Below are 60948 nucleotides of genomic sequence, written 5' to 3' on the forward strand. Positions count from 1 at the left end.
TCAAGGAGTCATGGTGACACATGCCTTCCATCAAAGCACTCGGGAGGCAGAGGTAGGTGGATCTCTGGTGAGTTCAAGGCCAGCCTGGTCTACAGAGTGAGTTCCAGGACAACCAGGGCTACACAGACAAACTTTGTCTCCTAAATAAATAAATAAATAAATAAATGACAAACAGCTGAGTATGGCGACACACACCTATAATCTACCACAGGCTGTGGCAGGAAGATCATGAGGTAGAATAAGTGTGGGCTACACAACAAAACCCTGTAAGCGAAAGAAAGAAAGAAAGAAAGAAAGAAAGAAAGAAAGAAAGAAAGAAAGAAAGAAAGAAAGAAAGAAAGAGAAAGGAAGGAAGAAAGAGAAAGGAAGGAAGGAAGGAAGAAAGGAAGAAAGAAAGAAAGAAAGAAAGAAAGAAAGAAAGAAAGAAAGAAAGAAAGAAAGAAAGAAAGAAGAAAAGAAAGAACAGCATAAAGAAGGAAGGGAAAGGGAGGAGAGAAGATCTAAAGGAGGGAGTGGAGGGAGAGAGAGGAGGAAGAGAGAGAGAGTTAAAATGGTGGATAAGGCTGTAAGTTCTTTGTTTCTGTTTCTGACGATGTAAAGATCATATCATGACAGAGCATTGTGTTCTCCATTTTCTACTTCTAGAAACAGGATAGCATATACTAAACTGCATGTATTTTAAACACACTGTTTGATAAGTTTTGACATAGGTATATACCTACATCACCACAATCAGTGTGACATCACATATCCATCATCCCTGATAACAATCTGCTTTTGAGAGTCACTGAGAAAATTTCCAGCCAGAAAGAGGTCTTAGACAGTCTGTGCTTTAGGGATGAAGGAATGACACACACATACACACGCCCCAGAGGAAGGGCCTACAGAAAGCCCCAGGGCTGATCGGAGGTAGAGCAGACACGAAGAACACTGTCCTCTGGCTCTGGTTCCCAGCTTTGAAGCTCCACAGGGCCCGATTACCACCAAGTAATTCTACTCAGCTCTAGGAAAAGACAATTTTTGACCAAATGTGCCTTTAACTACGAATTCCTGGGGAAGCTGTAATTTAGGAGAAAGATGATAGGTCCCTGTAGAAAATGGTCTGATGGCACGTTGCTCCGGACCAGGATGTAGCTAGGCACGCTACTCAGGGTTTTGCCCTTTAACCCCAGAAGGTGAAACAGCCTAACCACAAGGTAAAGGGGGATGCTATACAGAACCAGAGGAGACCCAACCACAAATTAAATCTCTCAGAACAGTTTCCAAACCCCAAAAAGTCCTCCACATCAAAACTCCGGACATGGACGTCTTTGTCTGTTGAAGTCTGTTTATTTGTAGCAAAGTGAGTTCTGCAAGCAGAGTTAATGAACTCCTAACACTGCTTCAGCACATAGCGCTTTGACTGCAAAATACACAGAATTTATGGTTTCAATCAGCCAGGCTTTAAACAAAAATTCCCATCAGAGCTGCCTGATTCTTCGCAGCACCTTTAAAACAAGACACCTTTAAGCCGTTATGGAATGTCTGTGTTTGGACAAGATGTGAGTGTTCGCAGAAGCCGGGGGAAGGGAATACCAGCAGCCTCTCTACCATCTTGACAACTCTTTCTGTAAATGTAAAGTTATTCTGAAAGTGATTCTAAACTAGAAAATTTGTTTTAAAAGTGAAGCCCTGCTGGGCATAGTTGCATATGTCTGTAATCTCACTACCTAAAAGGCTAAGGGGGAGTTAGGGGATGTTCAAGGCCAGGCTGGTGTGGCGGGGGAGGGGAGTGCAGCTGGGGGGGAGGGTGAGGCAAGGGTGTGTGTGTGTGTGTGTGTGTGTGTGTGTGTGTAGAATATGAACACTTCTGAAAATGGATACACACAGAGATTAAGCATTTTAAGAAGTCTGAGTGGCTCATGGGCAGAGCATTTGCCTGGTACACACAAGTTCCTGGAGCTGATCCCCGGCACCATGACATTAAATAAATAAAATTTACAACTTGCAAAATGTCAGGGACAAGATGAGTCAGTTGATAAAAGTTCCTGCCACCTGAATTTGGTTACCTGTCCCACATAGGAGAGAACCAATTCCCCAATTCTGCTCTCTACATTTGCACCTACATTGACATATACATATGAACGAACATACACATGCACGCGTGCACACATACACACATGAACACTCATTTTTAAATTAAGATAATCATCTGTAATAATCACAGAATCACTTGGGGTGTTGTTGTTGTTGTTTTGGTTTTGCTCTTGTTTTTCAGATGCGGGTCTCATGTAGTCCAGGCTGACCCAAAATTTCTGATCCTGAGGATAGTTTTGAACTACTTTTCTTTTTTTTTTTTTTAAAGACTTATTTATTATTATAAATCAGTAGGTACACTGTAGCTGTCTTCAGATGTCCCAGAAGAGAGTGCCAGATCTCATTATGAGAGATTGTGAGCCAACTTGAGGTTGCTGGGATTTGAACTCAGGACCTTCAGAACTGCAGTCAGTGCTCTTAACCACTGAGCCATCTTACCAGCCCCCAGCTTTGGGCTACTAATCCACCTCCTGAGTTCTGGGATTACAATCACATGCCACCGAGCCATCTTTTAAAACGCTATTTTTAAAAATGATACGTTGTTTTGTTGTTGTTGTTGTTGTTTCCAGTCAGATTATTGAAGTTGTTAGGTCTTGCTGGGGTTTTGTTGTTATTGTTGTTGTTTAGTTAGTTGGTTTGGTTTGGCTTTCTGTTTCTTGAGGGGGAAAAAGGTGACGTGTTACTGAGTCAGTGGAAGATTAGAGAGATTCTCTGGGGAAGAGATTACCCTGCTACGTTTGCTTGAGTGAGCCCTGGCAACTCACACCTAGAATCGTCTATCTCTGTACTTTGGTGCCTACCATGCTACTTTAGGAACTTATTCTAAGAAAATCATTATAGCGACACAAAGATTGATCTAGGATTTATATTCATCCAATGATGAAAAAGGGGGTTATCTTAGTGTATTCTAAGTAATAGTTTGTTAAATAAAGCAAAACGAGTCCACACCAACCAGCACTGTGTTGATCATTAAAAATGCTGTGGGTAGGGTTGGCAACAATATAGATCTGTGTTAGACCAAGTGATTGGCATGTCTGAAGTTCATAGTTCAGTCCCTAGCATGTGCTCACACACACGCAAATGTAGAAAGGACTAAGATTGGATGAAGAACTGGCTCAGTGATTAAGAGTTCAGACTTCTCTTGCTGAGGACCTGAATGCACATTCTGGGATGTTCGCAACAGGCCGTAACACCAGCTACCGGGATCTGTCACCTCTGGCTTTTGACAGCACAACAGTATATCACATACCCACATATAGACAAGCATAATTATAATTTTTTTTTAATTAAATGTTTAAAGTACTGAGAATTTTAAAGACATAAAAAGAAGTTCACAGAACATTTTTCAAACAGCTTATGAAACAAAATACATACACAAAATGATGAGTACATTTCTATAAGAAATACACTGAGCACAGTGGTGGCGCTCACTCGCCTTTAATTCTGGCACTCAGTGGCAGAGGCAGGCGGATCTCTGAGTGCCAGCGAGAAACAATATCTGATGTACAACTCAAGTTCCAAGACAGCCAAGGCTACAAAGAAAAACCCTATCTCAGAAAAAAACAAAACAAAACAAAAATAATAATAATAAAAAGAAGAAATAGGGAAGGAGTTACAGAGACAAAGTTCGTAGCTGTGATGAAAGGATGGACCATTTAGAGACTGCCGTATCCAGGGATCCATCCCATAATCAGCTTCTAAACGCTGACACCATTGCATACACTAGCAAGATTTTGCTGAAAGGACCCAAATATAGCTGTCTCTTGTGAGACGATGCCGGGGCCTAGCAAACACAGGAGTGGATGTTCACAGTCAGCTATTGGATGTACCACAGGGCTCCCAATGGAGAAGCTAGAGAAAGTACCCAAGGAGCTAAAGGGATCTGCAACCCTATTGTTGGAACAACATGATGTACTAACCAGAACCCCGGAGCTCTTGTCTCTAGCTGCATATGTATCGAAAGATGGCCTAGTCGGCCATCACTGGAAAGAGAGGCCCATTGGACTTGCAAACTTTATATGCCCCAATATAGGGGAATGCCAGGGCCAAAAGAATGGGAATGGGTGGGTAGGGAAGTGGGGGGCGCTATGGGGGACTTATGGGATAGCATTGGAAATGTAATTGAGGAAAATATGTAATAAAAATATTAAAAATCAAAAAAAAAAAAGAAGAAGAAATAGCCGAGCGTGGTGGCGCGTGCCCTTAATCCCAGCACTCAGGAGGCAGAGGCAGGCGGATTTCTGAGTTTGAGGCCAGCCTGGTCTACAAAGTGAGTTCCAGGACAGCCCCATCTATACAGAGAAACCCTGTCTCGAAAAACCAAGAAAAAAAAAAAAAAAAAAAAAAGAAGAAATATGATAAATGATTCAGTGATTGCCAAAACTCCCCTGTGGTAGACAGTAACTTTAACTTTCTTCATTTTTGTTATAACTTAGGTAAAAAGAAAAGGGCCAAACCTACCAACGTAATGCTAGAAGCCAAAAGTTGCCGCAAGTACTTTCCAGCCTGGCTTTCATTTTGACCTTGTGAGCTCCTGGTTTGGGTTCTACCCAACCTTTGGTGCACCCGAGAGCTTACCACCCTGGCGGCTCTCTGCTGCCCCCTTCTGCTGCTACCTACAGACAACCATTGTCATCCCGAAAGGCCCAGATTTCCATCCTCTCACCTCTTCCGAAGAAAGCCTTTTGCCATCCTGTAGCAAAAGGTCCAGTAGGAAGTATGTGTGTGACTCTCTCTATATATATATGTGTGAGTGTGTGTGTGTGTGTGTGTGTGTGTGTATACACACACACATATATATATAGTCAATTGGGAAGAAAGACTATGTTACCTCCACAAAATCCTTTTCTAATTGCAGCTCCTAAAGTCCTCAGAGCTCAGGAACTACTTGCTCTCAGTAGGAAGCAAGTAAGGTCCCTATACGGCAGTGAGATCTGACTTCTTCCCCTTCTCTTTCGCCATCGGTTCTTTACCCACAAGACAGTGTCTAGACCAGCAGTATCCAGAGGACGCGTTCTACACCTCTGCTGTCCATGTGCTGGTTTTTTTTTTTTTTTTTTTTTTTTGACCCAGGGGCTCACTTTTTAGCCAAGGCTGGTGTGGAACCCACTGTGTAACCCGCACTGACCTCGAACTCATGACGATCCTCCTGCCCAACCTTCCATATACTAGGATCATGGTCATGGATCATCATACTTGGCTACTTTTTGCAAAATTGCTCTTATTGTAACTTAAATGGCACTGGCTGGCCTGGAACTTGCTATGTACCCCAAACTGGCCTTGAATGAGCACTTGCTGTTCTTCCAGAGGACACGATTTCGGTTCCCAGCACCCATAATAGACAACTCAAAACCTTCTGTAACTGCAGCTCCAGGGAGAGTCCAGTGACATTTTCTGGCCTCCACAAATACAATTACATATGTGTTTGCAATAAATGTCTATTGAGCATCACTAGTTCAGATGGAAAAAAGATGTCTAAATAAAGTCTGTCAACATCAAACATAACAGTTTCCTGGAAGTGTATAGAAAAGTCTAAAGCATAAACAAAAGAGTAAGATTACCTGTTAAGCCGGGCGGTGGTGGCGCACGCCTTTAATCCCAGCACTTGGGAGGCAGAGGCAGGCAGATTTCTGAGTTCGAGGCCAGCCTGGTCTACAAAGTGAGTTCCAGGACAGCCAGGGCTATACAGAGAAACCCTGTCTCGAAAAAAAACCAAAAAAAAAAAAAAAATTACTTGTTAAAACAAGATAAGGGCGTTACTTCCCAAAGGAATAAAATAAATAATAATGATGGTAGTGGTGATGCTGATGATAACAACTCCAATTTCAGCCTGTTTTGATTAATTAAAACATTGGGTGAATGTAGTAGCACATGCCTATGATTCTAACACTTCGGAAGCTGAGGCAGGAGGATTTCTACGACTTCAAGGCCAATATGGGCTGCGTATTTAAAACAAAAGTGAAGACACTGCAGAGGAAACTGAGGACTTTAGAATATCCTAAGATAACAGTTCGGTCTGTATGAAAACATGGATGAGCTGGCAGAGGGTCAGTGGGTAAAGGCGCTTGCCAAAAGGAAGCCTGAATGCAGTCCCCAGAGCCCACATTCTAAAGTCAGATGCAGAAGTTAGCCTGCGACACATGTCACCGAGCTTCCCTGAGGTGTTAGCCTGGAGGGCCTCTACCTTCACCCAGGTGGAAGAGCAGAACAATTGCCAAAAGTTGTCCTCTGACCTCCATAAGTATGCCATCGCTTGTGCTCTCTCTCCCCACACACACATACACAATTATACAATTATATATACATTATTATTGTAATTATTATTATTTAGGTGTATGAATGTTTTACATGTGTATGCGCCACCTCCAAGCCTTTGCCCTCAGAGCCCCAGGGTTGTGAGCTGACCTGCAGGTACTAGGAATTAAAGCTGTGTCCTCTGGAAGCCTGTGGCTCTTAACTGCTGAGCCAACTCTCTGTGCCTATAGACCATTATTAACTATAGTATTTTATTGTACTGAGGAAGATGTCTCATTGTTTTCCAATCTGTGAGTCGATACACTAATGTATTTACTAGTTTATGGCATCTAATTGTTCACTGCTTCAAGGAATACCCAATAAAGAAAGTTTAATGCCTGCTGTTTTAGAGAGCTCTTTTGCACTAGCTGATCAGACCAGATTAAAATGGAGTCACTCATGTGAGAGATATCATGCAACCAAACTGAACTTGGAAATGGGCCTGTTCTCAAAAAATAAAACAGGAATTCCTCACAGCCAATGCAAAGAGCCAGCGTGGTAATTCTTGTAGGGGGAGTAATTGATGGTGACCAGGCCACCTTTGACTGACGGTGAAGTCACCGTCATCCACACTTCTCTGTGTTTCAGGGATGCTACCCTACCACAAATCATAGCTCAACCTCCATTTGCTGGAAATTTGCTTCCTAACAACATCTTTCTGCAGGTTTCTCATATTTAGCTGTTCTCTACCCAAAATGCTTTTCTCACAATATTCAAACATTATTGAAAATGTGTCATGCAAAAAAGTTGTCTATTGTCCCCACCTCAATCTGTACTCCATGATAACTAGCAGTTGGATTTTTTTTATATAGTTATATATTTCTATGTAATCTTTTTCTATATATAAACCAGCCAGTTTATTTTATATGTAGGTGTGGGTGTGAGCGAAATCTGGGAAAATCCGAGATTTGAAATACTTCTGGTTCCAAACATTTTGGATAAGAGACATGCAACTTGCACAGTGAAAGAGTAGACAACCAGCCGGGCGTGGTGGCGCACGCCTTTAATCCCAGCACTCGGGAGGCAGAGGCAGGCGGATTTCCGAGTTCGAGGCCAGCCTGGTCTACAAAGTGAGTTCCAGGACAGCCAGGGCTACACAGAGAAACCCTGTCTTGAAAAACCAAAAAAAAAAAAAAAAAAAAGAAAGAGTAGACAACCATTGAAAACAGAGGGAAAAGATAATTATGAATAGAAACTACGTCATAGATTTGTGCATGCAAAGAAAAAGTCTATTACTGAATAATGTGTGCTAATTGTAACTCATATAAAAGAAAAAATATATATGCATATATATATATATACATATATTTATAGTTATCCCTGGCCATCCAAATCTACTTATATTCCAATTGAGATAGCAAGAGTTTAGATAGTGGATTCAGATGGTGAAGGATGATATTTTTTCTCAACTTATTTTGTTCCAAATTAGATAGCAAATACCAAGAGATTCAATTAGGAAAAAGTATCCCAAAATATTTATCCAAAGTCAGGTGTGGTGGCACACACTTTTATCCCAGCCCTTGGGAAGCAGAAGCAGAAGAGATATCTGTGAGTTAGATTCCAGCCTCCTCTACATAGTAACTTCCAGATCAGCCAAGGCTGCACGGTGAGATCCTGTTTCAAAAAAACAAAAAAAGCCAGATGGTTGGTGGTGCTTGCCTTTAATGCCAGTACTTGGGAGGCAGAGGCAGGCAAGAACTCTGTGATCTTGAGGCCAGCATGGTCTTCAGAGTGAATCTAGCACAGCCAAGGCCACACAAAGAAACCCTGACTCAAAATAACAAAAAGAAAAAAAGAGAGGAAATGAAAAAAAAAACATTTATCTAAATCTATTTGGTTCCTGGTTTTGCCCAACAAGAGGTCTGATTATTTCATGTTTATTTTTTTTAATTCATCCAGAAATAATATTCATAGAACCATTAAGAATCCTCTCAGGGGGTTCAATTTCGTTTTCCTTTAACAAAACTGTTATCTGAACATCTGACCATATGCACAGTGCTTCTAATCCAAGAACATAACATACTTTCAGAAGGCCCATTCTGAGGACCTGGAACCTGGAGCACACGGAATACATTATGACTCTCCTTAGTTGTGTTTGGTTTTGTATGTCTGAAAGGGTGTTTGTTTTGTTTTGTTACAGTTTTTTAAACCAGGATATTTATGACTAATCATTGAAATCCATGAGATGAACTGGGCACAGCAACAGGCACCCCTGTGGCTTTACTGGCTGCTCCTTCACAGGGTCGGTCTCTGAATCTTCCATAGAGTTTTCTAGGAGCTTGGCTGGCCAGGTCATCAGGGTTAGTCTCTTTGACTCTTTTGAGTCTCTTTAGGCTCTCAGGTGTGCAAGGCAGCCACACTTACCAAAGGCTGACTTCTGGAAGGGTTGGGCCTGAAAGCCACAGAAAGTGGTGGCCATCTCTGATGATGTTCCCTTGTCATTTTGCTTCCAATGCCTAAGGCAAATGGCTGGATTCTTTATAATGGAGATGCTGGTCCTGGATATAACCATTTTAACGATTCCAACATTGTCAACTTTATCATGGACAATGCTTTCCAGAGAGCTTGCTTCCCATATCTGCCCAAAACTACAGTATTTTTTTTAAGAGAGAGAGAAAAAACAATGAGGCCTGTATCAATCTAAAATTTAAAAAAAAAAAAAAACATTTCATTGATTTTCTTGTATGTGGGAAGTTGAACATCTCTTTGATAAATTTATTGGTCACTTGAAATTTATCACTTGTGAGGATTCTATTAAATATTTGGACAGTTTCTCTGCTAAATTATTTGGCTTTTTCTTATCTTTAAAGTTCTTCATATATTATTTCAAAATTTTTATCTTTTTATTTTACTTGTTAAGTATTTGGGGGGAACATTGTTTTTTGGTTTTGTTTTGTTAGTTGATAGTGGTACACGCCTTTAATCCCAGTGTTCAGGAGACAGGCAGGCAGATCTCTGATTCAAGAGGCCAGCCTGGTCTACAGAGTGAGTTCCAGGACAGCCAGGATTATGCAGTGAAACCCTGTCTGGGGAAAAAAAAAAAAAAAGAAAGAAAGAAAGGAACAAAATATCTACATATAATTTTGTTGGTGGAAGAACAGTAAGTCAAACCCAAGCATGTATGACAATGCATAAGGAAGCCTTTTACTTTGTAAGCTAGTTAAAATAATTCCTAGGGGCTGGAGAGATGGCTCAGCAGTTAGGAGAACTGACTGCTCTCCAGAAGACCTGTGACCTGGATTCAATTCCCAGTACCTGCATGGCAGCTCACAGCTATCTATAACTCCAGTTCCAAGGGATCTGGTACCCTCACACCGATATATATACAGGCAAAACACCAATGCACATCAAATAAAAATAAATTAAATAATTTTCTTTCTTTTTTTTCTATTTTATTTTTTGTGTATGGACATTTTGCCCACATGAATGTCTATATACCATGCTAATGCAGTACACATAGAGGCAGAAGAGGACATTGGATCCCCTAGAACTAGAGTTACAGAAGGTTATAAGCCATCATGTGGATGCTGGGAATTGAGCCTGGGTTCTCTACAGGAGCAGCCAGTGCTCTTAGCCACAGAGCCATCTTTCCAGCTGCCAAATAAAATAATTTTAAAGGAGTGTATCTTTTTAGGGTTGTGTTCTTTGTGTGTGTGGGGGGGGGCAGGGATTTTGTTTTCACAAATAGCCAATAGGCTTTCGCCCAAATACATGATGACGATAATATGTTCCCTTCAATGTATCTCCAGCTTTGTCTCAACTAAACTAAGGCTATAAAATCTACTTACTCTTATTATTAACATCAACACATTAAATTCTCAAGGACTAATAAGTCAAATATAATAAACACCAAGGCACACAGGTATTTTTGCAGTTGAAACTAAACTATGTGATTTATGAAGTAGTTGCTTATAAATTCAAATAAACAAATCTACACTCTAGAGCATTTAGTAGTGTCCATGTGTGACAAGGACATTTAGTAGTGCCCGTGTGTGACAAGGAGCCGGCTCTTTGAATGAACCAGAGTGTTACAGAGAATAACCTTGGAGGTGTGTCTTAAAACTGATATCAGCCTCTATGGAGATCACTTGAATGTTTGGCTGGTGACTTTCTGCCAAAGGCTTGGTGTGTAAACAGGTCTGAACAGGGTCTCCGTGAAGCCCTTGTAAACCACCTCACCAACCTTCCTTCACTTAAGGGAGACAGGAGCTACTGTAGCCACTGGGTTCTTGCTGTCTTCAACAATAAGAGAATCATTAACTTGTCCTGTCCTTGGTGTATGTAATTTTTATCTGTGTGTGTGCAAGTGTGTGTGCACATGTGTATGTGCATGAGACAGACAGAGACAGGTACCTATTCCTGCCCGCTAAGCCATCTTTCCTGCCCTGAACATATTTTTGTTTTTTTAGTTCTAATTGTGTCATGGAAAGCCTTTATCTCCTTGGGGGGAAAAAATTAAGACAAAAAGCAGAGCAGAAACCTAGGTGTCATGTTGTATCTCACCAGCACTTGAGAGGCAGAACCAAGGAGGCCAGCCATGAATGTGAGGTCAGCTTGGTATACATAGTGGGTTCCAGACCAAGACCCTGCCAGTAGTAGAGTGCTCGTTTTTCCCTGAAAGGCCCAAGGTTCAATTTCAGGCACCACATATAAAAAGGCAAATTGGGTCCAGAATTTTACTTGTGATGGCTGAATGGCTGAAGGACCTAATTTAGTTTTCTGTGGCCTGGTGCCAGGTAGCTCTCCTTACCTGCGGAAAGGCACCACCGTTCTCTCCTTTCTGTCAAGGTTTTGTGTCTGCCGTCACCCTACTTGCCTTCCATGCCTCCCCAGGCTTGGTGTCTGCCTTCTACACATCCCAGGTGCACTTCCAGCTTCTTTTCTGCCCTCAGTATGAACCCTTCCCCTGCCTCCAATTCCCAGTGCACATAAAAGCATTATACTAGAAGGTGGGGTGTTTTTCTTTTTTTTTCCCAATATGATTTAAAAGCTCAATCCTACATCCTCTCCTCCCTGAGCCCTGTGATGCTGCACATTTGAAACTAATTAAAAAGATTTGTATCCTGGAATTCCTGAGAAGCTATCAGCGTGTGTCCTTGAACCTCTTATGGAGTTGAGCGGCATATTGTACGCTGTATTCATTGTACGGGGGATGTGCCAGAGCCAATATTCTCAGCTCGTCTCAGCTCCCACTCAGCAATAGCGTCTTGGCAGCTGTGAGATCAGCAACAGTGCGGGCATCTACACCGGGAAAACCAAAGTGCTACACAGTCAGGCTAACACTCTGAGCGCTGTCAAACATTCCAGCACACCTCGGGTGTGTGGATTCTTTTGGTTTCTAGTGACAGTGACCCACTTGAGCATGAGTAGAAGGAGGAAGTTATCACGAGATCCTGCCGGGGAGGTGCAATGTTATCGATGAGTGGGTGACAGAGAGGCCTTGGAAAGGAGCTGGAACTGAGGGTAGGAGGTGGTTTGGGGGTCCTCAGAACTCCTCACCCTCCCCTTCTGTTTCCCTAACAACTAGTTTCCCCTGGCTCCTAATCTACCTGGAGGGCACTTTGGACCTGGAAGAGCTGCTGCTGTGAGTCCAGTTCCCCTGGGAAACTGATATCTGTCTTGGTCCCGAGTCCAGTTTCTCAGGCAAGGACTTGAGTTGGAAAAAAAAAAATTCTACCGTAGCCAATACCTGCCTGGTCAAGGCGAAGTGACTGGGAGTGGGTAGAAAGGAGGCCAATAGCCCAGAAAGACCAAAGCACTCACAAAGACCGTTCCCCACTCTCTGGCTCTCAGGAGGCAGTCACTCATCTCATCAGATGCCACACACACAGGTTAGCCAGGAGGTATTGGGGGGAGGGGCATTCATCTCTGACATTTCCAGACTTGCTTTGTGAACGCTGTGGAGTGTGCAGGCTACAGTGGAATGTCATGTCCTTTGGGTATGATGGACTTCTGCACCCACGGCACCCATCCATGGATGTGGGAAGGCAACGGTTTAGTTACACTTCTTTTTTTTTTTTTTTTTTTTTTTTGGTTTTTCGAGACAGGGTTTCTCTGTGTAGCTCTGGCTGTCCTGGAGCTCACTTTGTAGACCAGGCTGGCCTCGAACTCAGAAATCCGCCTGCCTCTGCCTCCCGAGTGCTGTCTTTAGCAACTTTAGCATTACAGAGCACATCCTAAGCAAAAGACCCTGCTCTAGAGATCACAGAGGAAGATCCAACCACTAGAAACAGGAAAACTCCCTGTGAATTCTAAAAAAAAAAAAAATAATAAAGTTACTGTCCCTGGAGCTGATGACTTATCTTGGTTGGCAGAGGGTTTCCCTCTGGGTTCCAGTTCCAGCACTATAGACTGAGTGTGGTGGTGTGTCCCGCTGGCCCACAGGAGGGAGAGAGCAGGAGAATGGAAGGTCAGAGTCATTTTATACAAAGTCACAGCCACAGGCAACTTTGAGATAAGCCTTAAGGCTACATAAGAACCTGTCTAAACAAAAAAACAAAACAAACAAACAAAAAAAACTAACGACAAAACAAAAACCTATACAAATAGGCATAATTTAGGGGTTGGGGGCCTTGTTTGTTTGTTTGTTTGTTTGTTCAGACTAAGCCTCACTATATAGACTTAATTGGCCTGGAATTCCAGATGAAGACCGACTGTGCCGACCTGGAATTTTTATCAACCTGCTTCTGCCTCCCCAGGTGGTAGGACTAAAAGTGTGCACTACCACACCCAGTCAGGGTAATTTAAAAAAATAAATATGTTGGTGGGGTATGCCTTTACTCTCAGCACTGCGTGAGCGGATCTCTGTGAGTTTGAGACCAGGCTGGTTCACATGGAGAATTTCAGGCCAGTTAAGGCTACCCAGTAAGAACAAATCTTAAAAAAATAAGAAATTACCTTGCCTGCAAGCCATCCAAATGCAGGTGCCAAAACCAGTGGCACACTCCTGCAATCCCAGTACAGTACAGGGGGCTGAGAGGCAGGCTGATGGTGAAATGGTGAATTCCGGGCAAGTGTGAGCTAAAACACACACACAGAGACATGCAAGCAACTGCTCCAGCTCTTGTCAGATCAGGACCCTTTGCTTTCCATCTTTGCAACCCGAGCCTTACTGGACTCGTGTTGCCATCCCCCGAAGACTTGGAGAAAGGAGAGAGGCCATTTCCTCTCCCTGCATGTCTGTTTTCAGAGCCAAGAAACTTTTAAGAATGCGCTCACCAGCAAACTTCTCCCTGGAATGAAATGACACCCCCTGCCTGCTCGAATCACTCCACAGGGGGACTGCTGCTGCCATGATTGGCTCAGAGCAATCAAGGCCTGTGTCAGAGAGAGTGTACAATGGGCAGAAGGAGGATCTGCTAGGACTGAAGAAAGGGAGGCAATCAGCAGGGGCTACCCGGACTCTGTCTGATTCTAAAGCCGGCAATCAGAGGAAAGACGCGAGGGCCCGGGCCCTGGCAGCCATTTCTCCAGGCACTTTGTCTCTCATTTCACTCTCAGACCCGCCGCTCTGCCTTACCAAATCCGGTAGATCCGCCCACCGGAACCTGGTTTTTATCTCCCCTCTCCCCGCTTTTGATTTATTCTAATTAGTAACAGATCTGGCTCCCTGCCTGGCATTTTCACTGCTAAATCAAGATTTTGAACATATGAAAGTTTAAGGTGTCAGAGGACACTAATAAAGACCGTTACAGACTGCAGGACTCTGTAATCAGGCCATGTTAAGGTCTGCCTGCGAAGGAAGTGAACTCAGAAGTTAAAAGATAAAAACTGGAAAATAGTACTGTTGGGATTAAACCTTTTTATTAGAAAAAAAAAAAGGCATTTCATGCACTGATTTTTGAGTACTAAGAAATTTCCTAAATGGAACGTTCAGTGCTGAGAGCTTCCGGAGTTGGGGGAGGGGGGGTGTTGATCAAAAAGCACAAGGAGGATTAATTTACAAGACATCTCCCTCTGAGCGGTTTCTCTGGGCCCTAACAATCTTCTGCTCTACATAAAAGGTTTCATATTCTTTATCCCTGTCTAGGGCTGTTAATGTAAGCGCATCCTTACACCCAAAAGTGCTGAGAACTGAACATTTAGTTCACAAGTAACACATTTTCCTTCTTGCTCTTCCTTGGTCACTTCGGAAGGTTTGTGGCTCATTTGTATTCCCCCTTCAGCCGCCATCAGCTCTCAGACCACATGTTCCTGACAGAGAGAATATCCAGGTGGCCTGGTGCTTGGAAACCTGTCAGACATTATTCAATGCAATAAAGAACACATCAGACAAGTCCTTGGGATATTGTTGCAGGGAAACCCTGTTTAGAATTCACTAATTGGGAATCTGTGACAATTTGAGGAAGGGCTAGCCGAAGTTAACCTTTGTGGGGGGGGGGAAAAGAGTTCACTGAAGTTCTGCATAGTATAAACAAGATTAGAAGGGGGAATAATTATCTATTTAAAAGAACCAGTTGTTTTGAAAAGCTTTCTATAGAAGTATCCTTTTACATACAAACTGGGTAATTATGATTTAAACAAAGGCTGGCCTGTTTCTTAGGCTTCTTTGAAATGTCAATTACAAACTACTCTTGTCTCTTCTCCAAAGCAAAGTCCATCCCTGTGCCCTGGCCACAGTTGGTTAGCTGGCGTCCACTCACTGTATTTATAAATAATAAACCTGCAGTTCTTCTGAACTAATATGATTTCATCCACGCCGCCTTTCGCTAACCTAAGCAGTGGCCGGTCCTCCAGGGTGGGGAAGAGTTACTAATTATTAGCATGTGGCAAATCTGCAGTGCGTGGAGCAAGGATTTTTTTTTTTTTTCTCACTAGCTTAGTATCGTGGCTACATAATAAGGGAAAACTTCAAAGAAAACTCCTGTCCGGCAGTACCTTTTGGTTTTTACCTTAGTAAAGAAACAAATGAAGACACATTCCGTGCTACAGCTCAGCACATGCACCCTGAAATAGAAACTATCCTCCTGGAGTCTGATATTGTGCCTGCCCTCTGCTATTTGTAGATAACCTTTAGTGGCAGCCACTAAGTAGATTTCACTACTGATGGCTGCAGCCCACCCTTACCCATAAGGGATTGTTCCCAGAGAATGTGGAAACCAGAGGGCACAGAACCTTATGCATAAATGATTTTTCATGTGTGTGTGTGAGATCTGTACCTAAGATAAAATTTAATTTAGGTAGAGCCTGCACAAGACCCTGGGTTCTATCAGGAGTGCTGAAGAGGAAAACAAAACTGACTATTTGACAGTTCTATTCTTTGCACACACTGGGCACTCTTCTGGGTGGTCAAAATGTTTTTGAAGAGGAGGTGGTGGAGGAGGGACAAAGTTGTTTCATTTATAAATTAGTCACATTAAAAATAATACTAGCCAGGTGTGGTGGCGCATGCCTTTAATCCCAGCACTCAGGAGGCAGAGGCAGGCAGATTTCTGAGTTCGAGGCCAGCCTGGTCTACAGAGTGAGTTCCAGGACAGCCAGGGCTACACAGAGAAACCCTGTCTTGAAAAAACAAACAAACAAACAAACAAACAAAAAAACAAAAAAACAAAAAAAAACAAAAAAAAACAAAAAACAAAAAAAACCTACTTATCCGGGTAGTGGTGGTACATGCCTTTGATCCCAGCACTCTAGAGGCAGAGGCAGGCAGATCTGTAAATTCAAGGCCAGCCTGGCCTACTGAGAGTATTCCAGGGCAGCCAGGGCTACACACAAAAAAACCTGTTTTGAAAACAAAACAAGGGCTGGGGAGATGGTTCAGTGGTTGAGAGTGCCGACTGCTCTTCCGAAGGTCCAGAGTTCAAATCCCAGCAACCACATGGTGGCTCACAACCATCCGTAATGAAATCTGATGCTCTCTTCTGGAGTGTCTAAAGACAGCTACAGTGTACTTACATATAATAAATAAATAAATCTTTAAAAAAAAAAAAGAAAAGAAAACAATAAGAATACCAATGTACTATAAATACAGGGTTAGTGTCCGCGGCTGACCATGAACTATGAAGCCATAGGTGGGAAGGATGACTACAAAGGATGGCTGCTTTGGAATCCCATTTCTAGGCTACTCTGGGAGAGAAGAGCATTACTTCCTGGGAGGAGGCATAGCCCTGTGGATTACTGCAGCTGCCCTCTGACTTTCCTGTGCCACCATCAGGAGCCTCCCTTGCCCATAGATTGGAGAGGGTGGCTACTCGCCCCCTTTCTAAATCAGATCCTTATTACTCTCCTCAAGTCCTCACTGTTCTAGCCCCAGCTATTCCACGTTCGCTTCTGGCTTCCCACAGCGTCCACGTCTGCCTTCATAGGCTTTCTTCCTCTTGTCCAAGCCAGGCTTTCTCACTGAGGCCGAGCCAAGTGGAGGCTGTAAAGTCTTTCCACCAAACAGGCGAGCCCCCCACCCCCACCCCCAGGCTCCCTCACCACTGCTCCAGTTTGTACTCAGCTTCTGACTCTTGGCTCTGTTTCCCACTGACACTCCTCGAATCTGTATTTGGTGCTCAGTGTACCAAATTTCACAATACAAGCCAGATTTGGTGGCAAAGGCCTTTCATCTCATTACCTGGGAGCCCGAGGTAGGCAGATCTCTGAGTTTGAGGCCATCCAGGGTTGCACAGTGAGACCCTACTTCAAACAACAACAAACATATAACAGGGCTGAAGAGATTGCTCAGTGGTCAAGAGCACTCGCTATTCCTGCCGAGGACCTCGGTTCAATTCCCAGCACTCATATGGTGGCTTACAACCATCCATAACAGTTTCAGGGGAATCTGAAGCCCTGTCTGGACCTCTGGGCCACATACGTGCATTCAGGCACTTTTACATGTAAGATAAAATAAGTGCATCTTTAAAAAGAACAACATGGATGGGGCAGGTGATGTGGTTCAGAGGGTGAAGTCACTTGCCACCAAGCCTGACAACCTGAGTTCAATCCCAGGGACCCACATGGTGGCAGGAGAGAACAGATTCTAGCAAACTGTCTTCTGGTCTCCATCATGACCTCTGATCATACACATACACACAAACAAATGTACAGCAATGAAGTAAAATGGATAATATTGTGTCGTGATGGGGGTTAGCGATCTGTCACCAGATCTGTTACCTTTACCAACTGTCTGACCTTGGATGTGTTAACTACCCCATGCTTCAGTTTTATCACCTGCCAGGTTGAAGATAATACCTTCGTGCAGGTTTGTGGAAAATGGTTTCTACAAATGTTTACTTGTGCCTAGAATATAGCAAACATTCTCTAAATGGTTGCCATTAACACCATGTATGTTCTTGTTACTTGGATTTACCCCAAAGCAGGAACGAAAGACAGAGAAAATTGTGTGGACATAAGCAGGAAATGGAACCCCTTACCTAGGAGTCTGCAGTCTCAGCCAGATGAGAATCCCATACAATTAATATTTGCTTAAGGCCTTTCTCCTTTCTATTCTATAAACCTATCATTTTCTAGGAATCTCACCAAAAACCCCATTTATAGTAAACTACATGTCCTGAGCCCCTTGGGCAACCCCAGTGGCTCTGGGTTTTATCTTTTCAGATCACTATACTTTCTAAGGCATCACCGGAGTCAGCCCGTAATCTCATTTATCAGAAAGAGAGAAAGGGTGGAGGGGAGTTCTTGGCAGACCTTTGAAATGTAACCGAAGAAACACAGTGATAACTGTGGCCAACGCTAAGATGAGTGAAGTGCAGCTCTTCTCTGGGAAGCCCACTCCCATGCCCTGGGGGTGTCAGACAGACAGACAGACAAGACAGACAGACACACACACACACATAGACACACACAGAGACAGACACATACACAGACACAGACACACACACGCAGACACACACACAGACACACTCACATACACACACACCCACACACACACACACACATCACTTTTTCCTATTTTTAGTTAACTCTAACTCGGCTTCAGAAACCAGCTTTTCTTTCTATCCTTTTCTGAAGTTGAAGGATCTGGTTCTACCTGAGTCAAGGCCCCAGAAGCCTTAGGGGACTCTTCAGGCTGCTTCTGACAGCAGATGGAGTCATCTCCATCCACAATACCACTGACAATCCTACTGGCTCCAACTCAAGTCACAATCTGGCAAGCAGAGATTGAGACTGTCCACCTGATAATCTGTGTTCCCTGCCATCTTGCTCCCCATCTATCTGAAACGCGCTCCTGCGTACCTGCATCCATTTCAGCGGGAACCTTTGCCTCTCAGTTCTTGTGATACTTAGCTGGGCAGTGGTGGCACATGCCTTTAATCCCAGTACTTAGGAGGCAAAGGCAGGAGGATGTCTGAGTTCTAGGCCAGCCTGGTTTACAGAGCAAGTCCCACAACAGCCAGGGCTATATAGAAACCCTGTCTAGAAAAACCAAAACTAAATTAAAGAATTGCGATACTTGATGCAGTTGTTCCTGGGGTCATTTCTGAAACTTAGCATGAATGAGTCACCAAAAGGAGGCAAGTGCTCCTTCCCTCAAGCCAGCCAGCCAAAGAGATGACAGGCATTGACCATAAACATTAGAGAAGACCTCATTTATCCTATCCAGCTACGAGAGACTGAGGAAGAGACTGTCATGCTGGCCTAGCGTCCCACTCTGGGAGTGACACTGGCCTTCACATGAAGGTAGCATCCAGCTACAGCCAGAGTTTGCTGTGTTGGTTACATAAGCAGTCTCCTAGCTCCCCAATTTAGTTTTGGACAACTCTCTCCTTAGATAACCTGCCACCTCTGCTACATGGTGTTTGCTTTGAGACAGGGTCTTCCAGACACCGGGCTGACCTTGAGCTCCTTGGACTCCTGATCCTCTTGCCTCTACCTCTGGAGTGCTGGGGTTACAGGCATGCGCCTCCACGCCTGGCTTATGCAGTCCAAGGGATCAAACTCAGAGCCTCAGGGATGCTCTGCATGTGTTCTTCCAGGCAGCTCTACCTCTTATTTTCTGTTAATGTTCTCATTAGACCCCAATGTGGACTCCTACATTGGTCCCAAAGTCTTTGTCATAAGTAGTTAAGGAATCAGCTCTTGCTGAGGTGAATCCTGGGCCCAGTTACAGCTGTGTGGTCTCTGTCCTCCTCCATCCCCTTATGAAAGCCTTAGTCCTCAGTGTCAGGCTACATCATCTACCATAGATGGCAATCAAGTCCTTCTCCAAGGACCTACACCCTTGTTTGAACAATATCCCCATGACCAGAATCCTGTCATCGGAAAAATGACCCATAGAATAGCTACCCATCCATCTTGGCCTTGAACTCCTCATTGTTAGGGTCCCCAACTTAAATAGAAAATTGAGTATGCCCAGGTTTCAGCTACTTGTGGTAAAGGCCCTCTCTCTCACCGAGCTTCAGGCAGGCTCTTCTGAGTCCTCCTCTTACTTAGGCTTCAACTTTGGTCCTGTTCGGTCAGCGACCTACTGAGCTGGTTTAGCACAAGAACCCTGTTAAGTTGGTAATGACCATGCTTGAGTCCCAGCTCCTCAAGAATCATGTCAGAGGCTTGGAGTGATGGAGCGTAACTTCACAGCCAGTACCTAGAATGCTGTGGCACATAGACCTTTGTAAGTTTGAGGCCAGCCTGGTCTATATAACAAGTTCCAAGCCAGCCAAGGCTACATAGTGGGACCTTGTCTCAAAAAGACAGTGTTAGGTAAGTTTAGCAGGGACGATCCATTATCCTCTTTGAGAAGTTTCCCTCCAATGGTTCTTCCCACCCTCCCCTACATCACTTATCTCATGTAGTGCCTCTATGGTCTCTATTGTAATAGCATCAAATAAGATTTTTCTTCTAACTTAAGTGTCAGGGAGAAAAGTTTTAACCCTTGCCATCATCTCGGGACAACCAGCCAGGGCAAGCCGTGGCCCAGCTGCCTTCTGAGTCCCATGCTTCCCCGTTCCCGATGAACTCTAGAAAGAAGATCACAGTCCAGATCCTTCAGTTCCTTGTCCTCAGCAGCCCTTAGTGGACTCAGCTCTAACAGAATCACCTCAACTATAAAAACAAAACAAAAGAAAAATGACAAAAACCCACCTGGTTCATTTAGCCACCTCATTTGTTTAGTCAGTCAGATAATCAAAACATATGAGTAGATTTAAGTGGTTTCTCAACATAAATATATTTTCAAAGAGCTTTCATATTTGTTTCATAGACATAAACAAAATACATATACTTGGGGGTATGGACTATCTGCCCTGGGCTCTTTTGACTTAAAAAAAAAAATCATAGAAGATACAGGTCTTCTGTGTTCCCATGGTGGCATGAACAAATTCTCTGACCTTGTTTTAAACAATGAATTTGTCTGAAATTTGACATTGGTCTTGGGTTCCAATTATACTGTTGTTATTAGTAAAGAGGCTTTATTGTGAACATCTCCCTCACCTACAACTCTGGTTTCCATGTTTTATTTGCCTTCTCTTTTTGACTTCAAGGTAAGGATGCCAAATTCAAAATTTGCTGAATTTTGTGTTGGCCCCAGGTGTCAAATTCTCCTCTTGAATCTCTCCCTTCATGGGGGTTGTTACTGAGGCGCTTGGTGGGAAGTGACGTGTCAGCCACTCACTGGTTCTCATGGCTTTGCAGTGGAGACAGGGCCTTTGTCTGACTTCATAGTTTTCCATATCCCTTTGCCTGGACACTGACTTCCTCCTCTTAATATTGGCAGGTGACGGATGATGGTCACTTTCACTCTCCTTCCAGGAAGACACTCCGGAGTTCGATTCCTCGCTGTCACATTCAGTGGTGTCACTATCTTGCTGGATCTGATTCACCCTGTGGAACTGGGAATGGCGCCTGACTCGTCTTTGTTCAAGGTAGGCACTGACCAAAGCCACCTCGGAATCGATTACTGTGGAAAGTTGGTTCTGCTTTGGTTTCTTCATCACCAGTGAAGAGTCCCAGGACCCTTCTCTATTTTGTCGCTTACAGGAAGTTTCTTTGCTTGCTAATCAACAAAACAGATGAACAAGTAAGGCAATAACAGTACTAACAGTCATTAATAGGTTGCTATAGAACGGTTAGTGAAGCCTGGAGGTGGTGGTACATGCCTTTAATCCCAGCACTCTGGGACAAAGAGGCCTAGACAAATAGATCTCTATGAGTTCAAGGCTAGCCTAGTCTAAAAGTTGAGTTCTAGGCCAGATAGGGTTACAAAGGGAGATCCTATCTTAAATAAATGAACAAATAAACAAATAAGTCACCTGACCACCCATCACCATTTCTTTTTTTTTTTCTTTTTTTTTTTGGTTTTTCAAGACAGGGTTTCTCTGCCTGCCTCTGCCTCCCGAGTGCTGGGATTAAAGGTATGCGCCACCACACCCGGCTACCATCACCATTTCTTATGGCCAGTCTTTACCAGGGTAGGGAAACAAGTTACTATACACAGTCTTGAAGGTTGATGACTGTGGGTTCAGTAAACTATAGGAACTTTTCTAAATGATTGGGCCATGGCTGACAACTTCACATTACCCAGATCCCTGTGTGGGATCACTAGTGTTAAATCAATGCTTTTTGTAACCACTAACTAAGATCAGCAAACAACTACATTTCCAGTACTGTACCCCAACCTCAGAGGATTGGAGGGGTCACATACATTCTTAATATCACTTTTGGACTTTTGTAAACAGATGGGAAAGTCTCCAGAGAAGGACGTTTCCCCCTTTATCTTGAAGTCTCAATGACTCTAGTGTATGTATGAGAGTGATTTGGGTAGCAGTAAGCCTCCCTCTTCTGTCCATGTTCTTTTCTATGCTGATGTTGGTTTGTACCAGCTCAAAAATACTGATAAATTTTTGGAAATTTTGTGAGATGGTTGAACATCATTACTAAACAAATTACACAAATTTACAATTAAATCAATCTACCAAAAAGGTGATAATTACTTAATGCCCATAATTTCCTAATTATCTTGCTATGGTTTATTATGCTGTATGCTCTCAAAGCTGTTTATCTTGGTGCTGGAAGAACTATGTGAGGATGGGCTATTATTGTACATCTGTCTCCAACTCTGTTCCCTGACAATATGTTGCCAGCTCAAAACCATTATTGGAGTGAGCATTTACCTGGAAACCAGCAAAAAGTAAGGACTTCGTGTATGCTTTCACTGATTGCTTAGGGCTTAGAAAATGATGGAAAATGTGTTTCTAATGTAAATTTAATTGTCATGCCTGCAGCCTAAATTGTGACTAACAACTCAAAATTAAAAAGTATTATTCCAGTGTTCTGAAGTTATGACTCACTTCAACCAAGAAACTGCATGGACAACTACGCTGAATTCCAGCGTGCATCTCTGTGGTGCTTCCTAACTTTGATGACGACATTTATGCTAACACTACACTCGCCCAGTAATTTGTAATTATGGGATAGCCTAGGAGGGAGGGTTTAGCAAAAATCACAAAGAACATTGTGTGTGAAATCAGTAGTCCATTGAGAACTTAACACAAAGAGTGTTGTATACTTCCTTATAAACTGTGGGATAGAGATCTTTCATATCAGTATATTTTATAAACATTGTAGGCACACAAATTTGACTATTCACAAAGCTTTGTGAAGGCAAGTGGTGAGACATGACAACAAAGCGAGTCCTGTGGGGCAGGAATCTGTAGTTTCTGCCAGAGCTCATGAAATGGTCTTTGCTGTCGTGATGAGGCCTTGGAACCTCTCTGCTTTTCACTTGTGCTATCTGCTCTCCACACTCAGTGACACAACCCTCTCTCAGAGCCTGACTCCAAGCACCCCGACTCTCACCTTTACTGAGTGAAGCACTGGTCCCACTGTCTTCGTCCTGTTTGCTCTCAGACATCTGTTTCAGAGATACAGTAAGATGGACTCTGTCAGCTGCACTGTGTTAACATCTATTAAACCATCATATTAAACCATGGCCCAAGGCCCTTCCCTAAAGTCTAACTTTAAACAGTCAGCCCTGTTAAACGAGTGCACATGGAGGTCTTGTTAGGGGGAACACAGCTCCACTATCAATTCAGAAGACCAGGCTTGGATGGCAGACCCTACCAAAATGGTTTAACCAAGCAAAACCAAGCAAAGACACAGGGAAAATACCACTCCGGGGGTAATCAAGGTTTTCAATCACTTACATTACAGACCAGTTTCATTTAGAAACAGACCGGGGGCCTGGCAAGATGGGCCAATGGGTAAAGCCACATGGCGATAAGCCTGACGACCAGAGCTTGATCCCTGGGACTCGGGAGTCCCAAGAGTTGTTCTCTGACCTCCATATGTGTACCTTATGCACATTCCACAGGCGCATGCTCAGACACATGTGTAGACACATACACAAGAAGTAAAAAAATATAATAAAAATTTTAGAAAAAGCCGGGGGTGGGGGTGAGGGGTGGCACACACTTTTACTCCCAGTACTTGGGAGGCTGAGATAGTCCAATCTCTGAGTTCAAGGCCAGCCTGATCTACAGAGATACTTCCAGGACGGCTAGGGCTACACAGAGAAACCCTGTCCAAAAAAAAAAAATCCACAACTAAAACAAAACAAAGCTCTCCACAGTGGTTGTCTGGAGGCTCGGATGGGAGGATCTTGAGTTCAAGGCTAACTTGGGCTACAATACATAAGAAGTCCTGTTATCTATATATGATTGTTTTTCAGCTTTGCTCCAGTAGGCAACCATAAAGTGCTATTAGTGAGCTTGGTCACCAGGAGAGCTGGGTTTCTTCCATAGCTCCACCTCCTGCCTTCCCCCATGCTCTGTCTTCCTGCATGCTCTGTTAGTAATCTCTCCTCATCTCCACATTAGCATTCCATTTTCTGAGTCTGAAAATTATTGCACCAAAAGATATTTACAATTGCATCTGACATGGTCTACTTTTGAATGTTAAGTTCTATGTTACCCTAACATGTAGGAAGCAACAGTATCAGGATTGACTTAAATACTTTTTTCCCTTCAAAACAAAAGTTTCACTAGGTAGCTGAAGCATGACCTTGAATATGGTATCTTCCTGCTTCAACCTGCTGGATTCTGGGATTATGGAAGTACCACCAAGCCTGGCACTCATGAACACATTTGACACTCTTTCTCAGGGAACTCATTGTCAGGAGGTAATTTCCCACACAAAACCTAACAACCAACCAACCAACCAAACAAACAAACAAACTACACAGAAAGCTTTGTACATAGAAATACTCATTATAGTATAATTAAAAATAACATAGAGCCAGGCGTGGTGGTGCACGCCTTTAATCCCAGCACTCGAGAGGCAAAAGCAGGCGGATTTCTGAGTTCCAGGCCAGCCTGGTCTACAAAGTAAGTTCCATCCAGGACAGCCAGGGCTACACAGAGAAACCCTGTCTCGAAAAAAAAAAAAAAAAAAGAATAACATAGAACTTAAATTCAAAAGTAAATAATGATTAACTGAATTATGCTGTGGTCATACAAGATGCAGTTGTAAATATCTTAAGTATGTTATAATGTAAGGAAATGTTCATTAGGCTAAAATCAAGATGCAAGTTTATATGTAATAACCACAAGTTAGCTAAAGACCTTCAAGGGAAATATGTATGGAATGCGTATGAAGCAACAGCTGGCTTTAAGTGGTTAAAATGGTGATTTTAATCCTTCTTTTTTCAAATTGTCTATAGTTACAGAATATGATTTGCACAGAAGGTCAAACTTACTTAGATTGAAAGCCTGAATGTGTTGTTAGTTTTGAATTTTTAGCTTTTTGAGACAGGGTCTCATATAGCCCATCTGATCTGGAACTAACCAAGTAGCCAAAATGACCTTGAACCTCTGGCACCTCCTGCCTCCACCTCCCAAGTCCTGGCATCATACGTGTATGCTACCTGGCACAGATTTTAATAGTTCTAGCAGCAAAATCTAAGATCCCTCATTGCTTCTTCTCTGTCTTTAATAGAGCATTTTCTTGCCTTTTTTTTCCTTCATTACAGTAACAATTCTCTGAATATTTTGAGACTGAAGGTCTCTTTAAAGATATATATATATTTTTTTAATGTGTTAGAGCTCTGCACATATTTTAACTCTGACATGTATGAAGAGAGTTATTAAAGACTGGATGTGTAAACCTAGAAGTTAATGGCACTTGGTGATGTGATGTTCACACAATTTGGGCAGTACCTGTTTCTTTTAATCCGTGGTCCTGTAATCCTGTGTTGTGTGGTTTGTACTTTTATAGTTGAAGGGAAAAGGTGTTTAAAAGCAGTGTTAGGTTTGTATCATTAGATTTATAATCACCACAGAGAGCTTCCACATTAGTTGTCAAATCAAAATATAACCACAAAATCAAACGAAAAAAATTTTGCATTAAACTAAGTGGAATCTATGTGATGTGGTTACCACAAGCATTTCATTAACTGTCCTTGTGTGACTTAGTGAGGGAAAGCAGTGACAGTGGTTCCTCTCTCTCTCTCTCTCTCTCTCTCTCTCTCTCTCTCTCTCTGCCCCCCCCCTTCAGCTCTGCCATCTCCTCATGCCAGTCAACTCCTTCTAAACTCAATTTCTACTTAGGAAAAAAATAAGGATTCCAGATTAATATTGATCCAGCAAAATAAAGCCAGCACCAGCAGTCTTAGCAGATGTTAAACAAGCAGGCTACCTGAACGGAGCAGCTCGTTTCTGAAAACAAAAGGAGAGCACACATCTGTTTTAAAAAGTGACAAATCCAGGGGTAATCAGCACGTCGCATGTTGGAGGATAACGACCACCACGTTTCTACCACGCGTACCGATGCTTTAAGGTCTGTAAATAAAGGCCTACAGTTTCACAGAGAAAACGAAGAAGTTCAAAGTGAGGGGAAAATTCCATCCGCCATGACCTTCTCTCCTATGGTTCTCAGATTTCAAATCTGGGACCCTTCAGGAGAAGCCTGCCAAACAACTGTAGCCGCCACAAGGACACAAAATGAAAGGCGAAACCTCTAAGATAATTAAGGGTTTAATCAGGGCTGAATAGATCGAATTCAACATCTCAAACTATGCTTTGAAGTAAACAAATAGTACAGCAGGAAATCTGGATCCATTTTCCTCCTGTCACTCTGTCACTAACCACTTGTGTGACATTGGACAAGTCACTTAAATTCCTTGGGCCTTAACAACAACAACAGCAGTAACCCTTGCCTACAGACAGAAGGCTGGACCCCAAGCTCCCCTACGGTCCTTCACATAGCTCTCTGACTCCAGACTGCTGATGTGAACAAGGGAACTGAAGAACAGCTGAAGAGCTAGACCTCTTAAACAGTCTTCAGGATGAAATTCCAGTGATCAATTTCAATTTTTTGTTAATTTTCTAAAGTAGCTTTTCTTGCCAGGCCAAATTCAATATACTTAGCTAGGGAGTCTAAGCCACACGTAAGCTATCACTATTCTAACTCTCCTTCTGGCAGAGTATTTACCTTAGGAAGCATTTAGACCTCAGATAAAACTTCTTGGCCAGGAGGTAGTAGGGGAAAGAGACTTTTTTTATTATTATAATGGAATCTACCTGGCACTGAAATAACAAACCTTCTCTTTTCCTCCATCCAGAACTGATGGAACACTCAATCTTGCTGGCCACTGGCAGTGGTGGGCTCTGGCTGTAATGCTAAATAGTGGGAGTAGCTTGATTAATCACCAGCCCAGTATTAATGGCCAGAAAAGATTCTGCGTCAGCAATTTATAAGAGGTTGGTTGCTCATCATATGTTGAGGGCCACAGCCTTGATGATAAAGTGGACTATGACACCCCTAAGCTTCTAGCATTTTCTTTTGCCGATCTGTGACTTTAGCTCTGTTTAGTTTAGTTCTGTACCTTAATTTTATACAGAAAACATATTGCTGCATTCTAACTACTCCCCAAATCCTACCTGTGCTCTACCAATAACATTTACACCTTTGATTATAGAATGACATGGTTAGAGGAGGGATTTGAAAATTAGTAGTCAGTAGAGAGATTTATCTCAGCATTACACAGCATATGAACAGAATGCAAACAATCTAAAACTTCAACTGCAAAATTTTATATTATAGTACAAGACAGAAAAATTATACAATAGAAAGTGCTGTAGAGGGATGGAGAGATGGCTCAGTGTTTAAGAGCACTGACTGCTCTTCCAGAGGTCCTGAGTCCAATTTTCAGCAACCACATGGTGGTTCACAACCATCTGTAATGATATCTGATGCTTTCTTCTGAGGTGTCTGAAGACAGTTATAGTATACCTACATATAATAAATAAATAAATAAATCTTAAAAAAAAAAGAAGTGCTGTAGAGTGACTATAGCATGCGGAAGCATTCACAAAATATCTAAGTTTAAACATCAAGATATGAAAATACATACAATAGAAGCAGACTAAACAAAGACAAAGGCAGACATACTGAGAAAAAGCAGGAAAAGAGTAACAAACTTCACAGTGTTTATCTCTACAGGAGTAGAGTGGTTTTCCTGTTCTTTATCCCTTTCAACAGCTTTAGATTCTCTAGCATGGGATTGCGCCATATTTGTTTGTGTTGTTTTTCAAGACAGGGTTTCTCTGTGTAGCCCTGGCTATCCTAGAACTCACTCTGTAGACCAGACTGGACCAAACTCCCAGAGACCAGCCTGCCTCTGCCTCACCAGTGCTCGCATCAAAGGCCTGGGCCACCAACATGCCTAGGGGCTATCTCACTTATTAAACAAAATAAAAACCTTAAAATACATCAAACTACAGACAATGCAGTTAATGAAAGACCCCATAGAGATGTGATTTAGATCAAAAAGGATTCCCTACCCAGACGGAAGCGCGAGAGAAGAACATGAGGATCAGTATGATGATGAAGTACCAAAGCAGGAAACTTCCTATTGTCCCGCAAGAGTCATCCTTCCGGCACTCGGCATCCTGACTGGGCATGGTGAAACCGAGAGGTATGGGAGGGGGATCCACCTCCCAAAATAAAGACAAAAGGTGTCCCATGATAGCTTCTTGCTTAGAAAATAAACATGCTCAAAGGGATGAAGGTGACCGGGAACGATTTCCCTCCGTGACCTAGGACAACTTCCCTGGCAACCAATTATGACATAGACTTAAGCCACTGTCGCAGGTACTGATACATGTTCTTAGGTGCCTTAGATGGGCAGATCTATCTAAAGGACCTCTAGGAGAGTTGATGGTATTTCTCAATATACTTCCTTCTGCGTCTGCGGTTGAAATGTCCTTATCCTTTATTGCCATCTCTTTAAGTGTTCAAGGTTTTGGTTTTAACCAGTCTCTTTCTCTCTTTTTCAATGTGTACCACACCATTGTAAATTAACATACACAGTTCTAGTGCCTTCCAGACCACACTGAGTGTTCCCTAAACTTTAATGTTAACACCTTCAGTCCCATCTTGTATTTGGAGATAAGGCCAGAAAAGAGTATTGAAGAGAGAGAGCAAGATGGCTCAGTAGGTAAAGGCATACGATGCCAAGGCATGTGGCTTGCATTCGATCCTTGGGGCCCACGAGGTGGAAGCAGAATTTGACTCCACACCCTCACTATGGCACATGTGCACCCACACGTAGGCACAATCACACACAAAATAAATAAAGTCTCTTTAGAAAATTCCTCAAGAGCTCAAAGACGGTTCAATCAGGCCATGAGGGTGGAGCCTTAATCTTACTGTAGTCTCAAGGAAAATAAAAGGACACCAAGAATTCACCAACACAGGGGAAAGGCCACCAAAGAGCATAAGATGAAGCCATAGACAAGCCAACACCACCTGTCTCAGAAGAAACCAGCCCTGCTCACATCCTGGTCTGAGACTCCATCTTCCCAAACTCTGTGTGGGAACAAAGTCTAGTGGGTTTTTTTTTTTTTTTTTAAGTATTGTCTAATTTTTTCTTTTGAAGGAGGCACTGGTGTTCTGGGATATTTGGTTATGATAACTCTAATAATACATAATGGTAACTATCAACTTCAGTGTGGCAAGTGTTTTTTAAGCCCGGAAGAAATACCTATTAGTTTATGGGTTACATTAAGAGGAAGAGATAAAGCCTGGCATGGTGGCACACGCCTTTGATCCCAGCACTTGGGAGGCAGAGGCAGGCGGATTTCTGAGTTCAAGGCCAGCCTGGTCTACAAAGTGAGTTCCAGGATAGCCTGGGCTATACAGAGAAACCCTGTCTCGAAAAAACAAAAAAACAAAAAAAGAGGGAGAGATAGAGGGGGGAAAGGAGGGAGAGAGAGAGAGAGAGCACACCAAGGGCTGGCGAGATGGCTCAGCAAGTAGGAGCACTGACTGCTCTTCTGAGAGTCCTGAGTTCAAATCCCAGCAACCGCATGGTGGCTCACAACCACCTGTACTGAGATCCGACGTCCTCTCCTGGTATGTCAGAAGACAGCTACAGTGTACTTATGTACAATAATAAATCAATCTTTGGGCCTTTTTAGATAGACTTACATGTGGAGAAACGAGAAGCTGTCATTTTGGGTTTGACTGTATACTGACAGAATTGAACCTGTTCTCTTGGAACAATTGTCAAGTTAGTTCATCTCCAAATCTATGTCCAGATCCAAGCATTGTACTAAGACAATATAAACATGATAAAAAAAAAAAAAAAAAACTCACTAAAAACCTATTAGCTCTTTAAGAGCATACACTATGCACTACCCAATGAAACTTCATTTTCTTCTGTTTAATCTTGATATTTAGTTACAATCTTGAGACAATGTCATTATGGCTAGCTTTGGAACTCCAGAGGCCCCCGCCTCTCGAGTGCTGGGATTAAAAGGCGTGTATGTACCAAGGCCTGGCTGGCACACTTCTCCAGGCACTGGCTACACTGGCCACTAGTTGGGCCAGTGCTGCCACTCCCAAGAAAGCTCTTCCAGAGTTGTACCTGCCTCCTCGGGCTTCCCTGTCCCCACCTGCAGGACACAGGCAAAGCTCTTTAGAGCAATAGCCAGAAAGCCAAGCCCCCATCCCTGCCTCGTACTTCACACATGGCGTATTGTCGGAACTTGCACTAGCTACTAAGGAAAACCACTCACCTCCCTGGTGACTCTTTTCTCAGTTCTTTCAAAGAACATTCAGGGCAAAGGTGGAGCTTTGTTTGTTTGTTTGTTTGTTTGTTTTTAACCCCCAAACCACCAACAACTTCAATAGAATGTTCCAGTTTTTCTTCCTAATGCTGCATCCTCATAAGGTGGATATTTGAGAATTTACATTGGGTCAAACCAATTGAGGGAAAAAACACTTCAAAAGAGGAAAAATGCTTTGTCATTGCTGAGTGTGTCTAACACATCAGGCATGCTTGTATCCTACCAATTAGCCGTAGGGGGCCCTAAATAAAGCTACAATTAGTAATATCCAAACTTCAGCTTGCTACAATCATTACTTTTTACTAAGTGTTCAGAATCTGGTCTGAATTTTGCAGCTCAGCCTTTTCCTGCAGCTAAGCATAAGCCACAAATCCGAGGGCGTTCCCCTGGCAACGATCGCGGCTCGGGTCCCTCTGCCCCACCCCTCTCCCTCTCGCGAGAAGAGACGGCCCGGTTCTTCCGGTAACTGTAGCCCGGCTTGCCCGCCGCCGCCTTAGGCTTGGCTCTGCGCATGTGCAGTAGGGAGTGGCGCGAGTCCACGGCTTCCTGCTGAAGAACATGGTGCGTTTGGGGGGGTTGTCTTGTGCTTCCTGGACATGGAGTCCGTGCTGTTCCCTCAGAGTTCCAAACCTAAAGTTTTGCCTGGGGTTCAGCCAGGGGATGATGTAGCCAGGAATCCTGCCACTTGTAGTGCAAGGGAAGAAAGACACATGAAGGATAATTATAAAGCTCGTACTAAGGTAGCCAGGGAGGGAAGCTCTCCGACGAGAGTTTTGGCGCGGGGCAGGAAGGCTGGAAGGATGCTAATCTGCTCTAGAATATGACTCCCGGGAGCTGCCCTGTCTGTGATTGCAGAGCTGAGCCTAGCGAGACAAAGGAGATGACAGTTTTAGTTACCCAAACTGAACGCACGTGTTCCCGTTCCCGACTCTCTCTTGACTCTTCACGTGTATAGTACCCGTCCACCCCGTGAGAAAAGCTTTACAATTTCATCACCAAAAGGAGATGCTAAGCCTCACTCCATGGTCAAGGTTAGGGCCGACACAGTAATGACAAAAATTGGTATCTGGTGTGTCTTCATCTAGATGTAGTAACTCGAAGCAGAGACAAAAGAACTCTTTGCGAACTTAATAACAAACCATTACATTATGTAGCAAAACATTTTCATTTATTGGAACCATTAGCTTCTCTGAAATAACCAGCAAGTTCCCTGCTGATTTTTCTGTGGTACCTAAAAAGATATTTCAGGGTTGTGTATACTAATATTAAAGTTTCATATACTAATATTAAAGGGGAGAGTTGGGGAGAAATTTTAAAGAAGAGGAAAAGTTGGGGGGGGGAGCAGTTACTTTACAACAGACATTTTGATTTCTTAAGAGGAGTTTCTTTTCATTTCAGGCTGTTTTGTGTTTTGTTTTTTGCCTTTGAATAGATGCAAGGAGACATAAGCCCCAATCCTTCCCTTATTGACAGAACCATCAAGATGAGAAAAGAAACAGAAACTAGGAAAGTGGTTTTAGCTTGGGGACTCCTGAATGTATCCATGGCTGGAATGATTTATACTGAAATGTAAGTTAATCCAGCCCACAAGTGAAAACTTTAACTATTGTTGGCTGGCACCGTGGCTTTTTATATTTGTTTTGGTTTTAAGTGTTTGGTTTGTTTGTGGTGGGGGTGTTATTTATTTATTTATTTATTTTTCTAAATAACTGAAAAGCCTGTCTAATCTTTTCAGGACTGGAAAGCTAATCAGTACGTATTATAATGTGACATACTGGCCCCTCTGGTATATCGGTAAGTAGTTTCCACTGTAATTTAGATTTACTACATATGAAAACTTGCTTGTAAATTTAATTCAGCTTAGTATTCATTCTTTTATTCAGACAAATAATGAGTTCTTACTCAGTTTCCCAAAGTCATGAGTCTAGTGAAGGAACGAGGTAACCCCTTTTATGGAAAGAACATTCTAGTAGGAGGCTGAGTCAGGAGGATTGCTTCAAATCTGAGGCCAGCCTGGGATAAATTGCAGAACCCTGTCTCAAAAACAAACAACAACAAAAACACACCAAAATAGAAGCCAGGTATGGCAGAATATCTAGTCCCAGTACTTGGAAGGGAGAAGGAATCAGACATGGAGGCCGGCCTGGCACCTGAGACCACCTCTCTAAACTTTGTCAAAGCTATAAACAATACGGAGTTGGGAAGTTAGGAGGCCCACCACGAAAAATAAAGCACGGGAGGGGGTAAGGCTCACCATTGCCACGCCTGAAAACCCTCCGCTTCAGGATCACACCAGAGTCATCCTTGGGATATAAAGAGCCCTGGAGAGCCTGGTGGTGGTAGCACACACCCTTAATCACAGCATTCAGGAGGCAGAGGCAGATGGATCTCTGAGTTTAAAGACAGCCTGGTCTACACAGAGAAAGCCTGTCTTGGGGTGAAGGGGTTTCTATCATCCAGGAATAGAGAGATGACTCAGAGGTTAAGAGCACTTTGGCTTTTGCACAGTACCAGGTTTGGTTCCTGGTACCCACATGGTGACTCATAACCAACTCCAGTTCCAGGAGATCCAATACATGTAGTCAAAACACTCGTGCACATAAAAATAACTGTGAGTTTGTTTCTACTCTAATTAGAGTGGGTGTGGCAGATGGAAAGGGAAAGGAGTTGGGGTCTTTAGGTGTAAGAATCATGGCTCACTAGTAAGCTGGGGGCTCTCGAACACTCCCTTGGCAACTAAAATGCAAGGAAGAACTGTGTTGCGCAGTTACAAGAATTAGTAATAGTTTAACACTCACCAGTAAATCCGCTGCGTCTGCCACTCTAAGTGGTATCTGCTTTGAGGAAGAAGAAAATAGTTTTTAATTTTTATGTTAATTTGCTAAAAGTACGAAGCAATTTTTATTCCCCAGCCAAAATGAAACTGGGACCATTTTGCTTTTAAAATAATAAATTGAGGACTGGTGAGATGGCTCAGTGAGTAAGAGCACCGATTGCTCTTCCGAAGGTCCTGAGTTCAGATCCCAGCAACCACATGGTGGCTCACATCCCTCCGTAACAAGATCTGACACCCTCTTCTGGAGTGTCTGAAGACAGCTACAGTGTACTTACATATAATAAATAAATAAATCTATAATAATAATAACAATAAATTGGAGCTGGAGAGGTAACTTACCCATTACGGCACTTGGTACCAGACATTGTGACCTGAGTTTGATCCCCAAAACTGACATGGTGAAAAAAGAGAACCAACAAGTTGTCCTCTGACTTCCACATGCTCCCAGGTAAGTGAGGGGAGTATCTTAATAACAAAGTTACCGCTTTCTTGCAGAACTCGCACTCGCATCGCTCTTCAGTCTTAATGCCTTGTTTGATTTTTGGAGATACTTCAAATATACCGTAGCACCAACAAGTCTGGTAGTCAGCCCCGGACAGCAAGCACTGTTAGGGCTGAAACAGGCTGGTAAGTATTGTGGGGGAGGGGAGCTGGGGGAGCAGGGGGTAGTCCTTTATCTGTTTTCCCTTTTTATAGACTGAGCTAGAAGGCCATCTATTGCATAAAGCCAGTTTATAGGAAATTCTGATAGGATTATCATTGTTATTTCTGTGAATTGAGTGGAACATCAAATAACATTGTGCAAATATATTTTACTCTTTTAAACATTGTAGAAGTAGTGAACAGCCAGTTAGTTGTAATTGTATAATAATGCTTCGTGTGATTTTATAGCCAGAGCCTGCAGTTTTTTTCTACTTGGGAGGCGGGGGTGGGGTGGGGTGGGGGATTGAGTTCCTTAATTTTGTATTTATTATGCACCTGCCTCTGCCTTCCAAGTGTTTGGATTAAAAGCTCGTGCCATTGTGCTGAGCCCTTAAATCTGCTCTCATAATTTTATTTATACTCAAGAGACTGAGGCAGGAAGAGTTTAAGGTCAAGGCTAGCCTGAGTTACATAACATAACCTAATTTTTAAATTTTTGTTTCAATTTAAATATATATTGATAGCCTTTGATCCCAGCACTTGGGAGGCAGAGACAGGAAGAATTTGAAGTCAGCCTGAACTGACTGAACTACAGAGTGAGTTCCAGGACAGTAAGGGCTACACAGAGAAACCCAGTCTACAAAAACAAGAAAGCAAGTAAATATTATGTAATAATTTATTTTCTTTCCCTTCTAGTTGTGCAGACTACACCTCCCCGTGATTTGGCAGCAACCCAAATCTCTCCATCTCCACCTTCCCCTTCGATTCAAGGTCAAAGTGTGTTAAGTTATAGCCCATCTCGTTCACCCAGTACCAGTCCCAAGTTTGCCACCAGCTGTATGACTGGGTATAGCCCTCAACTGCAAGGCCTGTCGTCAGGAGGCCTTGGCTCTTACAGCCCTGGCGTGACTTACTCGCCTGTCAGTGGCTACAGTAAGGTAATGACTCTTTCTGTTTGCCTGGTAATGCTGCTTCGGAATTGGGGATTGCACTAGGATCACCCCGGGAGTCCAGACTTAGCATTTAGGTGGTGAGGAAACTGAAGGACAGTTGCTTGTCTGAATCATCCATGAAGAGCCAGAAAAGAAAGCAAGTTTCCTGTCCCTCAGTCAGAGTTCTTCAACCATGGACATTTTGGGGGTGGTAAAGCATAGTGGTCCCCAGCTGGTTTCAGCAGGCTTGAAGGGTAATATGAGTCTTCGGTGCATGTTTTCCCTTTTTAAGCTGTCTGTGTGAAGGCTTCGCTTTCTCTTGGAGAATTTTAACCCTTTCTGTCACGCACATCCTCTGAGCTCAAACCTGGGATCCTCATGTGGCTTGCTTCTGCAGTGTGGACACTTGCTGTGTCATGGGTAGAAATCTTTTTCCTTAGTGACATCAGCACTGGTCTAAATTTTTTTAGGATGTCCCTTACAAAATGTGTAGGCTGAAACTTTAATTCTGGCCAGGCAGTGGTGGCGCATGCCTTTCATCCTAGCAATTAGGAGGCAGAGGCAATATCTTGAGTTCAAGGCCAGCCTGGTCTACAGAGTGAGTTCCAGGACTGCCAGGACTACTCAGAAACCCTGTCTCAAAAACTTTTTTTAAAAAAGAAAAGAAATTTAAATTCTGTAGGGCATAAGGCTGCAGGAAAGGCATCAGAAGAGAAGCAGTCTGTGGGAAGCCCTTACTGCCATGTTAGACAAAGACCTCTAGGTACTGGCTGAGAGAAGATTGCCAAGAAGAAAATAGCAGTCTGTCCCTAATGTTTTACATGATACTCCTCTGAAATGAAAAATAAATGCTGCTACTTACCCAGTACTAAGTTATACAATTTTTAGTTTAGTAAAAGTTAAATACTATAAGAAATGTGTAGTTAGAATTCATAACCCACAAGTTAGTGTCACTTTTTTTTTTAAAGAAAATAATAGGTTTTTTTCCTTTCATTTGAAAAAAATTATATATTTTGATCATATTCTTTCCCCTTCTGAGTATTGCTTTTTAAAATGGTTTTCATAAGAAAAATATATGATCATTATAAAAAATTAGAAAATAAGGTAGAAGGAAATTGCTTATAATCCTACTATTCAAAAATAATTTAACTTCTACTTAGAATACCGTAGTTTTATGAATATATACGTTTTTTTAAAGATTTTTATTTTGGGAGCCGGGCGTGGTGGTGCATGCCTTTAATCCCAGCACTCGGGAGGCAGAGGCAGGCGGATTTCTGAGTTCGAGGCCAGCCTGGTCTACAAAGTGAGTGCCAGGACAGCCAGGGCTACACTGAGAAACCCTGTCTCGAAAAAACCAAAAAAAAAAAAAAAAAAAAAAAAAAAAAGATTTTTATTTTGTATGTAGGTATAAGTGCCTGTGTGTATGTGTGTACATCAGGTATATGTGCCTGGTGCCCATAGAGGCTAGAATAGGGCATCCGAGCCCTTGGAACTGGAGTTACAGGTGGTTGTGAATTGCCATGTGGGTGCTGGGGACCAAAGATCTCTGCAGGAACAGCAAGGGTTCTATCTGCTGAGCCGTCCCTCCTGCCCTGATTTTCATATTTTTTAAGTTGTTTTGTAAATCTGGTGACCTGAGTTCAGTCACTAGTCCACCTAAGGAGCTGGTGACAGTGGCACACGTTACCCCAGCACTCCTGTGTCAAGACTAGAGAATGAGCCAGAGAACAGAACAGCAACAGAAGCCCTGCCTGAAAACAAGAAGAGGGGCCAACTTACACAGGTACCCACATGCATACACGATAAGGAAGTCAGTCCAAAAGGAGAGGGAAAATCATAAACATGAAGAAGCAGTTTAAAGTAGTTGTAGATGAACATATACCAAAACAGACCCCCCATCCTTTTCTGACAGAAATATGACACACAGTGACATTGTCACTTAATAGCTGGAAGTACATATTTTAAAGGAGTATGTGCTTTGGCCAAATGGTTTCAGTTTGAGAGTCTTCCATAAAAAAAGTGATGAAAGCCTGGCACAGGCTGACCACATAAAGGTGCTTGCCACCAGCCCGGGGGCTCTAATTGATCATCAGGGCCCACTTGGTAGAAGGAGAGAACGAACGCCAAAAAAGGCTGTTCTCTGACCGACACACCTGCCCTGTGGCGCAAAGGAGCGCCACATGCAGGCGAGCATGAGCCCCACCCTCCGTAAATGTAATAAGAACAATTATTTAAGGTTACAAAAAGTTCAAGCAAAGATTTATGTACAGTGGTATTCATAACATTGGTTTCAGCAGCCCAAAACTCGAAGAAATCTGAATGTACAGAATAAGAGAATGAGAAATAGTTTTTAAAACTTTGTTGTACACAGTCTCCTTGTTTGTCCCAGTTGGCATCCCATGTCTCAGCCATCTGCTCCAGCACAATTGGAATCAAGACTGCTGCTGCTTTTCCTTTCCTTTTTAAAAAGAAAATATATATTTTTTTATTTGATGTGAATTGGTGTCTTGCCTGCACATTTGTCCGTGTGAGGTTGTTGGATCCCCTGGAACTGGAGTTACAGTTAACTGTGAGCTGCCATATGGGTGCTGGGAATTGAACTCGGGTTCTCTGAAAGAGCAGCAAGTGCTCTTTATTTAACCTCTGAGCCATCTCTCCAGCCCCAGCTTTTCCTTTCCTTTCTTTTTTATAGTTTTGAGACCTAGGCAGACTCATGCTCAGGCTACCATCAAATTCACGGTATAGCTGAGGGTGATGGACCTTATCCTTATCCTCTTGCCTACATCTCCAAAGTACTCGAATTGTGTGCAAGCACGGAAGGTGCTAAATACATTTTAAGAATGGAAAAAATGCTCAAGATAACTTCTATTAGTGTGGGTCACACTCAGGTTGTCAGGCTTGTGTCTTTGAATGGCAAGCACCTGTACCAGCTAAACCATCTTGCTGTCCTCCGTTGAATTCTCTTTTTTTTAACTGTTGTTTTTTAGATAGGTTGGGTCTCGTGTAGCCAGGCTTGCCTCACATTGTCCGGGTAGCAGAGGCTGGTCTTGAGCTCAGCTCTCTGGCCTCCAGCTTCTGGGTGCCAGGATTTCAGGGATAGTTTGTGTGTGTTACTTTTAAAAATTAAAAATAGGGCTGGAGAGATGGCTCAGTGGTTAAGAGCACTGACTGCTCTTCCAGACATTCTGAGTTCAAATCCCAGCAACCACATGGTGGCTTACAACCATCTGTAACAGGATCTGATGTCCTCTTCGAGTGTGTCTAAAGAGAGCGACAATGTAACTCATATATACATTAAATAAATAAAGAGATAGATAGATAGGTAGGTAGGTAGATAGATAAATATTTTAAAAAACATTAAAAATATTTGCATGTGAACTTAAAGTAAAATCCCATTCTTTGCTTTTGTGTAGTTGGCCAGCTTTAGTCTGTCTCCTTCTTCTCCATACCCTACCACTGTGGGCCCAGTGGAGAGCAGTGGATTAAGAGCTCGCTATCGTTCTCCACCCACGGTCTACAACTCACCCACAGACAAAGAGGACTACATGACAGACCTGAGAACTTTGGACACGTTCCTTAGAAGTGAGGAAGAGAAACAGCATAGAGTGAAGCTGGGTACCGTATTTTATTTACATATTTTGGTTGTTACTTTACATAATCGTTAAACTAATACTTGATTAACTGTTAAACTTTGGCCGTTAAGACCTGAGCAATCTTAAGTCTTTCTCTGCTCAAAGTTTAAAAGCCCTTTCATATGAGATAGCATGCCTCCAAATTGTGGCTGTGTATGTTTTGAAGCAGCGTATAGCAAGCTTTTCAAACGATAGCTCTTTACTAGTCTTTTTGGAAGATTGATGTGCAAGGCGGAGTTGGCAAAAAGCATTATTGTCCCTAAAAGTACTATTGGTTTTGGGGGGAGGTGGCTTTGATTTGGTTTTTAATAACATTATAAAATTTGTCTCCTAAAAATTCCTTAAAGCATATAGTTTACCTAGGGAAACAGTGTTAGCAAGTCTTAATCTATTTGAGGTGGATTTGATTATTACAAAGTCAATTATTTGAAACCAAATTAGGTTATTGAACTGAGTAATGATCCCCCCAGGAAACTTGCACAGAAAACACATTAGGTGCAAAAGCGTGGCCACGGTGAGGAAGCCAAGGGACTGGAGCATGGCTCTTGGTGTCGCTTGCAATCTCTCTAGGGGGTTTTAATTTAATTCTGCCTGCAAGTGCCACAAATGTCAAGGAAACAGATCAATATTATCTCGTTACTTTCTTCTGTTTTGAAACTTTGAAATATTTGAAGTGTATTGAAAATTATAGAGTAGCACAAAGAACAGCTAGTACATATCTTTTATGATTTTCAGATATTTTTCATTTCCTTTTTATTTTTCTTTCACATTTAGAAGTATTGTTATCGATGTTTGTAAGTATTATTGTTGTTGCTTTTCATTGTCAAGCTTGACAAGACCTAGTTATTATCTTTATTTCCTCCTAAGTTAATTGTGCTGAGGTTAGAGATTCTGATCTCTATCTATTAATGTTTGGGGCTTCTTTTCTTTCTCTGTGGGGAAGGCTTTTTAATCTTAGGCTTGCTTGGAGGCTCTATGGTCATTTTTGTATAAATGGTTCTGACACATTGAAAAGAACATGGACTCTAAATTCTGGTCTCTCTGTCTTTGTCTATTTCTATACGTTTAACTACTCTGCTGTGTTTGTAAGCTTTAAGTAATTTAAATATTCTGCATAAATTAATAATTTTTTTTGCAAACCTACTCTCAGGCTATGTAAATATCCATTATAAATTTTAATGCTGCTTTTAACATTAGTTCAAAATTCCTTTCAAAATTATTGCTGTGTTCTAATGGGGACTTTTTTTTAATCTTTGTGTTTTTAAGACAGAGTCATTCTATTAAACTCAGGCTGGCTTAGAATTTATTATGTCACTCAAGCAATCTTCAAACTTATGGTTCCTGACTCAGTCTCTTGAGTGTTAGAATTATAAGCCTGTCAGTTTGGGGACTTTTTAATTGTATCATCCCATCTATATTTTCCCCCATACATTTGTGTGTAGGAATTTGTGCGTGTATTTATGCCCATTGTACATGTGTTCATATGCTGAGCCTTAAGTGTCCTTCCTCCGGTGCTGTTCACTCTTGTAGCTTTTGATGTGGACTCTCACTGGCCTGAAACGTGGCAGTTACATTAAGCTGGCAAGGCAGCTGCCCCAGGGATCCACTTACCTCAGCTTCCCTAGTACTACGTCAGTGGGTTTAATAGCACATGCCTTTAATCTGAGTACTCCAGAGGTAGAGGCAGGCAGGTCTCTGGGTTATAGGCTAGTCTGGTCTATATAGTGAGTTCAAGATAGCTTAGGGCTACAAGGTGAGATCCTGTCTGAAAAAAAAAAAAAAAAAGAGAGAGAGAGAAAGAAATGGTGTCTGTATTCTTGGTATCTTTCTTTGAACATTGTCTTATCCATCTGTGCCCCACCTTTCCCATTTTTGCCTGTCATTCTTGCCCCACCCCCTCACTTTCTAGATATACAAAATAAAAAGCTCCATCCTGTACTCTCCCTGGCTAGCTCTGAAGTCGCTCTGGCTTTCCTGAGACTGGGTTGTTGGGGTTTTTGTTTTTAAGTTTTGTTTCCTTTTCTTTTCTTTTTAGAGGAGAATGGTCTTTAGAAGTTAATTTCTAAGTATGGTGTATGCTGTTGCTCCTTAGGCATCATATTTTAGGTTCTTCAAACATCCAGCTAGCAAATAATTCATATAGATGATTCCAAGTCCATAGTCACAACTCGGTTTCCAGGAGTGAGAAGCTACACACTGGCTCACAGGGAGTCATTTAACAAGGTGTAGCCCTTGTGACCCTTGTGACACTTCACATGTCCCAGCCTGAGGACGGGACGTTTCTCCTTACAACTTCTGGATGATTTTTTTAATTGCAATACCACTGGAACTCAAACATATTATTAGACAGTTGACCCAGTGATGACCTGTGGAACTTACTTTTTCTTATCTGATGTGGGCTGCTCCATTTAGTTGCATTTCTTTTGCCTTCTTTAACCTAGAATGTGTGTGTGGCATGTTTATTAAAGAGATCAGGCTATTGGGGAAATTGGATCTGTCCAGTTGTTTTGTCATCATGAACTCCAAGTGTTTTCTGGTAGCTGAGTTGTATGTCTCTGTGCATTAGCTTAGGAGATGCATGCTGCGTGGGTCTGGTTAGAGGAAATTGTATCACGTGGTCACCGTGATTGCAAGCAGCTTCCTCCATAGTGGTTTCCTTTGATTTCCTGCTTGCAGCCTCCCTGCTTGCAGTAATCCACCAGAGAGCTTGCCCAAATGCATCAATGCAAAGAGGGTTACAAAGAGAGACTTCCTTGTGAGCTCTTCCATGTTTAGTGATCTGTCAATCTTCTGAAAAGAACAACCTTGTTATCTCTCAGCTCAGTTGTTTTTAGTCACTTTGGACTCTAAAGTTTAGCTTTTCTTAAATCTACTTGATTTTTTTTTTAAGATTTTTTTTTCCAATCCTTTTTTTCCTACATCAGTGATGCTGAGCCCACTTTTTCAAAGTTGGTCCAACAGTTCAATTATCTGTAATTCTTGGACACGAAATAAATACCTAAGCTTTTGTAGTGTTGAATTTTACATTGGAGTCTCGGTTGCTAGTAATCTGCATGATTCTCAGTTTTAGCAGTTTTGTCTATTCTGAGCAGGCTGGATGGGGACCTTGTTTCTCACACTCTAAGAATAAGTTCTTCATATGTGTACTCATTGTTGAGAGCGTGTTTGTTTAGCCATGCTACATGCTGGTAGAAGAGAAAGCATCCTCACCCTACAAGAGTTCATCTTCTCTTTGGGAATACAAGCTAACTAGTCCTAAGGGCCGTAAGTCTCAAAGGGGCACTGATGGGCATGGGCTCCTAGACACCGTTGTCTTATGTTTCCACAGAAGGTTTTAATCAACACAGGAATTACTACCAGCTACCATGTAAAGTTCAATTTGTATAGCCTTAAGTTGAAAAAGGCTTTTTTTTTTTTTTTTTTGGTTTTTTGAGACAGGGTTTCTCTGTATAGCCCTGGCTGTCCTGGAACTCACTTTGTAGACCAGGCTGGCCTCGAACTCAGAAATCCACCTGCCTCTGCCTCCCAAGTGCTGGGATTAAAGGCGTGCGCCACCACGCCCGGCTGAAAAAGGCTTTTTAACAGAGTGCTGCTGGTGCTCCATTCAGAGGAACTTCCAAACATTTGGTTTTCCCTGAATTAGTAAAAGTCTTAATAAAGCAAGTTTAATTTTACAACAAAAATAGACACTCTCAGCCATTCGTACTGCTTGGGCCTCTTAAGTTGATACTGCTCAGAATATGTTTTTAATTTTTTTTTTTAAATTTTATTTATTTATTTATTTATTATTTGTTTATTATATGTAAGTACACTGTAGCTGTCTTCAGACATTCCAGAAGAGGGCATCAGATCTCATTATGGGTGGCTGTGAGCCACCATGTGGTTGCTGGGATTTGAACTTCGGACCTTCGGAAGAGCAGTCGGGTGCTCTTACCCACTGAGCCATCTCACCAGCCCTGTTTTTAATTTTTAACACAAGGAACCAATAATCTCCAAAGAGAAGACAATGTTGAGGCCAGGGGAGATGCTTCAGGTTGTATCTTCTGACTCCTTGAGTACAGTGTGGGAAGGAGGCAGGGATTCTTATCTTCTGATTCCCTGAGTATTGTCAGGGGTTGCCTAGTTCCTAGGTGCCCAGCATCTCTCAGTTATTACTGACACATAAAAATATATATATATTGTAAGGGCTAAAACAGTTTCAATTCCATTTCAGGGAGCCCAGATTCCACCTCTCCTTCTACCAGCCCTACCTTCTGGAATTACAGTCGTTCTGTGGGTGATTATGCACAAACCTTAAAGAAGTTTCAGTATCAGCTTGCCTGTAGATCACAGGCCCCATGTGCTAACAAAGATGAAGCCGACCTCATTTCTAAGCAAGCTGCAGAAGAGGTAAAGGGGAAATAAAAATGATTTAATATATTATGACTTATCTTGCTAGTCTTTTAATGGTTAGAAACATTTGGCATTCATAGTGAACTAGCTTTTGCTTGAAATGTTTACACTGTATGATACATAGTTAAATAATCTGCCCTGCCTAAAATACCATGCCATGATCATTAGAAAAAAGGCTCTCAAAGGCTGGGCATGTAACTCAGTGGTAGAGTAGCATACACAGGCACTGTGGTTGATCGCTTGCACTACACCAAAATAAAAAATAATAAATGTTCAAGTATCTATTGTACTTAACATATATTAGACTGTTACATTTAAAATTCATACACTTGAGAATCTGTACTTCATTTATTTAATATCATATGGAGTTTTATATTTTTACTTTGTACTTAAGCAAAACACATACACACATACAAACCCTACCAACATAAAGAACTTTTAAAGATATATTTGTACAATAACAACATCCGTGAATTAGTAATAAAAAACATTTACTAAATGCTAGTTAAATGAATATTAGTGTTTCTGAAGGGTTTTTGTTTTGTTTTTGTTTTTTAAACAGGTCTGGGCAAGAGTGACTATGAATAGACAGCTTCTCGATCACATGGATTCATGGACAGCCAAGTTTAGAAATGTAAGTTGTAGGGTGGAGAGGTGACTCAGCATTGGTTAAGAGCATTGGTTGCTCTTCCAGAGGATCTGGGTTCGATCCCCAGCACCCACATGGTAACTCACAACCACTTTTGACTATAGTTCCAGGAGATCTAATGTCCTCTTCTGACCTCCATGGGCTCTAGACACACATATAATACATACTGGCAGTCATACACACACCCACACACAAAAATATATAAATCTTTAAAGACAAAATGTGTTTCGTGCCAGTCATTGAACTATATCAAACTATCAACTGAGGTTATTCATAAGAATGTTTAAATTAATTATCATTAAAAGTAATGGTGCATATATAGGGTAGAGATGACAGTTTTCTTGGGATTATGTATAGCTTTCCACATTTAATCAGTGTAGTAAAGTAAAGGAACAGTATGTTTCTAAGATGTTTCCATTTTATTTCCCAGAAAGATTTTCTGTCAGTATATTGTGTACCTAGTATTGTAAAGGAGACAAGAAGATGGTCTTCAGAAAACACTTGTGTGTTTGACGCTACTTAGAGTATCTGTGCAGCAGTTTCTCTCTCTCCTAGAAAAGAGTCCTCTTCCTGTCTATGTCAGTTCTCCCACACAGATGGTAGTTCTCAGCTTCTCAGTCTGCTGCTCCTCTCACTCGTCATAGGGTCCGTGAGTCCCAGGTTCTCCTCCATGGCTTAGACAAATGTATCCCATTAGAATACTTTAAGTAAGGTATCAAGAAGGAGGGGTAACTAGCCAGGCATGTGGCACATGCCTAAAATACATGGTAAGAAGCCTGAGGCAAAATGTGAAAGTTCAAGACTAGCTTGGGCTATAACCTGGACCATTATTTCAAGATTTAAAAAGTAAAAGAGGGGCTGGTGAGATGGCTCAGTGGGTAAGAGCACCCGACTGCTCTTCCAAAGGTCCAGAGTTCAAATCCCAGCAACCACATGGTGGCTCACAACCATTCGTAATGAGATCTGGCGCCCTCTTCTGGAGTGTCTGAAGACAGCTACAGTGTACTCACATATAATAAATAAATAAATCTAAAAAAAAAAAAAAAAAAAAAAAGTAAAAGAAATACAGTATTTTGAGTCCATGATTCTCAGGCAGAATTTCTGGTTTTTTGAGACAGGGTTTCTCTGTGTATCCCTGGCTGTCCTGGAACTCACTCTGTAGACCAGGCTGGCCTCGAACTCAGAAATCCGCCTGCCTCTGCCTCCCGAGTGCTGGCATTAAAGGCGTGCGCCACCACGCCCGGCCTTTTTTTTTAAGTAGGCAGTTTTGCCATAGCCAAAGAGTAGCTGGCAGATTATTTGCATGTGACAAAAGAAAGTAAGTGACAGGGTGTCTTTGGAACTACACATTGTCACACTGTGGTTACAAGCAAGACTGACGTAGTAGCAGTTAAGATAAGAGTTGTTAGCTCTTCTCAGGCTTCCAGGGGTTGGAGAAATGGGCCAGCAGCTGTGAACATGGTGCTCCTGTAGAGGACCTGAGTGTTTCTCAGAACCCATGGCAGGCAGTACAGTCACTACAACTGCAGCCCCGTGTGTTCTAGTGCCTCTGGCCTGCATGATCACCTGTACTCACGTGTGCCGGTGTGCAGGAACACAGAATTAAAATGAAAATAATGGGGTGTGGTGCAGCACTCGGGAGGCAGAGGCAGGCAGATTTCTGAGTTTGAGGCCAGCCTGGTCTACAGAGTGAGTTCCAGGACAGCCAGGGCTACACAGAGAAACCCTGTCTCCAAAAACAAAACAAACTATTTCATATATATATATATATATATATATATATATATATATATATATATATATATAAAAAGCTTTTAGTTTTCAAAGGTTTTTTTTTTCATTCAAAATTGTATAGATAATTGTGGGTTAGTATTGCATCTGAAACCTCTTTTCATCCTCTCAAGTTAAGCAGAAGCTTAGGAACAGAGGTGGTAGTCAGAGTCACTGCAAACACAGAACACTAAGACACACGTAGCAGAGATTCTCTTCACACCCGCAGATTAGCTTGATACTAGCCATGGAAAAGGGAGTTTGAAATTCCTAATCGTTAAAGGTAATACTGTAATATTTACAAACTGGTTTTAAGCAGATCTGACTGTCTACAGTTAGGGCATGGACAAGCCTGCAGTGAGTTAATGAGTTACCTTAGTTTGAAAACTGCTTTACTGATTATAAACCAGCACACGTGGTATGGTACTACTGAGTACATGTAGGCCAAAGGTTATGTTTCCTTTCAGCCAAGAGTACAAGTATGGAAAGTGTTTTGTTTGGAGGCAGGGTCTTACAGTGTAGCTCCAGCTGACCACAGACCTGTGATAGTCTTCCTGTCTCCATCTCCCAAGTACCCAGATTATATGCACGAGCCACTATGCCCATCTTGAAAAATGAAAGTTTCAAAGGAAAAATGAAAAATGTAACGTCTAGCTGAAAATTCAGTATTTTCTTCAAATAAGCAGCAGATATGGTGTAAGGATGTAAGCTGATGTGTGCTTTGCAGCACGCCTGGGCTCAGCTTCACCCTGCTGCCACCTGTGTTCTCTCTCACTGTGGTTATGACACAGTCAATCAAGGATGAGACAAAGGTACCTGGACGCAGGAAATGATGACTTGAGAAAAACTTTAGGATGATAACTACAGAAATTATTCTTCATTCTTCCCTAGTGGATCAGTGAGACAATATTGGTGCCGCTTGTGCAAGAGATTGAGTCTGTCAGCACCCAGATGAGAAGGATGGGCTGTCCAGAGCTACAGATAGGAGGTATGTGAAGCAGAGCCGTGCGTGTGCGAGAGTTACTTTCAGTAGATCAGTCAAGTGGGAAGCATCCTGTAAGGGGCCGTTGAACATCCTTTGCTGTCTTCCGGTGAAGAAGAAATGATTGTGATTGTTCTCAGTTTCAAATGTAGCAGCTGTATTTGAAAGTGGACAGTCCAAAGGTGTGCTTGAACCTGATTGAAGCTGATGCAAGGCTAATTTTAGAGCATGTCATCACCCCACACCCTTTAGCTGTCGCTCTCCTTTCCAGACTGTTCCCCAGCCTTGTGCCAGTTCCTTTCTGAGTCTCTCTGCAGCAGGCCTGCCGGTGCTGTTCCATGTTAGCGATGCTAGTGATGACTCCATTTGTGGTCCCTGTGACTGATCTCCTTAACTTGGCCTATGCTTTTAAGTTTCATCCAAGTACTTTATTTCTTTTTATGCCCAGCTAATGCTCAGAAAGGATCTTACCCGTTTTGCTTACCTATCACCAGTTGATTGGCATCTGGACTCCTTGCTATAACTAGTGTTGCTGTGAATAAGGTTTTCAGTATGGATGCCCTTCAAAGGCTTGGGCCAGTTGATGCTGTTGCTTCTATATTGGAATAATCTCTTCTAACACCACATGCTGCTTATGTGCTTAGGCTGCCTTTTTTCCTCTTAATTTTTTGCATGTTTATTTTTCATACTCTAAAGGAAATCACTATCATAAATCTAGTTACCCTGGTACAGTGGGTAACTTTTAATACAGCTTATTTTGAAAGCTGTGGTATGTCTTTTATACCTGTAATATTTTCTACATATTTCTATATATTAGTTTTGCCAACATGAATTTGGGTGCCTTTTTTTAAAAGAGAGGTGTGTGTGTGTGTGAGTGTGTGTGTGAGTGTGAGTGTGTAAGAGAGAGAGAGTGTGTGTGTGAGTTTGTGTGTGTGTCTAAGAGAAAGTGAGAAAATGTAGCCACCTTACGTGAAATGATGTGAAGTATATACTGCAAGGTTATTTCTGGCTTGGAAGATGGTTCACTAGTTACTATCACAGAGTGCTCCGGCAGGGTGCTTGAGTTCAGTTCCCAACGCTGACAAACCACCTGCAAATCCATCTCCAGGAGCTCGGACACGGTGTGTCTCCATGGTCACCTGCACTCATGTGAACAGTACACACGGACACAGAAATACAGGGTTAAAAGTAATAAAACAAGCCGGGCGTGGTGGTGCACGCCTTTAATGCCAGTACTTGGGAGGCAGAGGCAGGAGGATTTCTGAGTTCGAGGCCAGCCTGGTCTACAGAGTGAGTTCCAGGACAGCCAGGGCTACACAGAGAAACCCTGTCTCAAAACCACCACCCCCCAAAAAAGTAATAAAACAGGCAAGAAACAAACAAACAAACAAATATCCAGGGGCTGGAAAGTTGGCCTAGTGGTTAATTAAAAGCACTGGCTGCTCTTTCAGAGGACTCAGGCCTGTTACCTACACACAGCTTACAACCAAATAGAACTAAATCTAAATGTAAATGTAGCTAGTTCAGAGGATCTGATAGCATCTTCTGGCCTTCACAGGCACCAGATATATATGTGGTACACAGATATGCATGCAGGCAAGGTATTCATACACATAAAGTAAAAATACATCTTTAAATTATAAATCTTTTTTAAAAAGATTAATTATTGCTTTCCTTTATTCTTTGAACAAATATTGAGTACCTGCAATAAGCTAGGTGCTATTTTAGGCATTGGTGTAGTATAACACTGCACAACAATGACTAAAGCCCCTGCTTCCACTGAGCTTTCTTTCTAATAAATGAGATAAACAGGAATGGTGGAAGAAAATAAAAGTGTAGGAAGAGTTGAGTTACTCCTCTTTGTGCTTGGCGGGTGAAACCTGAGCTAGAGTGTTAGGGAAGGCACTGCAGACGTGTGTAAGATGCTGAAGGCTCTGAAGAGCAGCTATCTGAAAGCAAGCAAGGCAAGGGGGGCAGTTGAGTGGAGTCTGATGAGTAATCTGTGCTCTTTGTGTTCTAACAGAGGCGAGTGTTACCAGCTTGAAGCAAGCTGCCCTGGTCAGAGCTCCTCTCATTCCAACTCTGAATGCAATTGTGCAGTATTTAGACCTAACACCAAATCAGGAGTACTTGTTTGAAAGAATCAAAGGTAACTTGATTTGAAGAGGAAAAATGAAAGCTCTTTTGCAACATTAGGATTTTTGTAAATGAAAGATAACAAGGAAAAACATATTTTGAAAAAAGTAAAAATGTAATTATGGTCTTATATTTTGTAAGTATATATTTAAGTATGGGTTAATTAAGGCTTATACTTGAACAACTTGTCTGTCCTCTAGTTGACACACTAAGAACTGTCAAAAGAGTATCCTTGAAATTTTTAATTCTTTTATTCTGTGTAAGAAATTTAAATGAGTTAAATAGGCTGGATTCATTTTCTGCTCCTAACACTACCAAGAACTGAGTGCCACTGTGGTACTCTCTGTAATATCAGTATGCTAATCTGATTCTTGTAATTTTCGTAATTTCTATTTAATTTGTGGTTTCTATTATGTGCTTAGAATTTGGGGAGAGATGAGATCTGAGGAGATTGGCCTGAAATCAGGAAGATGAGCCTCTTGAGCTGGCCCATGTACTCTCTTCAGTGTACCGTTCTACTCAGGACAGTTCATAAAATTAGACTTATTGTTCATTTGGACAGACTGTAAAATGCTTCTTTGTTAAAGCAGATTCTTAAAATAGTATTTCAGTATTCAGATTTTTCATACATTTTTGCATGGAAAGTATTACAGTCTGTGTTATTGATTCAGTTTTAAGAATAAGCGGTCTTTCATAACTTTGTATAAACTTGTCACATAAGAGAATTCCAAGCAAGCACACAACACTAGATGAGCTCAGGAACTCAGGGATAGAGCATGTGCCTAGTTTGCCTGTTCAGTGCCCCCACCTCAAAAAAAAAAAAAAAAACTCACAGCCTTCACATCAGCGTTTTCTCCCCGACCTCCCCTACCTGTCATTCCCAGGCTGCTTTCGGTCTGTTTGATTGCAATCAAGTCCTGCATGTTGCTGTGAGTCAGAGCCGGGCCATTTGTGAGGCTCCTTCATTAAAGCTCCATTGTGAGGTGGTCTTTCAGTTGTTGAGTTAGTTCATCTGTAATGTTTTCTTAACGTATTCGTAAAACATAGCTTTCTACAATGTTAACTAACCATGCTATTAGCACATACTGACCACAGTCAGCTACCACACCTCACATTTGTGTTTTAAATGCCCTACCATCTCAGGAAATACATAATCCTGTTTTAAATATTGTTTGTTTGAATCAGGATTCAAATACTGTCATGTATTATGATAAATTAATGTTTCCTTTAAGTTACAGTTTTCTTGTTTATCCTTCCTTTTCTTTCCTTCTTTCCTTCCTTCCTTTCTTTTTATCTTTCTTTTTTTAATATCCTGGTAAGGTTTTCCAACAGAATATTTTTCTTACTGGAATCTTCCGGCTTTCTTTTCTTGTTTTGTTTTTGTTTGTTTGTTTTCTTTTGGTCTGTAGCATTTTAATTTTTACTTTTCTTACACAGAACTTTCTCAGGGGGGCTGTATGAGTTCATTCCGATGGAACAGAGGTGGAGACTTCAAAGGACGCAAGTGGGACACAGACCTGCCCACTGACTCTGCTGTAAGGTCTTGGTTAGCTTTTAGCTTGGTGAATTTGTTATCACACTTACATGGTTTTGTTTTCCCAGTATAAAGTATTAGAAAGAATGTAGGAAGTAGGAAGGAAGTGATTAAAGTACCGCCAGTGTCTTGCCCGGCACTGGAAAGACTGTCTGCTTCCTTAGGTGGGCCTATTCTCTGAAGTTCCTCAGCCTGCCTGCAGGAACCCTGTGTGCATGGTGCCGTGTCCTGCTCCCCTTTCTGCTTGTATGGTATTTAAGCAGCTTTTCATTATTACACATCGTTGTTTAATTATTCTTTATTGGACCTAAAAGACTGATGAAGTGGTAATGGGAAAGAGTTTGTTTTTATGTGATAAGTGATGTAGCAAAGAATATTATGACACAAGCCGGGCGTGGTGGCGCACACCTTTAATCCCAGCACTCGGGAGGCAGAGGCAGGCGGATTTCTGAATTCGAGGCCAGCCTGGTCTACAAAGTGAGTGCCAGGACAGCCAGGGCTACACAGAGAAACCCTGTCTCGAAAAAACCAAAAAAAAAAAAAAAAAAAAAAAATATTATGACACATTCCTTCTTATGTGAGATTATTACTTTAGGAAAGACTGCTACTATCATAATTTAGCAAACAAATCAAACAGTATTAAAGTTTATGTTTTTGAAAATTGTATTATTTTTGTATTAAATATTTGCATGAAAATTAACTTTTGAAGTTGATATTTAAATTGAGAATTGAGTGTATGCAGTTTTTCTTAGTGTTGCTGACACCTGTATGGATGCATACTTTGCATCTTAACAGAAAGTAAGGAGCCAGGTCAAATGTAGGCCTGTTATCCCAACTACTCAGAAAGCTGAGCAGAGGGTTTCAAGTTCCCTTCAAGGCCAGCCTGAGCCTACGGAATAGATCAAGATCAGCCTAAAGAACTTGTTGACACCTTACATCAAAATGGAAAAAAAAAAAAAAAAAGGCTAAGTAATAGAGCATTTGCCTAGACTGTGTGAGACTCTGGGCATAACCTTGAAATCACACACACACACACACACACTTCTTTTTTTTTTTTTTTTTTTTTTTTTTTGGTTTTTCAAGACAGGGTTTCTCTGTGTAGACCTGGCTGTCCTGGAACTCACTCTGTAGACCAGGCTGGCCTTGAACTCAGAAATCTGCCTGCCTCTGCCTCCCGAGTGCTGGGATTAAAGGTGTTCGCCACCATGCCCGGCCACACACACACACACACACACTTTAAATGCTTCTCTTTAAAAATTCCCATTACAAGATCAAGTTGATAATATGGCAGATACTTAATTTTTCAATTTTGAGTGAGTTTGTTTGTTTGTTTTCTTTTTTAAGGTTCATTTATTTATTATATGTAACTATACTATAGTTGTCTTCAGACACTCCAAAAGAGGACATCAGATCCCCATTACAGATGGTTGTGAGCCACCATGTGGTTGCTGGGATTTGAACTCAGGACCTTCGGAAGAACAGTCAGTCTGTGCTCTTAACTGCAGAGCCATCTCTCCAGCCTTGTTTGTTTGTTTGTTTGTTTGTTTGTTTGTTTGTTTTCAAGACAGGGTTTCTGTGTTTAGTCTTGGCTGTCCTGGAACTCACTCTGTAGACCAAGCTGACCCTGAACTCAGAGATTCTCCCTGTCTCTGCCTTCCCAGTGCTGAGACTTAAAGTGTGCGCCACTACTGCCCAGCTTGAGTGAATTATTTTTTAGGAAGCTGGTGGCAATCACAGTCGTTACAGTGCTCTATGCACTTGGCTACACACCAGCCCTGGAGTAGATTGTGTGAAATATAAGCCGAGCCTTACTTCATGAAGACACTAAATGTTTTGTAATTTAAGTACATGTCTTATCTTTATAAAGGGTATTGTAAGATCTGTGTCTGTGCTAGATTGTCATGCTAACTTTGAATGATTGTTGTGTTGTTTGCAGATCATCATGCATGTGTTTTGCACCTACCTTGATTCCAGATTACCTCCACACCCTAAGTACCCTGATGGAAAAACATTCACTTCTCAGCACTTCGTTCAGACGCCTAATAAACCAGGTTCTAACTCCTAAAAGAACATGTTGAAATTCCTTTTGCCTGAAATTCCCTACAAATTTAGTTTTTAACATGTCACATTTTCTTCACAGATGTTACGAATGAAAATGTGTTTTGTATTTATCAGAGTGCTGTCAACCCTCCACATTACGAGCTAATCTATCAGCGACATGTCTACAATCTTCCAAAGGTATTTCTTCCTCTCAGTTTTGGGGTTGAACTCGGAACCTCATGCGTGGTGGGCAAGTGCTCTCCCACGGAGCTCCCTCCTGTCCCTAAAGGATAGGTTACTAGGGAACATCAGAATGGCACTTTGATGGTATTTTTAAAATTGAATCTATTGGTTTGTTTTTGCTTCTGCCCCTTGAATGCTGGGATTAAAGATGTATACCCCTATCTCCAGCTCTTTCTATATCTTTCTAAGGGTTGAAATCATGTTATTTATATAACATTTTAATAACAAACTTTAAGACATAATTTTTCTCAACTTTAAAAATCTTTTATAAAAATATTAAAGGCCATAAAAATCCTTCACAGCATAATTTCTCCAACCATATTCTCCTTTTGAACACTTGGACGGCTGAGCTTTCTCATGGCAAGCACTGTCAAGTGTCCATCTTGATCCACTCAGCCATCTGTATTTTGGATCATTTCTTTAGCCCAAATTGCTAATAATTGAATTTTAAGGCATAGAACATTTCCCAGGCTGTTAGAAACTATGACCAATGACTCCGTGTGAGAAGCCACCTGACAGGTCACAGGTCACAGGTCCGTGCAGGTGGTTTGTTCCTGGTTACAAAGAAGCTTTATTGGTGATCTTTGCAATTTGTTTTATCAGCGTCTTTACTGAGAAATTTTGCATTGACTGCAATTTGTTTTTGTTGGTTTTTAGTTTGCAGAGGTGGGGAACGGACAGGGTCTTATCATGTGGCCGAGCTGGCTTCAGATGATCAGTTCTGCCTCAGTTTCCTGAGTGCTAGGATTACAGGCAGGCTCCTCCAAACACATAGAATCATACACTGAGTTCTGTATCAGATCCCCAGCAGAGATAGTAGCTGCTTTCCGGTTTAATTAATAGTACTGTGTACTTGCATATGTATTTTGAGCCATGGAGGCTCCTGAGGCTGCCCATGTTGCTTTTTTTTTTTTAAATGAAAGAAAAACACCACCTTTTAAAATTTATACACCCGAAGTCATATAAAGTTGATTTATCAATAGAGGGATTTTATACTAACACTTAAAAATCATTGTTGAATTTCAGAGCCGGCAAACATTGCCTGGCTGTTCTTACAGATAAAATAATTTACCACGTTCTTTATGTATTAAGGGCATACTGGACTGTTTTGAAGACTAGCTAAAAGCTGTTTGAATCCTAACACCTTTGTTACAGCGGTGTGCTTGGGAGGTAGAGTATGCTTTATGTGTAGTGTATGGACCCATCAACCCCAGGAAAGCTTCATGATATTGGGCAGTGGTGGCGCACGCCTTTAATCCCAGTGCTTGGAAGGCAGAGGCAGGCGGATTTCTGAGTTCAAGGACAGCCAAGACTACACAGAGAAACCCTTGTCTCAACAAACCAAAAGAAAAGAAAAGCTTCATCATGATTTGGTTCTGAGTGTGTAAGACCCACACCCTACCCCACCCAGTCTGTCAACCTCTGTTCATATTTCAGGTCTGTTCCATTCTTGCGTTGAGGAAGCAAGGTCCTGCCTCTGCAGTCTAAGTTAGGGACTTCCTGTGTTTCTCTGGCATCCACTCCCATCACACGCCACACTTAGTAGTCACTCTTTAGTGTCAGCCCTTTCCTGCTCCGTGATCAGCTCCATGCGTGCTCCATGCTCCGTGGATCCTGTCTGGCCATAGGGTCCCCACTTGCTAGAAAAAGATAGATGATGTGTGTCAAATGAACACAACTTTGAATTATGTCAGATTTTGAACTGGTGGGATGCAGACTGATAAGATCTGCATTTGTGTATGACTGAATCTTTTTAATTCAAAACTTACTAAGTTTTGTTTTTTTCTTGATTCTAGGGCAGGAATAATATGTTTCATACGTTGCTGATGTTCCTTTATATCATAAAGACCAAAGAGTCGGGAATGCTTGGGTAGGTACTTAACGACTTTAAAGTGAACTACTCAACGTAGTTCCTTGCTGTTAACTTTAGCTTAGTTTAGTTAGTCCTCCTGGGTTAGGATTCTGCGCAGGCAGCACATACAGCACACGGTTTGTAGGCAGTCCAGATGGGTTCTAGTTCATCAGTGCCTCAGAGCCACCACTGTCCTGTTGGTAAAGTCAGTGAGATGACAGCAAGGTGGCTTTACACTGTGTCCCCTGGAGTTCTGTTTTAGACGCAAAGCATTCTACAAAGTCGTTATATTTCCAAAGGATCTAATTTGTACCCTTGCCAAAATAATACTAATTGAAAAGAAAAATAGTCTGTTGAAGTTGTCTATGAGTTGAGTAATGAAACACATTATTTACAAATTCAGATTGACTATTGTCATATTGATGATTCAGTGTTTTAATATTTCAAATACTGTTTGAAATAATTGGACCACTCCTGAAGCTGAGAAAATCTGCTAATTTATAAATGGGAGTCTGAAGACTTAGCTCCTGGGGTCCAGCAGTCATAACAAGGACCTAAAGCAAGTGAGAGGTCAAGGGAAGTGCCTGGTGCAGAGGACATGTGTGGCTGGTCCACTCTGTTGGGCAGGCGAGCCTCTGTGAAAAAGATTGTGTTTACACGTGCTGCTCATAGTTTGGAGATTAGATGTGTCCCAGAATGAGCTGCCACTACAGCCCGGGTCCGTGTGCCACGTGACTTGCCTGAACTGAGACTCTAAAGGGCAAAATGAAGTAAAGTTGCCTGCTTACAGGGGCACACACTGCTTACATACTGAATACTGCTCACAGGGGCACACACTGCTTACATACTGAATACTGCTTACAGGGGCACACACTGCTTACATACTGAATACTGCTTACAGGGGCACACACTGCTTACATACTGAATACTGCTCACAGGGTCACACACTGCTTACATACTGAATACTGCTCACAGGGGCACACACTGCTTACATACTGAATACTGCTTACAGGGGCACACACTGCTTACATACTGAATACTGCTTACAGGGGCACACACTGCTTACATACTGAATACTGCTTACAGGGGCACACACTGCTTACATACTGAATACTGCTTACAGGGGCACACACTGCTTACATACTGAATACTGCTCACAGGGGCACACACTGCTTACATACTGAATACTGCTTACAGGGTCACACACTGCTTACATACTGAATACTGCTTACAGGGGCACACACTGCTTACATACTGAATACTGCTTACAGGGGCACACACTGCTTACATACTGAATACTGCTCACAGGGGCACACACTGCTTACATACTGAATACTGTCTTGGGTGTCTGCTGGAAATAGGAAGGTGGTGTGTGTGCAAGGTGCTGTCTGAGTTCAAGCAAACTCTATTCCTAAATGTCTTTATTACCTAGAAAAGATGAAAGTAGACAGTTGTAAACACACAGAAACATGTATCCCCTCTGTCCTTTTATGTTGTCTGCTCTTGGTTGCTTTGTTGTTGTTTAAATTATTTATTTTATGTATATGAATATATATATATGAATGCATATGTATATAAAGACACGGTAGTTATCATCAGACACACCAGAAGAGACCATCAGATCTACCATGTGGTTTCTGGGAATTGAATTCAAGACCTCTAGAAGAGCAGTCAGTGCTCTTAACCACTGAGCCATCTCTCCAATCCTGCTTGTTTGTTTGTTTGTTTGTTTGTTTGTTTGTTTGTTTGAGACAGGGTTTCTCTGTGTAACCCTTGCTATCCTGGACTCAACTATGTAGACCAGGCTGGCCTTGAACTCATGGATATGAGACCACCTGCCCTTGCCTCCCAGGTGCTGAGATGAAAAATGAAAAATGCTGCCATACCCAGCCTCATATTTTTTAATATAAGAAAGATTAAATGGGAAAAATCATTTTGTAAAGTATCTAAGCTAAGGTTTTTCATTATTTTTCAATTGCAAAAATAACACATGCTCAATATAAAAATACTTAAATGGCATAACGGTACACACTAGAAAATGAAGGTATCTTTCTACTCAGCCTCTCCATTCACCTCCAGCAAATGTCAGCCAGTGTCAGGTTTCAACATCCAGACTGCTTTGAAGAATGAGTTTGTATCTTTCACGTTGCTTTAAAAATGAATTACACCCAAACTTACTGCTCTTTGAGCTGACATTTTAATTTTATGGTGTGTCTTAGGCATTTGTCAGTATTAGAAAGAATTTTTTTTCTAAAATTTCTAGTAAGGTTTGTTTATAATTGCATGTATACATATATAGAATGGAATATGAAATTTACAACAAATGTATTGTCAATATACAAAATCACTGTTGGAACTGGATATGGCTCAGCTGTGAGAGCCCAGGATGCCTTTGCAGAGGTCTCTTGTTCAGTTCCCAGCACCTCCATGGTGGTTCACAGTTGTCTAACTCCAGTTCCAGGGGACTGACACCTGCTCTGGCTTCCACAGGCACTAGGCATGCACACAGTACACACATGGACATCCAGGCACAATGCTTATATACAGAGAAATTTAAATTGGGTGTTTCTAAAAGGCTGAGGTGTAATTGTTTGTGGGATTTTTTGTTGTTGATGTTTTGGTTTAATTTGGTTTTCCAAAACAGGGTTTTTCCTTTTGTAACCCTGGCTGTCCTTGAACTCACAGCCTGCCTCTTCCTGCTGGGATTAAAGGTATGTGCCACCACCACAGGGCTTGAAACTTCTTGGAATACATGGTGAGACTTTAGCTCATGAGAACTGTGCTTGGTCAGTTTTTGACAGTGTTGAGCCGTGAGCTCAGCTTCTCTGATGCTGAGTGGCCTACTGAACTATATCCCCAGGGTGGGCTTTTCCATGTCTTAGGAGAATTTTGTTGTTTGGTGTTTTAGTCCATGTATCATATATCACACACTGGCCTTGAATTCCCAACCTTCCTGCTTCTCCCTCAGGGATTGCTAGGTGAACGCCACCATGTCCAACTTCCAAATCTGTGATTTACATTGTAAATAAATAAATTACATGTAATTTATGTTGAAGTGTATGATTTACATGTAATTTATGTTGAAGTATGTGTGTCTGTGTGCCATCTCCTCATCCCCCCCTTGTATTTCTTTTAACCAAGGAAGGAAAAAATACTTTAAAATATTAATTTTTCAGCTGGCTTAAAAAGCACTTGCTGTTTTTCCAGAAGACCCAAGTTCATTTCTCAGCATCTACACCAAGCAACTTCACAACCACCAGTAACTCCTACTTCAGGGGATCCATCACCCTCTTCTGGCCTCCACAAGGACCAGCAAATGTGGCATACATACACACACATTAAAATAAATCTTTAAAAATGCTTTTTAAGCAGATAATTAAGGCCAGGTGTAGTGATATATACCTGTAATCCCAATATTCAGAAGATGAGTTTAAGAAGCTATCCATATATATAGTGAGTTCCAGTCCAACACAGGCCACGGTTAAGACTCTGTCTTAAACAAACAAACAAAACCTCCCATCTTATAGCATAGAGTATGAGTGCCTTAGATAAAGCCTGGGACTCAAAGCTCATAAATAGTTAATACTTCCCAAACAACTACACCTCAGAGTTCCAGCTAACGGCCCTCAGACACTTCAGTTTAGGCTTGCAGTGTCTGACTTAGGTGGTATAGGTTCTGTCGCCCCTTTTCCTTCCCTTATATTCAGAACAATTATATTATTCTGGAATATATTTGTCTTTCTGTCACATACGGTATGGCATAGTTTAAGATGTATGACTAATAGCCGGGTGTGGTAGCGCATACCTTTAATCCCAGCACTTGGGAGGCAGAGGCAGGCAGATTTCTAAGTTTGAGGCCAGCCTGGTCTACAGAGTGAGTTCCAGGACATCCAGGGCTACACAGAGAAACCCTGTCTCGAAAAACCAAACCAAAACAAAACAAAAGAATGATAATGAACAAACTTAGAGAATGACCCCCATAGACTCATGTGTTTGAATAATTGGTGGAAGTGTTTGGGAAGGATAAGGAGATATGACCTTGTTAGAGGCAGTGTGTTGCTCAGAGCTGGTGTTGAGGCTGACTGCTGCTGTCACGGTCATGGACTCTTAAACCTTTGAAATGCTTTCTTTTATAGGCTGCCCTAGTCATGGTATCTTTTACCATCATCATTATTTTAAGACAGGATTTCTCAGTGTAGCTCTGACTGTCCTGGACTCACTCTGTAGACCTCAAATAGAGATTCACCTGCCCATGCTTCTTGAGTGCTGGGATTAAAGGTGTGTGCCACCACACCTAAAATTAGCAATGGTGTTTTACAACAGCGATAGAAAAGTAACTAAGACACTTACCGAGAAAACCCTAATAATCAGGAGATTCCTACTCAAGCCAAGGCCTATTTAAAAAATTAATTGATGCTGGGCAGTGGTGACACATGGTTTGGTTTTGGTTTGGTTTGGTTTGGTTTTTGACACATGCTTTTTAATCCCAGCACTTAGGAGGCAGAGGCAGGTGGATCTCTGAGTTGGAGACTAGCCTGGTCTACAGAGAAAGTTCCAGGACAGCCAGGGCCACACAGAGAAAACTTGTCTCAAAAGACAAAATTAATTGGCACTGTGTAATATTACTAAAAAAAATGTTTAGCTCTCTTTATTTGATGTAGCTCTTTAAGTCTACTGAAAAATTAATTTTTCACCCCATAAACCAATTTATTCTAAACATAGGTTTTAAGCACAGTTACTGAAGTAGTCACCATTACTTGAACTCACCTGCTGAGCTGTGTGACAGGCTGCCTTGCTGAGTCACCTCAGCTGCCACCAGTTAAACAGATGTCCCTCCTATTGTTAATTTTATTAGAATCAGCCCTTAGATACTTCGGCAAGCAATTCTACTAAAACTGTCTCCCTTCCTTTGCAGGAGAGTTAACCTTGGGCTCTCTGGCGTGAACATTTTGTGGATCTTTGGAGAGTAGTTCCTCAGTTAATTCCAAACATTTGGACTTTGCTTTTAACTGGTCTGGAAGAAGTTGGAGCTGAGCCCCTCCGAGTGTGCACCTCTTCTGACATAAGAAGCATGTTTCGCAGACTCGTTAGATTTAACAGGAAACAAGCTGTGGGAGCTTCTTGTGAGCATTGCAAAGCCTGCACCTTCTAGTCCACAGAACATGTATTACATTGGGTGGCTCTGAGCGAGCAGGTGCCGCTCCCTTCACTTGGTGAGGGCAAGGAGGCCTCGCCATTGTAACCCCAGTGAGAATGTGCACCTCGTTCTTTACCACCAGAGACTGCTTTCATTGTTGGAAGTTCTCAAATGAACCTTGCTAGTTTTCTTTGTTGTATCTTTATATTTCCCCAGTGTTCTACAAGTCAGCCTAAAGCTGAAATGAAATTAATTTCTAAGTGATGTAGTAATTAATCCTGCTGAGCCATCTCCCCAGCCCCCTATTGGTTTTTTTAATATTAAAAGAGATTTGATAATATTGGCATCTTGAAAGGTCAATGCTTGCATTAAAATTAGCTGATAAAATTAAACTTTTGGGTTTTAGTTAAATGTCTAAGGACACGAAGAAAACGGTTCACTGCTTTTATTAGCACTGCGTGTGCGCTCGAGCCTGTGTGCTGGCACCTGTGTATCATCAGCAGGCACTTTAGCACTCCTTTAAGATCCCAAGATCCAAGCCTTCCTGCTTCTAGTTTACAGGTAGAGCAGAGTATCAGCTCTCCATCTATTCTTCCTATATGTGTACATAGATATGAACCTATACATATCTATATGTATATGAGGTAATTAGTAGTCACATTTTTTGGGTGGGGGGTATTTTCGAGACAGAGTTTCTCTGTGTAGTCCTGGCTGTCCTAGAACTCACTCTGTAGACCAGGCTGGCTCAAATTCACAGAGATCTGCCTGCCTCGGCTTCCTGAGTGCTGGCATTAAAGGTGTACACCACCAACGCCAGGCTAGTAGTCACATTTTTAATGAACATGTCTTTATAAAGATTACTTCCATCACCTGATTGTGAACAGATGGGATGTGTATGGTTTGAGGTTTTTGTCTTCAAAAGGTCAGAAGGCTAACCTTAAGTTTAAAAGCTAATGTCCACAAGGAAGGAAGTGTCACTTAACTGCTCTTGGTAAGTGTTAACTAGTTACCCTTAAAATATCATTTAAACATGCTACACTTAAGGCCACGTTATAATTTAAACCTGTGATTTTGAGAGATTGGGGTGCCATGGAATCAGTTGCTGTGCTACTTAAGTATCCAGCTGCACAGACTGCACTAAAAACACCGGAGAATCTTTTTTTTTTGCTTTTTTTTTTTTTTTTTTTTTTGCTTTTCGAGACAGGGTTTCTCTGTATAGCCCTGGCTGTCCTGGAGCTCACTCTGTAGACCAGGCTGGCCTCAAACTCAGAAATCCGCCTGCCTCTGCCTCCCAAGTGCTGGGATTAAAGGCGTGCGCCACCACGCCCGGCTCACCGGAGAATCTTAACAGCACATAAGACACCACCAGCCCTGTCTGTTATTATAACTATGAAAGAATGTAGTATAGTAGTAAATAGATGTAAAAACACTTGACTGTGTAAAAAGAAAAGTTGTTTTGCCTGCATACTTAGTGTAGGTTGCTGTAGAGTTCCTATAACAACGTCTACAAGTGTTTGAGCTAGCTGTACTTACTATTATCTTGTATTTAAACAGGATTGGCACAGACATGGTGGGATATTGCCAGGAACCTCAGCTGCTCATGAGGTTGAAGTGGGAGGATCATTAGTTCAAGGCCAAACTAGGGTACATAGTGATAACCTTTCATAAAGATAAGACAATAATAAAATAATTACAGTAATTCTGCCTTGGTAAAATCATTTGAATTTATTCTTCAGAAAGTGTGCTGCAAATATATAGCATCGTGTTTTGTTCTGTTTATTTGTTTTCATTACT

At 41.9% G+C, this 60948-nt stretch overlaps 2 protein-coding genes across 3 annotated transcripts; one reads left to right on the forward strand and one right to left on the reverse strand.

Annotated features, from left to right (window-relative positions):
* Positions 1 to 20417: 20417 nt before the first annotated feature.
* Ssmem1 (serine rich single-pass membrane protein 1) lies at positions 20418 to 30777 on the reverse strand. 2 transcript variants are annotated; one of them, XM_021165327.2, is made up of 3 exons: positions 30327 to 30777; positions 23107 to 23161; positions 20418 to 21304 (listed from the first exon to the last, which is right to left on the reverse strand). In XM_021165327.2, the coding sequence occupies exons 1-3, from the start codon at positions 30363 to 30365 to the stop codon at positions 20808 to 20810; spliced, it is 591 nt and encodes a 196-aa protein (XP_021020986.1). In that variant the 5' UTR covers positions 30366 to 30777; the 3' UTR covers positions 20418 to 20807. The 2 variants fall into 2 exon arrangements, with proteins under 2 accessions (XP_021020986.1, XP_021020985.1); XM_021165326.2 differs by lacking the exon at positions 30327 to 30777 and adding an exon at positions 28089 to 28329.
* Positions 30778 to 30870: 93 nt separating this feature from the next.
* On the forward strand, positions 30871 to 60331 carry Tmem209 (transmembrane protein 209). Its single transcript, XM_021164760.3, has 15 exons — positions 30871 to 30938; positions 31810 to 31946; positions 32113 to 32171; positions 33709 to 33840; positions 34552 to 34793; positions 38201 to 38402; positions 42633 to 42808; positions 43374 to 43445; positions 46122 to 46218; positions 48236 to 48361; positions 49786 to 49883; positions 51819 to 51933; positions 52023 to 52120; positions 53962 to 54035; positions 58933 to 60331. Exons 1-15 carry the CDS (start codon positions 30936 to 30938, stop codon positions 58985 to 58987), a joined length of 1686 nt encoding a protein of 561 aa, XP_021020419.1. The 5' UTR covers positions 30871 to 30935; the 3' UTR covers positions 58988 to 60331.
* The last annotated feature ends 617 nt before the right edge of the window (positions 60332 to 60948 follow it).

Source organism: Mus caroli, unplaced genomic scaffold (genome assembly GCF_978045245.1).
Source record: "Mus caroli unplaced genomic scaffold, Mus_caroli_1 scaffold_7, whole genome shotgun sequence".
NCBI classification, from domain to species: Eukaryota; Metazoa; Chordata; class Mammalia; order Rodentia; family Muridae; genus Mus; species Mus caroli.

Coding starts and splice junctions, on each gene's coding strand:
- Ssmem1 (XM_021165326.2), bottom strand. CDS start 28,271: ATGGGACACCTTTTGTCTTTATTTTGGGAGGTGGATCCCCCTCCCATA. Junction 23,162..28,088: donor TCTCTCGCGCTTCCGTCTGG/GTAGGGAATCCT, acceptor TCTCTGAAACAG/ATGTCTGAGAGCAAACAGGA. Junction 21,305..23,106: donor CAGTGCTTCACTCAGTAAAG/GTGAGAGTCGGG, acceptor TTTGTTGATTAG/CAAGCAAAGAAACTTCCTGT.
- Tmem209 (XM_021164760.3), top strand. Junction 38,403..42,632: donor ACAGCATAGAGTGAAGCTGG/GTACCGTATTTT, acceptor ATTCCATTTCAG/GGAGCCCAGATTCCACCTCT. Junction 51,934..52,022: donor TCAGACGCCTAATAAACCAG/GTTCTAACTCCT, acceptor TTTTCTTCACAG/ATGTTACGAATGAAAATGTG.